At 34.9% G+C, this 60,948-nt stretch overlaps 3 protein-coding genes and 1 long non-coding RNA gene across 7 annotated transcripts; 2 read left to right on the forward strand and 2 right to left on the reverse strand.

Annotated features, from left to right (window-relative positions):
* Positions 1-8,641: 8,641 nt before the first annotated feature.
* On the forward strand, positions 8,642-11,619 carry LOC133183850 (uncharacterized). Its single transcript, XR_009720745.1, has 4 exons — positions 8,642-8,898; positions 9,247-9,649; positions 10,647-10,739; positions 10,846-11,619. It is a non-coding gene; the product is annotated as an uncharacterized LOC133183850 (long non-coding RNA).
* An 8,879-nt stretch (positions 11,620-20,498) lies between these two features.
* LOC133183852 (tRNA (adenine(58)-N(1))-methyltransferase catalytic subunit TRMT61A-like) lies at positions 20,499-23,017 on the reverse strand. Its single transcript, XM_061318750.1, has 3 exons — positions 22,655-23,017; positions 21,395-21,661; positions 20,499-20,989 (listed from the first exon to the last, which is right to left on the reverse strand). Exons 1-3 carry the CDS (start codon positions 22,977-22,979, stop codon positions 20,547-20,549), a joined length of 1,035 nt encoding a protein of 344 aa, XP_061174734.1. The 5' UTR covers positions 22,980-23,017; the 3' UTR covers positions 20,499-20,546.
* Positions 23,018-27,218: 4,201 nt separating this feature from the next.
* On the forward strand, positions 27,219-35,289 carry LOC133182949 (uncharacterized). Its single transcript, XM_061317844.1, has 10 exons — positions 27,219-27,424; positions 28,807-28,965; positions 29,824-29,995; positions 31,443-31,603; positions 31,888-32,193; positions 32,461-32,897; positions 33,062-33,237; positions 33,426-33,570; positions 34,890-35,000; positions 35,115-35,289. Exons 1-10 carry the CDS (start codon positions 27,257-27,259, stop codon positions 35,164-35,166), a joined length of 1,887 nt encoding a protein of 628 aa, XP_061173828.1. The 5' UTR covers positions 27,219-27,256; the 3' UTR covers positions 35,167-35,289.
* LOC133182948 (HEAT repeat-containing protein 5B-like) lies at positions 35,202-60,535 on the reverse strand. 4 transcript variants are annotated; one of them, XM_061317839.1, is made up of 39 exons: positions 60,418-60,535; positions 58,616-58,753; positions 58,084-58,295; positions 57,767-57,875; positions 55,254-55,403; positions 52,948-53,149; positions 51,332-51,447; positions 50,797-51,046; positions 50,201-50,350; positions 49,631-49,881; positions 48,954-49,065; positions 48,665-48,817; positions 48,282-48,381; positions 48,051-48,160; positions 47,783-47,946; positions 47,438-47,470; positions 46,401-46,475; positions 45,218-45,424; positions 44,784-44,852; positions 44,569-44,690; positions 44,208-44,367; positions 43,823-44,012; positions 43,444-43,613; positions 42,886-43,195; positions 42,522-42,660; positions 42,281-42,399; positions 42,083-42,186; positions 41,759-41,836; positions 41,587-41,655; positions 40,911-41,087; positions 40,270-40,450; positions 39,914-40,162; positions 39,483-39,645; positions 39,241-39,353; positions 38,669-38,968; positions 38,013-38,237; positions 37,539-37,690; positions 36,643-36,856; positions 35,202-36,379 (listed from the first exon to the last, which is right to left on the reverse strand). In XM_061317839.1, exons 2-39 carry the CDS (start codon positions 58,739-58,741, stop codon positions 36,039-36,041), a joined length of 6,165 nt encoding a protein of 2,054 aa, XP_061173823.1. In that variant the 5' UTR covers positions 58,742-58,753; positions 60,418-60,535; the 3' UTR covers positions 35,202-36,038. The 4 variants fall into 4 exon arrangements, with proteins under 4 accessions (XP_061173823.1, XP_061173824.1, XP_061173825.1 ...); XM_061317840.1 differs by having other exon boundaries at positions 52,975-53,149; positions 60,418-60,534; XM_061317841.1 differs by lacking the exon at positions 47,438-47,470.
* Positions 60,536-60,948: the final 413 nt, after the last annotated feature.

Here is a 60,948-nt window from a genome sequence, read left to right on the forward strand (position 1 = left end):
ATACAGTGTAATAGTAGGCCTCTAATGAAGTATTATTTATTTGCAGTTTCCTTCCTGACATTTGATATCTTCTCTCTTTGCCGGGACTTCATCGTTGGAGATGGTGGAATAAGGACCTGGAGGCGGCTGGGCATATTGGATTGGACTTCATCGTTGGAGATGGTGGAATAAGGACTTGGAGACGGCTGGGCATATTGGATTGGAACAGCATGCCAACAACGCTGGAATGGAGGTATTTCTTAGTCATTAAGGAATAGCCGAGGTATGATCGTTTCATTATTATTTTGGCACTCCTACTAAGTACTAACATTTCCCTCCCCTTCCCCACTCTCAGCACATTTTTTGTACAGTAATAGTTTTTTTGTTCTGTTGTTTTTGTTCTGTTGTTTTTGTTTGTCTAATCTTCTCTGTTCTCTCTTTGCCGGGACTTCATCGTTGGAGATGGTGGAATAAGGACCTGGAGGCGGCTGGGCATATTGGATTGGGCTTCATCGTTGGAGATGGTGGAATAAGGACTTGGAGGCGGCTGGGCATTTTGCCGGGACTTCATCGTTGGAGATGGTGGAATAAGGACTTGGAGACGGCTGGGCATATTGGATTGGAACAGCATGCCAACAACGCTGGAATGGAGGTATTTCTTAGTCATTAAGGAATAGCCGAGGTATGATCGTTTCATTATTATTTTGGCACTCCTACTAAGTACTAACATTTCCCTCCCCTTCCCCACTCTCAGCACATTTTTTGTACAGTAAAAGTTTTTTTGTTCTGTTGTTTTTGTTCTGTTGTTTTTGTTTGTCTAATCTTCTCTGTTCTCTCTTTGCCGGGACTTCATCGTTGGAGATGGTGGAATAAGGACCTGGAGGCGGCTGGGCATATTGGATTGGACTTCATCGTTGGAGATGGTGGAATAAGGACTTGGAGGCGGCTGGGCATTTTGCTGGGACTTCATCGTTGGAGATGGTGGAATAAGGACTTGGAGGCGGCTGGGCATATTGGATTGGAACAGCATGCCAACAACGCTGGAATGGAGGTATTTCTTAGTCATTAAGGAATAGCCGAGGTATGATCGTTTCATTATTATTTTGGCACTCTTACTAAGTACTAACATTTCCCTCCCCTTCCCCACTCTCAGCACATTTTTTGTACAGTAAGAGTTTTTTTGTTCTGTTGTTTTTGTTCTGTTGTTTTTGTTTGTCTAATCTTCTCTGTTCTCTCTTTGCCGGGACTTCATCGTTGGAGATGGTGGAATAAGGACCTGGAGCGGCTTGACATATTGGATTGGACTTCATCGTTGGAGATGGTGGAATAAGGACTTGGAGGCGGCTGGGCATTTTGCCGGGACTTCATCATTGGAGATGGTGGAATAAGGACTTGGAGACGGCTGGGCATATTGGATTGGAACAGCATGCCAACAACGCTGGAATGGAGGTATTTCTTAGTCATTAAGGAATAGCCGAGGTATGATCGTTTCATTATTATTTTGGCACTCCTACTAAGTACTAACATTTCCCTCCCCTTCCCCACTCTCAGCACATTTTTTGTACAGTAAAAGTTTTTTTGTTCTGTTGTTTTTGTTCTGTTGTTTTTGTTTGTCTAATCTTCTCTGTTCTCTCTTTGCCGGGACTTCATCGTTGGAGATGGTGGAATAAGGACCTGGAGGCGGCTGGGCATATTGGATTGGGCTTCATCGTTGGAGATGGTGGAATAAGGACTTGGAGGTGGCTGGGCATTTTGCTGGGACTTCATCGTTGGAGATGGTGGAATAAGGACTTGGAGACGGCTGGGTATATTGGATTGGAACAGCATGCCAACAATGCTGGAATGGAGGTATTTCTTAGTCATTAAGGAATAGCCGAGGTATGATCGTTTCATTATTATTTTGGCACTCCTACTAAGTACTAACATTTCCCTCCCCTTCCCCACTCTCAGCACATTTTTTGTACAGTAAAAGTTTTTTTGTTCTGTTGTTTTTGTTCTGTTGTTTTTGTTTGTCTAATCTTCTCTGTTCTCTCTTTGCCGGGACTTCATCGTTGGAGATGGTGGAATAAGGACCTGGAGGCGGCTGGGCATATTGGATTGGACTTCATCGTTGGAGATGGTGGAATAAGGACTTGGAGGCGGCTGGGCATTTTGCTGGGACTTCATCGTTGGAGATGGTGGAATAAGGACTTGGAGGCGGCTGGGCATATTGGATTGGAACAGCATGCCAACAACGCTGGAATGGAGGTATTTCTTAGTCATTAAGGAATAGCCGAGGTATGATCGTTTCATTATTATTTTGGCACTCTTACTAAGTACTAACATTTCCCTCCCCTTCCCCACTCTCAGCACATTTTTTGTACAGTAAGAGTTTTTTTGTTCTGTTGTTTTTGTTCTGTTGTTTTTGTTTGTCTAATCTTCTCTGTTCTCTCTTTGCCGGGACTTCATCGTTGGAGATGGTGGAATAAGGACCTGGAGGCGGCTGGGCATATTGGATTGGGCTTCATCGTTGGAGATGGTGGAATAAGGACTTGGAGGCGGCTGGGCATTTTGCCGGGACTTCATCGTTGGAGATGGTGGAATAAGGACTTGGAGACGGCTGGGCATATTGGATTGGAACAGCATGCCAACAACGCTGGAATGGAGGTATTTCTTAGTCATTAAGGAATAGCCGAGGTATGATCGTTTCATTATTATTTTGGCACTCCTACTAAGTACTAACATTTCCCTCCCCTTCCCCACTCTCAGCACATTTTTTGTACAGTAAAAGTTTTTTTGTTCTGTTGTTTTTGTTCTGTTGTTTTTGTTTGTCTAATCTTCTCTGTTCTCTCTTTGCCGGGACTTCATCGTTGGAGATGGTGGAATAAGGACCTGGAGGCGGCTGGGCATATTGGATTGGACTTCATCGTTGGAGATGGTGGAATAAGGACTTGGAGGCGGCTGGGCATTTTGCTGGGACTTCATCGTTGGAGATGGTGGAATAAGGACTTGGAGGCGGCTGGGCATATTGGATTGGAACAGCATGCCAACAACGCTGGAATGGAGGTATTTCTTAGTCATTAAGGAATAGCCGAGGTATGATCGTTTCATTATTATTTTGGCACTCTTACTAAGTACTAACATTTCCCTCCCCTTCCCCACTCTCAGCACATTTTTTGTACAGTAAGAGTTTTTTTGTTCTGTTGTTTTTGTTTGTCTAATCTTCTCTGTTCTCTCTTTGCCGGGACTTCATCGTTGGAGATGGTGGAATAAGGACCTGGAGGCGGCTGGGCATATTGGATTGGGCTTCATCGTTGGAGATGGTGGAATAAGGACTTGGAGGCGGCTGGGCATTTTGCCGGGACTTCATCGTTGGAGATGGTGGAATAAGGACTTGGAGACGGCTGGGCATATTGGATTGGAACAGCATGCCAACAACGCTGGAATGGAGGTATTTCTTAGTCATTAAGGAATAGCCGAGGTATGATCGTTTCATTATTATTTTGGCACTCCTACTAAGTACTAACATTTCCCTCCCCTTCCCCACTCTCAGCACATTTTTTGTACAGTAAAAGTTTTTTTGTTCTGTTGTTTTTGTTCTGTTGTTTTTGTTTGTCTAATCTTCTCTGTTCTCTCTTTGCCGGGACTTCATCGTTGGAGATGGTGGAATAAGGACCTGGAGGCGGCTGGGCATATTGGATTGGAACAGCATCCCAACAACGCTGGAATGGAGGGGGGGGGGGGAATGTTATTGTTTTTGTTTTGTTTTTTTGTTTTTGTTTTGTTATATTTGTTGATTGTTATAGTTCTTTTTTTGTTAGTATTGTTAGTTGCATGTTATTTGTTTATTTTTAGGAAATGTTATTTATTTATTGTTTGTTTAGTTTTAGTTGTTACTTTATATATGAGAGTTTTTTTTGTTTAGTTATATCTTAAGTTCATTAGATTTGCTTGTTTATTTAATAACTTTATAGTTTTGTTTGTGATAGTTTTTTGCAAGTTTAGTTCTTTTTTTATATTAATTATTTGTTAATTAGGTTTATTTATTTACTTGTTTATTATAAGACATTTGTTAACACAAGTTTTGTTTGTTATTTGTAATGTTAATTTGGTAAGATAAGTAACTTGCTATATAATTGTTATAAGTAGAAGTTTTGTTGTTATGATTATGTGATTTGTTATTCTTATGAGTAATAGTTATTTGTTATTTTTATGATTATATTAGTTATTTGATATTTTCATGAGATTTAGTTATTTGTTATTGTTATTATGAGTTTTAGTTGTTATTGTTATGAGTTTAGTTATTTGTTATTGTTATGAGTTTTAGTTATTTGTTATTGTTATGAGTTTAGTTATTTGTTATTGTTATGAGTTTTAGTTATTTGTTATTGTTATGAGTTTAGTTATTTGTTATTGTTATGAGTTTTAGTTATTTGTTTTTGTTATGAGTACAATGTATGAGTTATTGGTTATTTATATGCCAGTTTTAATTATTTGTATGAGTATTAAGTATGTGCCTAATGTTCTTTGTTGTATTTTGCAGTAGAATCAACGCTGGACATGGTGGATGTAACAGATTTGAAGGTGTTGAAGCAGTATGTTTCAGCCGAAACTTCTGGCCTGATCGAGGGCCTATTATTTAATTATATTTGTTCTTTTTACAGCTTTATTTTATAGTTGGGCAAAGCTTGAAAGTTGAAGAGGAATAAGCAATATCCTTATAAGTATCATAAGGTAAAATGTAATAGAAAATATTGAATTAATTAAAAATTCAGAGTCAGAAAATAACAGCTTGAATTATGTATTATTGTTGGATGATTTAAAATATTCCAGAAAAAAGTAAAATAGTCCTAATTGACTTAATTCATCTTTCCAATATAGAGAAAATGATCCTTGATGTGTAGCTTTTCACGGCAAAGGCCAATGTGTTCTTAGCTCTACTGGTCAGAGTTCAGAAGAGCTTAATTATGCATAAAAAGGCGTCCCTTGTCCATCAATCTGTCTGTAAAAAATAGCTTAGCCTAGCTGTCTGTCTGTAAATAATTTTTCAAGATTTGGTACATAAGTAAACTATACTAAGTTACATAATTTGTTTATTTTTGTTTTTGATATCAAACCTGATATTTCAAAATGAATAATGATATTAAGTAATAAGATACAGAAAGGTCAAAGAAAGGTTGCTGTTATTTTCTGAATGTTCTCATTTTTATTCAAATTTTTATTAATTTTAAGAGTCAATTTGTTTCAAAGCTTGTCTATCAAATTAACATATTTCATGCACTGGAAATCTCGGAAATCTGATGAAATTTTATCAGATTTGTGGAATTTTGTAAATTTTCACATCCCTTTAGCCTTCATGGACACTCTAAATCAAAACAAACAAGCATCATTTCTGGTAATGAATGGCAAATTTTAACTGCATTTTGATTTTTATATCAAACAAGCGTCATTCCCTGTTCTTTGTGTTTCTCCCACCATCTTTTCATAGAAAATTTTCTCTCAACCAAAAAAAAAAAAAAGAAAGAAAATGTTGCATATCTTAATTTTAGTCTATTTTAAGCTCAACCCATAGCAATGCACTATATCAGAGATCCCCTTTTAGGACAGTAGATCTGTAATACAGAATGATAAACTTCTTTTAAGGACATATGCAACATAATTTGAACTTTATTGTCTTTTTTCCCTGCAGTGGAAGCTTAAAGGATCTGTATGCTACATTTTAATGTCTAAATATGCTATTGTACACTTCTTCTAAAACAAGTTTGGATAAACAAAACATCTAGAATATACATTTAGTAATTTTTGTATATTTTTCTTTGAACTATACAAGAATTTTCATCAATTGATATCTTTTCAAAACCCCTGGAAATGCATCCTGATTTTTTGTCTACGAACATTCGATGACACTATGATCTTAAATTAAGAATATCTTGAGAAATTATCAGTACATAAGGTACGTTGTGTATGTCCTTAACTTTATATATGTTGATTTTTGTTAAAGCTGAACACGACTTGTAAATAGGCATACGCCATATTCAATTATACTATCTATGATATCAGCACTGGGGTAAACTCTTCACATTTGTTACACCTGACTGCTTTATTGTATCGGCGTGGAATGGCGACACGGGTTCGTGCTGGTTATCTTGCACTGCCTTTGTTTATTTATTTTATTGCAGTTATGTGTATTTGTGTTTGTATACTGCACTGACCTGTGCAACTGTTGTTTCTTTGGATTCTTACTCTCCTGGCGTAGAAGTACAAAGTTACTTTTTGTCGCTACTGAGCGCTGTGTAGCATACGTCCGTCTACACTGGTGACAACCGATTACACTGAACAGTGACTAAGTGAGCGGCTTATATAGGGGGTCTCAGATATAGCTAGTAAATAATCGAATATGGCGGACAAATTCCTATTACGAACTGTGTTCAGCTTTAAGATGTGTCAGTATTCATATTCCCTTTTTGTCCCTCCCAGGATAAGAGATTGAAAAAGACAACAACACATGGTGGAAACAACCAGAACAGGCAAGCCTGATGGACAGAAATTCTCCAAGATGTGGAAACAGCACCTGCACCCAACAGGACTTGGTGGAGACAACTGGAGGAGACAAGCCTGATGGATGTTACCCCCCCCCCTTAAGACATATCGCAGGAGATAGCTTAACTGATCAGGTATGTGACATAATCATGATCCAAGATCATCTTATTAATAAAAAGTTCCAAATTACAATGGCTACAATTCAGAATAAATCAACATACAAATAGAGTGTTGTAAATTTGGTTTGAAAGATACTCAATTGTGTAATAATTTTAAGAGTCATTTTGTTTCCAAGCTTCACAGTCTATTAAAATATACACACATAAACTGGTATCAGATACACATCATGTATGGAAATCTCACAAATCTGATGAAATTTCATCAGCATTCAAGAATTTTCTTATTTTCACATTAATCTTGTAGCCTTAATCTTTAAATCAAAACAAAAAAAACCCACCTTATTTACAGTTAATAATTGCAAAGTTTAATTGCATTTTGATTTATAGCTCTACTGGTCAGAGACCAGAAGAACTTATGCGATAGTAAGGTGTCTGTCATCCGTCCGTCTAGCTGTCTGTCTGTCTCTCCGTCTGTACACAATTTTTCAAAACGCTACTCCTCCTACAGTTTTAGTCTGATTTCAATATAACTTGGCACACAAGTAGACTACACTTAGTCACTAAGATACATAATTCTGTTTATCAGTTTTTTGATTTCTATGAACAGTGTTGTCATATCATTACTTAAAATATAAATTTCTGTGAAATACTTTCAAAACACAACTCCTCCTACAGTTTTGATCTGATTTCATCATAACTTGGCACACAAGTAGACTACACTAAGATACATAATTCTGTGTAACAGTTTTTGATTTCTTTGAACGGTGTTGCCATGGTTACTTAGATAGAAATTTCCTTGAAATACTTTCAAAACGCTACTCCTCCTACAGTTTTGATCTGATTTCATTATAACTTGGCACACAAGTAGACTAGACTGTGATACATAATTCTGTGTATTGATTTTTGAGTTTGATGAATGGTGTTGCCATGGTTACTAAAAATAGAAATTTTTGTGAAACTCTTTTAAATCCCTACTCCTACTACAGTTTTGGTTTGATTTCAGTATAACTTGGCACACAAGTAGACTAGAGTATGATACATAATTCTGTATATCGATTTTTGATTTCGATGAACGATGTTGCCATTGTTACTAAAAATAGAAATTTCCTTGAAATACTTTCAAAATGCTACTCCTCCTACAGTTTTGATCTGATTTTAGTATAACTTGGAACACAAGTAGACTACACTAAGATACACAATTTTCTCTCTTGTTTTCTGATTTTGTTGAATGATGTTGTCATGGTTACTAGAATTGAAATTTCTGTAAAATTCTTTTAAAAGGCTACTCTTCCTACAGATTTAGTCTGATTGCAATAAATCTTAATAACACAAAAATCTCAATGAAACAAAAAGAGACTACACCAAGGATCATTATTCTATGTATTGCTGTTGCAAAGTTTCAAGTCCAAGTGCTACTTTTAAGTACAAACCAGTAGAGGTACGGTCTCATCAGAGACTTCTTGTTTGTTAAGATGTGTCAGTACTCATAACCCCTTTTCACTCTTTCCAGGATAAGAGATTGAAAAAGGCACTTGAAGAACTATCTGGCAGGTCAAGTGGAGCCCTGTAAGCATTGAAGATATTTTCTACAGGCTAATGGATATTAACTCTAAAAAAAAGTGCAGCTGCAGACAACAGGACATGGTGGAAACAGCTGCAGGAGGCAAAACTTATGGACAGTGATCTTCCAAGATGTAAAAACAGCACCTGCACCCAAGAGGACTTGGTGGAAACAACTGGAGGTGGCAAGGCTGATGTTGAGGCAAGGTGGATGGATGTTTAGGCAAACCTGATGGACAATGATCTTCCAAGATGTGGAAACAGCAGCTGCTCTCAGCAGGCCCCAAGACCATAAACTGAGAAAATTTGAAACTATAATAACCTTTGAAATAATTTTGATTATGAAACAAAAATTCCATCATGTTTTAATTAAAATGCTATACAAAACTGCAAATGTTTAAGCAAATACATAAGATAAAAAAAAATTGGCCTGAGTCTGTTCTCAGTTGATGGTCTTGGGGCCAGGACTTGGTGGAAACAAATGGATGAGGCAATACTGATGGATGTTAATCTTCCAAGATGTGGAAACAGCAGCTGCAGCCAAAAGGACTTGGTGGAAACAAATGGATGAGGCAATACTGATGGATGTTAATCTTCCAAGATGTGGAAACAGCAGCTGCAGCCAAAAGGACTTGGTGGAAACAACTGGAGGAGACCAGCCTGATGGATGTTACCGCCCCCCTTTCAAGACATATCGCAGTAGATAACCGACACTGATCAGGTATGTGACATAATCATGATCCAATATTATCTTTTAATAAAAAGTTCCAAATTACAATGGCTACAATTTAGAATAAATCAACATATCTTGGCTACAAATAAAATGTTACATAAAATTGGTTTAAAAGATATGCAATTGTGTAATAATTTTGAGTCATTTTGTCTACCATATTTTCATATTCCGTACAATGATATCTGATACACCTGATGTACAGAAATCTCAGAAATCTTATGAAGTTTCATCAGAATTGAGGCTTCCTCCCACACTGGCCCCCTTTTCTCTTTCTTATATGCCTATGACATAATCATAAGCTGATACTGTTTAAAATAAGACACTTGCACCTGACAGGTTGAAAAGGAGACTTCAGACGATGATGCTGATGAAGTTTTTCTTCAACAATGTGAAAAAGAGCTTTTGCAGCCTACAAGATTTGATGGAAGGAACTGGAAAATGCAATGCTGATGGATGTTGACCCTCCAAGATGTGGAAAAGACCAGCCAAAGCCAGACAGGAATTGGTGCAAAAAACCTGGAAAAGGCAAGACTGATGGATTTGACCTTACCAACAGCAAGACATATCACAGTGGATGCAATGTTGATGGACCTTATCCCCCCCCCCCCCCCCCATGATGTGGAAATGAAGAGTAACAGCCAGACAGGAATTGGTGGAAACAACTGGAAAAGATGAGACTGATGGACGTTAACCTTCCCAATAGCAAGACATATCACTTTGGATAACTGTCACTGATCAGGTATTTGAATTATATGATCCAAAATATTTTTTTGAAAAAGTGCAGCAAAAGAATATCATCTTAGAGCGGGGATAGACAAATAGGATTTTGCAGTACTTGCCCTCTGACAGATTACCATCATAAGATTACTTGTCCTACCAAAAAATATGCTTCTCCGACCTGTTTCTTAATTTAAACAAAATAACAGTAAATTATTTCTCAACTGAGACACTACACAGGAATCAACCTAGATCTAAAATTACTAAATTCTCCCAGATTTCTTTCGATATTTTCAGGGTATTGATAAAGTCGAAGTTTCATTCTATTCTCCTCAAAATTCTTCAATAAGATAATCCTTATATTCAATAAGATACTCCTTAAAGTGTATTATTTATTTAATGAAAAAGGTGAAGTTAACGAACAGTGATTGATCTCAGAATACCTACAAACGAGACAAATCTGTGAACACTACTGCATGCCGATTGAGCGATCGACTTCATGACTATGTGATTGCCAATCAACAACACTAATTTTAATAGCAATAGCATGTCTGTATTCACAGAATGAATTTAATATTTTGTCAATAAAAAAGTCTAAAATCCCATTCAACTTTTTGACGACATTGGAAGGTGTCATGTTTTATGACTTGTGTTTAATATAACAACACATTCATGGGTAAATTCTAGAGGAGTTCCGACTGAGTATTCAATATAGTGGTCAACAGCAGCAAAAACAGATGCTCTCTTGTGATTCATGATATTTTAAAAGTGGTAACACAAAAGACATATTGAGTATATGATTTTTTGTTAATGGGAAAAGCACTTGTCCGCAGTCAGGCACCACTTATCAAATATTAACTAGACCACTAAACAAAATTGGTTTTCCAGGGCGTCGGGCAATGCTATTTGTCTAGCCCTGTTAGAGCTATACAGTATTTCACTTAGATATGTCAGTTATTTTGTTAATTTCTGTTTTATACTTACTTAGATGCTGAAGTATATTAACTTCTATTTTATAGTGTGCTTAGATGATTTTGTGACAGTACCCTATAGGAGACTCAGATAAAGTCATGTGGATGTGCTTGACATTATGAATGACAAGGAGCCCTCAGGTATGGAAATAAGTCACCCAAGTATGCCATTCTGTAAGACTCTGTTCTTCAATTTACTTCATTGATCCTATTGATTAATTACTTTTTTTTCCTCATTCATTGACAGAAAATTAAAGTATTGAAGAGGTATATCCTTGTGATCGCATGTGGAGAAAGACAAAGATAGATGACCATGTAGAAGTCCAGATTTGCACACACAAGCACATCCAATTTACAATGTTATAATCCAAAACAATTTTTTTGAAACATTTGTTTTGGAAATGGGTGTCTGAGTTGTAAGAGGGTATGGGGTCGCCCACTCAGACACGTGGGTTTTCTCCGGGGGCTCCGGTTTCCTCCCACACTGACCCCATTCTTTTTCTTTGTGCCAATTGAAAGTAAATATCTTTTATTATCTATTGTTTTGCTCTAATGTTATTTTATGTATTTTGTTATATTTTATATTATAAAATGTTTAGATAAAGTAGTTGAAAGCTAGTTGTAAGTAGACCTTGTCGATACCCTGGGGCATTACTGGTTGGAACTTCGTGGATCCTTGGCCGCTACGGTTGCCAGGCTGGCCTGGGGAGGAGAGGTTGAAAACGCAACTAGTTGTAGGCTGCTTTGTCTTTAATAATCTGTTTTCATTTTATCTAAAATCAAAAGATCATATATGTTGCAGATATAATGATTGTTAAATATTAAATTAGAATTCCTGGAATGTACAAATTCTGTCAGCTACTGTACCAGTAATAATTTGTATAGTCAATTCCAATTATAAGCTTATTGTGATGCATTATATACTGACTAAATCTTCAGTAAAAGTAATTGATTATAAATTTTGATGTGAAATTATGATTTGTATTTAATAATGTAAAGTAATGGGATTTGAATGTATTAAATTGTGATCTGTTAATGTTAAATTATGATTTGTGAATGTCAAATTGTGATTTGTTTATGTAAAACAGTGATTTGTGATTGTCAAATTGTGATTTGTTTATGTAAAATGGTGATTTGTGAATGTTTGTGAATTTAATGTAGTGATTTCATTTTGAAAAAAAAAAAAAAGAAAACAAACAAAAAAAAAAGCCAGGAAAAAAAACTAGAAAAGACAAAAAGAAAAAAAAAGAAAAGAAAGAAAAAACACAGTAAAAAACAAACAAACAAACAAAAACAAAAAAAAAAAAAAAAAAGAAAGAAAACAAAGAAAACAGATTTGAAAGAAAAAAATATATATAAAGGAGCAAAACAAAAAGGCACAAAACTTTTAATGCTGCCTGCTTGAATTAACATATTTGCATGTTTTTTCAAGCAGAAGGTTCCAAGCCCTTAAAAGCAGAGGAGAAGTTTTGGTTTCTTATGTATATTGACATTACTGAATGTATGCCAAAGAAGATGGGCAGACAATGACAAGCAGAATACCTATAGTGCAATAAACATGAAGGTAAAAAATTAAATCTTGATTACATGTATAACAAAATTTTCTTTGATATTTCATCTAACATAGTATACTTTATGTAAAATCTGTACAATTTGCAAAAAATCTCACAAAGATTGAAATTTTTTGCTTATAAATAGCATACACACACTAAAGAGGACAAAAAGGATCATTATCTAATTCTATATTACACAACTTTTCGATATAAATGGGTCTTTGCTTCACTTTTTGGAAAGTTTATCCTCAAAGTTTGCTTTAAACTATACATTTTTGGTGATAAAAAACATGGAGCAAAGACCCATTATCTCTTTAAAATATTTCATGACACAACATTTGTATCTTTCTGAGAAATAGTTGGAGACCATTTAGTTAAGAGTCATATCACAGACATGATCTAAATGCCGCTATTCATCAGGAGTTGTGTAGCGTAGTGGTTAGCATGTTAATCTCAAAGGAAATTGATACATAGGATTTTTATTGCTAGGATTAGAAACCCACAAATACCACACTATTTTTTATGGAATTCCATATACAACAGCCAACTGCTCACTGCTTTTTTTTATTCGCATTATTATGCATTTTTTGGCATTGCATTTGCAGGAAAATAATTCAATAGCTTTTTTAACAAGTAAGGGAGGGGGGATGGTAAAAGTGTATATATAAATCAGATAAAACTGGGGGCCAAACTTTTAGTAGAATCTTTGGGTAACACTTGCTGATATATGTATTTATATGAGAAATACTTTTGAAAATTATATTACATTCAAGGCATTTTACTATATTTAAAAACAATTTAATTCTGGTTATAACTCGGTATTTGATTGGAAAAAAGTTTACTTTATATCATATAATATGGGTTACCTATGTCACAATTACTTGAGTCAAAAACGTATCGATCCACCTGATGTTACATTTAAATTTTGTACAATTTGAAGTCATTTTTTAGGGGCAATAATCTTTTTTTTCCCTACATTAAATGAATGAAAATTGAATTATAAGGAATGAATTTAATAGCTATCCAATTTATACAGTATAAACTGGGTTGGAACATTTACGGTTTTCTACAAACCACTTTGTGGAGCCCTCAAGTATGGGAATAAGTTACCCAAGTATGCCATTCTGTAAGACTGTTCTTCATTTTAACTTTGTCAGTCCCAATGGATAATTTTTTTTTTCTCACTCATTAACAGGAAATAAAAGTATCGAAGAGTCATATCCTTGTGATCGTGTTTGGAGAAAGACAAAGGAAGATGAACAATGCAGAGAAGCACACACGATCACATCCAGTTTTTATCCAAAACAATTTTTTTGAAACATTTGTTTTGGAAATGGGTGTCTGAGTTGTAAGAGGGTATGGGGTTGCCCACCGAGACATGTGGGTTTTCTCCGGGTACTCCGGTTTCCTCCCACACTGACCCCATTCTTTTTCTCTATGCCAATGAGATAATTATGTTATCTTTGAAAAAATTTTAATGTAAATATTTTTTTTTATTATTTGTTGTTTTGCTATAATTTTGATTAGTCAGTACAAATTCACTCAAGCTATTGCAATAAGATGGTTAATGGTGACTAAGAATGTATTGTATTATTGAATGTAAATCAGCATTTATTATTGATGTGACTAATTCTGTGGTGAAAGTACAAGTTAATGTTTATTGTTTGTATTAGTAAATTTGTGACAGTCAATGATGAATTGTAACTAGTTTTGCAGTGAAAATACATGTAAATGTTAGATAAGTAGTAGATGTTAAATTGTGACAGTGAATGATAATTGTGTGACCTAAGTTATGCAATGAAAGTACAAGTAAATGTTAAAGTAACAGTAAATGTTAAATGTGTCAGTGAATGGTGATTTGTGAATATAGTTATGCAGGGAAAGTACATATAAATGTTAATTGTGTTAGGAATAAATGTTAAATGTGAAAGTGAATAATGTTTTGCGACTAGTTATGCAGTGAAATTACCAGTACATGTTAATGTTAATTGTATTAGTAAATGTTTAAATTGTGTCAGTGAATGATGAATTTTAAATAGTGCATTGTTAAATTTTTTTATCTCAATAGCCAAAGTTTTGTGCAGTGTTAAAAAAAATCACAACACAAAAAAAAAAAACAAAAAAAAAAAACTAAAAAAAAGAAGAAGAAAATAATACAGAAGGACAAAAAAAAAAATGATAAAAAACAAAGAAAAAAAGAAGCCCCCCCCCCCCCCAAACAAAACAATAGAAAAAAAGCACAAAACTTTTAATGCTGCCTGCTTAAAAAAAAATGCTTCATTTTTGAATTTTTTTACCAAGCAGAAGGTTCCAAGCCCTTAAAAGCAGAGGAGAAGTTTTTTGTGTTAATAGGTCACCCCAGTCATTAAGGTGACCTTTGCTATCGGTTTATTGGTCAATTTGTTGTAAATATTAATAGTTAAACAATTTCAGCTTCCTCTCTGTAACCACTGAAAAATTACATGTACCACCAACTTTACCATATAGCATCTTTGGATGAATGAAAACAAAAATTGCATAATACATGCCCCCCCCCCTCCCCCCCGGGGGCTAAAAACCATCAAAATTTATTATTAAATGCAATCTTGAACAATCTTCACTCCTGGTCAACAAGCATTTAAACTTTTTGCTTGATTTTAATAAGCATTGAATCCTCTACCAAAATTATGAATTCATGACCCAGGGTCTCCCAGACAGGACTTCTGGGGTTGGTGGAGCTCTATTGATCATATATTGCATAAATTCTTTAAAAAGGTTTTGTCCCCCCCCCCCCCGTATATTCAGCAGAGAAACTTTAAGTGCATGGTTATGATGATCTAGGATTCCTCATCCAAATTTATAAAATTTGGGACAGGGCAGGTATTTTAGGGCAGGGCATTATTGATCATATAGTGAAAATGCATTATTTCTTTGAAGATATTCTTGTCTGCTCTTGGGTATTAAGCAAGCAAATAAAGAGCATGGTTTTGATGAGGAAGGGTGCCTCTTCTTAAGTTGTAAATATCATGGCCTTTGGGTCAAGGGTTCTTGTGTTTAGGGCTGAATCAGAGGGTCTGATGTTTAGGTGGGATGTATTAATTAAAAAGTGAAAACGCATTTGTTTTTCATTTATTATTCTGCTCCTAAGCATCTACAAGACAAACAGAATACAAAGTTGTAATGAACAAGGGTGTTTTTACCAGATTTGTTGAATTCTGGACCTCGGTTTTAAGTGTTATGGTGCTGAGCAGGGCTCGATTGATCTGGTAAGAAAACTGAGGTTATTTCCCTTTGCTTTTCAACCTATGATAATACTGAAATTGATAAATCATTTGAATAAAAGAATTATGGTATACAAGAAGAAGATGGGTGAACAAGGCGTGCAGAATGCCTATATCTTCAGATATTAATAAAATCATGTTCAATTTGTGAATTAAGTATTTAAAATAAAGTTCTCATTATTGAAATTTATGAAATTATGATTAACAAAACTTTTCTGAGAAAAAAGATCTCGGAAAAAATTATACTTTTATTAAAAAAATAAAATGGTATTCGTGGGATGCGAACCCCTATCAATAAAAATCCGGAGTATCATATTGTTTTGAGACTAACACGCTAACCACTACGCCAGGCAGCTCCTGACGAATAGTGGCATTTAAATCATGTTTGTGATATGACCCTTGACTTAATGGACTTCAAGTATTTCTCGGAAAGATGCGAATGCTTTGTCATAAAAGTGTACTTTTAAGGTATAGTGGGTCTTTGCTCCATGTTTTTGTAAACCAAAAAATGTATATTTTTATGCAAACTTTTAGGATCAACTTTCAAAAAAATGGAGCGAAGACCCACTCATATCGAAAAATTTTGTTAAAGTGTGAGAAAATGATCCTTTTTGTCCTCTTTAGTGTGTGTATGCTATTTCGTAGGCAAATAATTTCAGTCTTTGTGAGATTTTTGTAAACTGTAGAGATTTAGCATAAAATATACTTTAATGTTAGATGAAATATCAAAGAAATTTTTTATATAATTGAGATTTTATTTTTCAATTCATGTTTGTCGCACTATAGGCACTTCGCCCGCTTTGTCCACCCATCTTCTTTTTAATTAATGTATAATACAAAAAGTACATAGTTTTGAATGGCCAAGAAGACCTACTCTGCATGGTGATAGTGACAAATGGGAGTGTATTAGCACTGGCAAGTACAAACAGAAAAATTGATCTATAGTTTATGATTTGTAACCGAGTAGTACATTAACTATTCTGTTCATCCCCGATCATCACTATTTCTCTTGCATTTGGACAGCATATCTTCATCTATCAGTTAATTGTTTTATATTATACTTCTATGGAACGTTTACTGTGTTGTATGTGTATTAAAATACTCAATTATATATGTTGTACGTGTATCATACTCAAGTGACCATTAAGGCCCTAAGGCCTCTTTTACAAATATGCAAATATGCTTATTAATGATATCCCAAAAGTTCATTTCCACAATTAGATAAGGCCTGCATCAAGATAGAGGTGCCCTTAAGTATACATTTTTCCCCTCAAAAAGAATGGGCTTTCGAATTTCAATCACTGCACACATTACATCAGTCTCCTACCAGTGAAAGCAAAGGGGACTTTAGTTTCCTCCTTGTCTATCCATCTGTCTGTCCCACTTGTTTTTCTGCATTTTTTTTTTTTAAAAAATGCTTATGGACATTGAGCTGTTTTCTGGTATGTGAGTGTACCTTAATAAGTTACATATCAAGTTTGCATTTTGTTCCGAGGATTTTTGACAGAATTATGGCCTTTTTAAGGTCTGACGACATGTTGCTGTTTTGTATCTCTTCTACAAATTAATCATAATTATCAATATCTTATGATTTTTAAACTGTTTTCAAAATGTCTAAGTGGATAAATACACCAAAAAATTGTGATATTGGCAATGCTCATGATTTCAAATAGGATTATATAGTAAATACCATCCTCTAGTATCTTGCACAAATGCCTGGTAAGTAGGGATGGGTATCGCCAAAAACTTCTTATCGCGATATATCACGATTTTCCCCCAAAATATCACGATGATATCATGATATTTTTACAAGCAATTTTACAATGATTTTAGATGAATATTTATAATTTTTTCCAAAAAATATGCTGGAAAAACATAACTTCACTTTTTTCATTTTTTATTTACATAATATCAAGCAATTTTGGATACTAGGATGCCGTTCTTTTACCGTTTTCAACATTCTTTACACTTCCTGTAATTGTAATTTGAAAGATTGAACCAATAAATGAACAATTTCTGGAATTTTTAACTATATACCAAAATACCGGTATTTTAGTCTCCGTATCATGATACGTATCACACAATTAAAAATCACGATATACCGGTATACCGATAAAATCGCACATCCCTACTGGTAAGGTACCTTGATTTTTTTTAGGAAAATTGTTAGAGTAGCAATAGCCCAATGACAAGTTCTTGGAAAAAATTGTATATTATTGAGGAACTTGTCATCTGACCTAAATTTCTAATGGCGGCCAGTTTTCCAGCTTTTTTCCCCCTAAACTCTTGCAGATTTTTTTACATGAGTCTACCTACATGTAGCAGAGTTATAGATCAAGCTTGTATTTTGTTCTGCTGCAATGATTTTTGACAATTATATTAAAGGAAAAAAGTTTTTATGCCCCTGGATCGAAAGATCCCGGGGGTATATTGTTTTTGTCCTGTCTGTCTGTTTGTCTGTTTATCTGTTTATCTGTTTGTCTGTCTGTCTGTTGTCAACTTTAACCTTGCCCATAACTTTTGATTGGTTGGAGCTATGACTTTCATATTTCACATGTGTATTCCTTGTGACAAGACCTTTCTTTGGGTACCATCATATTTGACCTTTTGACCTTGACCTTGGAGTTTGACCTACTTTTGCAAAATTTTATGAGACTTTAACCTTGGCCATAACTTCTGAACAGTTGGTGCTTGGGGTTTCAAACTTCACATGTGTATTCTTTGTGACAAGGCCTTCCTTTGGATACCAACAACTTTGACCTTTTGACCTTGACCTTGGAGTTTGACCTACTTTTGAAAAACTTTAACCTTGGCCATAACTTTTGAACAGTTGGTGCTTAGGGTTTCAAACTTCACATGTGTATTCCTTGTGACAAGAACTTCCCCTGGATATCAACCACTTTGACCCTTTGACCTTGACCTAGGAGTTTGACCTACTTTTGAAAAACTTTAACCTTGGCCATAACTTTTGAATGGTTGGAGCTAGGGCTTTCATACTTCACATATGTAATCCTTGCGACAAGACCTTCCTTTGGATATCAACCACCACTTTGACCTTATGACCTTGACCTAGGAGTTTGACCTACTTTTGAAAAACTTTAACCTTGGCCATAACTTTTGAATGGTTGATGCTAGGGCTTTCATACTTCACATATGTAATCCTTGTGACAAGACCTTCCTTTGGGTACCAACCACTTTGACCCTTTGACCTTGACCTAGGAGTTTGACCTACTTTTGAAAAACTTTAAACTTGGCCATAACTTTTAAATGGTTGGTGCTAGGGCTTTCATACTTCACAAATGTAATCCTTGTGACAAGATCTTCCTTTGGACACCAACCACTTTGACCTTGACCTTGACGTTTGACTTTTATTTAAAAAACTTTAACCTTCGCCATAACTTTTGAACAGTTGTATCTAGGTCTTTCAAATTTCACAGGTGTATTCCTCGAGACAAGACCTTTCTTTGGGTATCAACATTTCTTATCTTTTGGCCTGGATTTTGAGTTGCATTTGAAGAAACTTTAACCTTCGCCATAAGCTGCCATACGGGGGCATCAGTGTTTCACAAACACATCTTGTTTTGTAATATAATTCAACCTTACTGCTTTTTTCCGCTTTGAAACACTATATTACACAAAACCACTAAAGCCACAAAAACTCAAGATTTCAAGGGTATTCCATTGTACAAAAGCATCAGGATTCTAACCTTGTTCAAGAGGTGCCGCTAGACAAGTACTACTATTGCTCACAATATGTGTCTATTATAAAGAAAACTTAGGTTTTTCCTTTCTTGGTTTAAACACAATTTATTTTTGCCAAGTTATTCTAAGGGACATCAAATTATGACAAATATGATAATGCAGTCTTCTATCTATAAATACAATGCTTAATCACACTTTTCTCCTCTCTTTGTTCATCTGTTGTATAGTTCTTCTAAGCACAAGCCTCCAATACTTATGAGTGCCAGGTTCACGTTCAGAAGCACCTCTTTCTATTTTTAGATTCCAGAGCCATTCTGGATATTCAGTTTCTGGCTTTATTTCTGGGTCAGATCCTTTGTTCATTATGTTTGCACCACATACATATTTACACAGTTTTTAATGGTCTTTTTCAGCATCAAAGAATTTGTCCACCTTTTTTTTTGCTAGTCCTTTTACTAGAAAAAAATTGTCAAGGATTAAATATCAATCACCATATGAGTACAAGCAAATCTACACTACCTGAGGATGCTTCCATATCAAAATAACTAAACATGGCTTTGCTGTTCTTGAGAAGATTTCTAAAGATTTTTCCCTATGTATTCCTATGTAAAACTTTGACCCCCCATTGGTGGCCCCACCCTACCCCCGGGGGTCATCATTTGAACAAACTTGAATCTACATTTTGTAAAGAGGGTTTCCTATAAGTTTCAACTTTTTTGGCCCAGTGGTTCTTGGGAAGACTTTTAAAACATGCCACCAAATTCTCACTATTTCTGAATTATCTCCCCTTGAAAGAGGGTGTGGCCCTTCATTTGAACAAATCTGAATCCCCTTCACCCAAGGATGCTTTGTGGCAAGTTGGGTTGAAATTGACCCAGTGGTTCTGGAGAAGAAGTCGAAAATGTGAAAAGTTTATAGACAGACAGACGGACTACAGACAAAATGTGATCAGAAAAGCTCATTTGAGCTTTCAGCTCAGGTTAGCTAAAAATCAAACACAGACGATACTTATTTTTATATTTATATCACAGAACTTTATTGACAAAACGGAGATGGCAATAGATAGGGCATGTGCTAAGAAAACCATCCAACAACATCACCAAAGTAGCTCTTAGATGGACACCAGAAGGGAAGAGGAAACCTGGTCGACCAAAGAACACCTGGCGAAGGACTGTAGAAAAGGAAATGAGAGACCACAAACTGACATAGGGAAAACTGGAGAGGAATGTTCAAGATAGAGAGAAGTGGAGAAGTCTAGTCCTTGCCCTATTTGCCCCTGGGCATAACAAGGACTAGGTAGGTAGGTAATACAACAGTGCTTAGAATAACTCCAGTTCCTAGTTGTGAAAATTTTACATGCATCAAAATAAATTAAAAAAAAACAATTTTAATGAACTACCGTAATGATTTTATTCCGAATGACTTATTTGTTGTTATAATGGATAGAGTGTGGCAAAAGTTAAATATCCAGTATGACCTGGCATTCTCCCTAATGAAATTCCAGACTTGAATGTAAAGTTCGCAACCGTTTTTTTCCCAATGTAATCCCAAGATGGCATGTCCAACACATCCCCAAACTGACTTTTATCTTTTGGGTCACATGTTTTGCTATTAGTGTCACCGGATTTCTCACACACTACAGAGTTTTCTCCCTCTGGTGAATCTGTGTCCATATCCTCTTGTTCCATTTTTTTGCTATCGTTAGGCTGTGACTTTTCTTTAGAAAATTCTGGGTTAGGCAGGTTTATCGTTCTCACATCATAATTCCTTACAAGACACTCCATTGTTGAAATTTCCTCGAATCCTAACTCATCTAGGCAAGCACAGGTCTTTTGGACTTGTTCTATACAGGGGGAGAAGGAGCAAATTCTTCCACCTAGAGTTGTATAAATATCCAAATATAAGATTGCATAATAGAAAAGAATGTGTACTTCTTTTTAAAAATATGTGTAATTTCTAAAATTTCTACAAACTAAATTATTTCCGAATTAAACTTTTTTAAACTCAACTACTTTCAGCAGCAACTTATGACATCTAAGTGATCAAAAACATTAATTTTTTTAATCTAGCAGTATATATAGTAAGTATACATGAAATGAAAAATTAATTGTTTTCTTTCTCCAGATCTCCAAAGTGATAGCTACCTATTTTTTACCAATACAATGTACTAGATTTCAGATATTCAGGTATAGTTTTAATTCTGTTGGAATTCCATTTTGCAAATCATAAGTTATTGCATTTCTAATACCTATGCGATTTTGACAGAAGTGTATTTACTGACCTTGTTTCCTCAAAGCTTTTTTGGCACTCGGTAGAGCATCCCATGGAACGGGTAAATCTAGAAATACAGCATCTGCAACATCCTCCAGATCAAAGCCAAACTGACAGACATCTTTATGTGTCACTGTGACGAATTCAGAGAGACCATGATCCTTAAACTCCTCTTCTGCTTTCTGTGCTCTTTCTTTGTGAAACTCAAATGTATAGAGATGGCCGTTTGGCAGGATGGACCTGATGATGGCATGAGATAGGGATGCGCTTCCTGTGCCTAAAAAGAATTTACATTAAGATTGTGCTTGCTTGTAAGATGGGGTATAGGTGGATGTAGGCTGTCCACCTCTCCAAAGATAGTAGCTTGTACATAGAACATTTTATCGTTAATCATGTTAATATGATTTTGTCCTATGGACCTGGTTTAACAACAGAACTCATTCCATGTGTTGTCAATGTAGCAAAATAAACGGGGCAGATAATTCTAATCTACATGTTTACTACAAATAACCAAGAGAGTTCTGAATGTCAATATTGCATGTAAATTCGAATTGAGAAAAAAAAAAACCTTGGGAAATGAGTTGAATTTATATGGATTCTTTATATGGATTATTTTTTAAGGTAGAAGACAATACACAAGCTCAATAAGGTTTTCTATGATTAATTTGGCAGTTATTTTTAGTGTAACTCCATTTTTAGTCTTCAAAATTGTTTCGGAACGGATCCGCTATGATTTTCTACATTGCAACTGTTTGGGACATATTCTGACTAACTGTGGTAAGGGCTTGTTCCCAGACAAAGTATATAGCTTAGTAGTTAGTTACATGTAGTACCTTAGATAGAATGTTCTATCGTTAAAATGATATTGTCCTACGGACCCGGTTTAATGATAGAATTCGTTCCGTGTATTGGCAATGTTGCAAAATAAACACGGACGATAACTCGTACTCTGTGCATTTTCTATGAACAATCCAGAGAGTTCCGAATGTCAACATGGCGTTAAATTTGAAGCGAGGAAAAAACGTTGAGAAAATGAGTTGAATTTTCGTATTTATATGGATTATTTTTTAGGTTAAAAGACATATACCATCTCAAAAAGGTTTGTTATGATTAATTTTGTAGTTATTTTCAGTGCAATTCCTTTCGTATTATTCAAAATCATTTGGAGTGGATCCACTCCGATCTGCTACATTGCAAGTACATGGGACGTATTCTAACTGTGGTGAGGGCTTGTCCCGAGACACAGTTAGATTATTCTAACTAGTAGTACCTGATTCAACAACAACTGCTCCAGGTTTGAGGTCTAGTTGGAAAGAAACCACACTAATATCTGTTGAGTATAGAATCTGAGTTCTATGAGGTAAGTTTGAGGTCCACAACTCTGGGGTTGGATATAATACATAGAGATATCCCTTGGGACAATGCACTCGGCTGCCATAGATGGTCCCTATAATGTCACTGTGCCTTAGCGCCCCATATTTCGTTTGAAAAACTGCACCACGTTTAATCTTGATAGCATGCATATTTTCATATCCAAGGTAGAGTATGACAGTGTCATCTTCTTGGACTCTTTCGTGATATTTTAGGAAACTCATGCTTCCAACTCAACACCAACACCGGATATCGCAATCGGGGAACAGGTACGAAACAACTTGTACTGGATGTGCTTCGTGTAGTTGAACACAATCCATGCTCAGCTTTCTGAGAACATGCAACAACCCAGGCAGTTATCCAGAGAACGTCTTAGAATAGACTGACACGGAGTTATTTGGTAAAATAATGTATTTTTCTTAAAATTAGTTTACTTCTATTCATAGGCATTTAATTTGTAAACTTAAACATTATCAACGGCGAAATATATATTCTTATGCAGTGGGCTCGAATACGAAAGCTTATTAGGATCAATCTATGAAGAAACAAATTTTAAAAGGCGTTATTACGCCTTTCCAAAAGTCGTTATCATACCTTTTGAAGAGCCATTCTTACCCCCCCCCCCAAAAAAAAAAAAACTGACAAGCAAACAACCCCCCCCCCCGCACTCGTACTACCCAGGCCCGTAGGAAGCAATTTCAGTTGGGGGGGGGGGGGCACAGCCATACATTTTCAGTTGGAGGGGCACTATCAACTACCAAAAATTATTGACAAAAAAAAAGGGTCATCAGACGTTTTTATTGAGGGGGCACAAGCATATGGTACCTATGTTTTCTGTAGTAATCTATATATCGGCAAAATTATTGGGGTGGGGGGGCACGCCCCCCCCCCCGTGCCCCCCCCCGTTCCTACGGCCATGCTACCGGCCTGTTTGAAAAGGCGTTATATCCAAAAATGGAAAGGCGTTATCTTATATAAATAAATACATGAAAGATTGAATCAAAGCCATCTTTATTTATGCAATATTTAAAAGTATTTTCTATATTCCTGCACATTTCGCAGACAACTGTATGCGTATTTTAAAGTCAACACTCTACTTGTGAAAATGCAGGATATAGGCAGATGCAGCTTGGGGCTTTGCTGGCCATGTATTAAAAATTCATGTCAAATTTGAAAATATTTTTCTCTCCTCTTTGGAAAAAAAAACAGGTAAACTATTTGCATGGGTATAATGAGCAATTAGCCTTTAACAAAATTTCTGAAATCCATGACTTTTGCATGGTAGAGTTATCTGGCATCAGAGAAGGACTAAGTTGTTTTAACATTGAAAATATATTACACATTTAAAAATCTGTTTCCTGAAAATCTAATTACCATGATTACAATATGTTTAAATTAAAGGAATAAGCCCTATATTTGATCGAGAAATTCATGTCCCGAGGGTAAAATTTCAGCCCTCGGAGTGGGCTAAATAAGTCATGTTTTGAAAATAATGGGCTTAATTTCGCCTTTTGGAAAAGCGTAATAACGCCTTTTGAAAATGCGTAATAACGCTGTTTGGAAGGGCGTAATAACGCCTTTTAAAAAAAAAATTAGGAAGTTGTAATAACGCTTTTAGAAAGGCGTAATAACGCCTTTCGAAAAGGCGTTATTACGCCTTTCAAAAAGGCGTAATTACGCCTTTTAGAAAGGCGCAATAACGCCGTTATGAAAGGTACGAAAGCCTATTAGGATCATCTATGGAGAAAAAAATTAAAAGACGTTATAACGCCTTCCAAAAAGGCGTAATAACGCGAAAAAAGGCGTTATTACGCCTTTTTCAAAAGGCGTTACTACGCCTTTCAAGAAGACATTATTACGCCTTTCTAAAATTCGTTATTTCGCCTTTCAAAAAGGCGTTATTACGCTTTTTCAAAAGGCGTTATTATGCCTTTCTACGAAAGCCTATTAGGATCAAACTACGGTAAAAAAAAATTTTAAAAGGCGTTATAACGCCTTTTCAAAAGGCGTTATAACGCGAAAAAAGGCGTAATAACGTTATAACGCCTTTCCAAAAGGCGTTATTATGCCTTTCCAAAAGGCGTTATTACGCCTTTTATGGGACACCCCCTCCCATCCACTTTAAAAGCACGGGCCTGTCAAAGACATAATAATGGCCCTTCAAAAGGCATAAAAACGCCTTTTTGAAAGGTGTATTAATGCCTTTTAAAAAGGCGTAATAACGCCTTTTGGAAAGGCTTAATAACGCCTTTTGGAAAGGCGTAATAACGCCTTTTGGAAAGGCGTAATAACGCCTTTTGGAAAGGCGTAATAACGCCTTTTAGAAAGGCGTAATAACGCCTTTTGGAAAGGCGTTATAATGCCTTTTGGAAAGGCGTAATAACGCCTTTTAGAAAGGCGTTATAACGCCTTTTAGAAAGGCGTAATAACGCCTTTTGGAAAGGCGTAATAACGCCTTTTGGAAAGGCGTAATAACGCCTTTTGGAAAGGCGTTATAACGCCTTTTAGAAAGGCGTAATAACGCATTTTTTCGCGTTATAACGCCTTTTGGAAAGGCGTAATTACGCCTTTATTTGCGTTATAACGCCTTTTTCCGTGTTATAACGCCTTTTCAAAAGGCGTTATTACGGCTTTTTTCGCGTTATAACGCCTTTTGAAAAGGCGTTATAACGCCTTTTAAATTTTTTTTTACCGTAGTTTGATCCTAATAGGCTTTCGTAGATAAGAGATGTGCCCCCAATATTATAGAAAGAATGGCATTGTCTATGTTTTAATTTGCTATGGATCGAAAACCCTAAATACTGGTTCGATCGAAACGTAGGAGATGCGCAATGCCACTATGTTATAAACGTTTCGTGTTTCATTAAGTTGCATTCAGTGATGTAAAAGGAGTTGCGGATTACAGATTGGTACCCCCATCCCTCCAAAGTAACGGATGTACGGATAACGTCATCACTATATACGGTAATACCCCGCTTTTCAAGTGGGGAGTATAAAGATATTCAGGCAGATTAGAATTGGAAGCCATTTCTATCGCTCCCATAGGAAACCCGGACTCCTACTTAGTTGATACAGAGATAGTCTTATACATACATATATACAGAAAAGAGGCATATCATGTCCATGACATAAGACTGCATGTGTATCGATATAGCCCCCCCCCCCAATATTCTCCCACGAAATAGGTTTTTCGTGTCTATAATTAATTTATGGAATATGTAGCATACATACAGTAAAATTATTTATCTATTTCCAGATGAGAAATAATCAAGAGAGAGATCTCTAGGAAGGAAAAAAGTGCTATTGGAAAGTTCAAGTTGTAATCTAATATTCTAGCTGTTCTAGAACTGCTCGGCAAAACTCTTTCTTTTTAATCCGACGTACTAATTATCTTACAATTCTGCGTGTGTCATACTCTAGTCAAATTGTATGCTTCTTTGAAATTCTTAAGAAGTCCCTCTTAAGTAGAGGGTCTTTCCAAATTTTCATACTTAATACAAAGATTGCGTAGCACGCTGAGCAGAAACATTCTCTTAAAATTTAAGGCGTTGGATTATTAAAGTGGTTTATTATTTAAGATATAATGTTTGGCTAAGAAACTTTCTTTTCTTCAAAAAATCATAAAGAAAGAAAATCAAACATAATTTATTAATTATTGTATATGAATTACTTCGTTGATTTAAAAATTGATATATCTTAATATAAATTTCAATTTAAATATATCAGTTTATACTTAAAACTTGCATTCATAATTATCTCGTTTTCTTGAATCATTTGTTTTATGTTTTGTTACTATTTTTGGTGGATTTTATTTAAGATTCTCGATGAACAGATTTTTTTTAATGTGTTAAAACTGCGGAGTATATGGATTGGTGGAGCTTTGAACTGATTGGAGAGGAACTATAGTTCAGGGGCGGATAACTCTAAGACAAACATATATAATTTGAAAAAAAATGCCAAAAGAGGGAACTTGAAATATTCCATTCATGCATAAATCCGTGCTTCTTAGTTTAAATACAATTGCAGTCAGCTTTTATACTGATCATCCCAAAAGTGCATCTTACGTTCAATGCCCAAACAGAAGCTCACGCTATGAACTTTCTCTTTTTTTTTTTTACAACCCCCCTCTTCTCCCAACTCTCACTTCCTTTTTCAAGTCTCTCTTAACACCCCTCCCTTGCCTGGCATGAAACGTAAATAGTTTCCATACCATATACAGACATCCATGAAATCAAATGACGAAAATTTCACAGTATCGAAAGCATTGTTCGCCATAACTAAGCACACTTGAAATAGAACATGACAAAGCTATGTATAACAGTATCAGCACGGAAATTAATACTTTATGCAGATCATGTCTAAATCTCTACACTTAATAAACCAATAGTTCTTCGAACGAAGCATCTGAAAATATACAATCCATTTAAGGATATTTCTTCCGCGTTTTTATTTGTGTTAATATCCGTCCTTGTTCATACACATTCTCAATAATGCAGTAAATATGTTTGTGTGTGTAGTATTGACAGTCCTGGTGCTTGGCCTGCCCGGGGGTCAAGGAATTTGCCCGAGTAAGAACGGGACCACGGTAGACTGGTGGATAATTTACCAACAGCGATCAATGCCGTTTTTTCATTTCTATGTAGATAGTACAAGTAATTCGGATGTTTCAGTAAGCACGTTATTTTTTTTTCTCCGTTTCTCTAATACGAATATTCAAAGATAATGGAAGCTAAGATATACTTTAGTTCTTGAAACTGATACATAAAAGATGCATAAAAACTGCTATATATGCAAATGATTCAGTAGCAGCCTCTTTAAGACAAATGAAATTTATACATGTAATCTTATTACCAGAAGTTCAATTTTTAATCAATGTTGATGCTATGTTTCTTTTATGAAACATCCGAAATTGACAATATCCAATAATTATCTGCCTTTTCAAAGGACAGTCTACCTTAAAATTGAATGATGCCTTTAAATTTTATTTTAGATCATATTTAACAGTATATTTTTAAATAGCATTTAATAGTTTTAAGAGCACTGTTACAAATTCTATAGTGATTCTAAAGTCACACTTTAGCGATATCACTTAGATGTACTTAAATTGCATGACTGACACACAACTATTATCTTTACTCAATCATCGAGTTTTCAGAATTTGGACTGTCATCTCTTTTTTACAGAGGCTAGCATATTTCATCTCTCTGGAAATTATAATGAGATGGGACTTCTCATTTTATCATTTTATTTTTATTATTATTATCATTTGGGGGGGGGGGGCAAAGGCGGATCCAGTGCCCCCCCCCCCCTCCGTTTGATTTTTTTTTTTACATGTATGTAGAACTTATACATCCATTATCCTAAAATCAAGGAAAAAGCAGCGCTTACGTCAGCTTCCGGGAGCTTCGCCCCCAGACCCCCCCCCCGGACTTTGCCCTGGACCCTCTGGGGACTTCAATGCAGCCTCCAGACCCCTGTCTTCTATTGCACCCTTCGTTATGAAATTCTTGGATCCGCCACTAGGGAGGGGGCAATTGAACCAGAAATGATCAATGAGACGCAATAGCTTCCTATAATGCCTAAATGGAGATTCAAAATGCTTCAAACCATGACCCCGAAACATTAATAAAGCCAAAAAATGGTCCAAAGTTTACAGACAAACATAAGAGAAAAATCTCAAGATACTATTTTTTAAAATATGTATGCATCCTCAAGTTTAGTAGATATCAAACTGGACTAATTTTTGTCCTTTGTGGCAGTGACGAAGCTACAACATCGGTTCGGTTTTTACAGAAATCTATAAGAAAAGCTCTTTGAAATACTTATCAGTTTGCTTCACACAAGTCAGTATATAAGAGAAAGACCTTAATCAGGTCTAGAAGTTGTTGCACTAAAAGGTGACCGTTTTGGTCAATGGGCATGGTTAATTCCTGTTTCATCTTCGCCTTAGTGACTCGAACGATCGAAAAATATACAAAGTTTTATATGAATGTAACAATTTTATATACATGTGTATAAGTAATTAAATTAGCATCTACTACTTTGCTCTAGTTTCATAGACCAGAAAATCCGGACAGCGCCTTGGCCAGAGCCTTAGATCTGATTATTAACGACGTCTTTCCTCAATATTTTACTTATTCCTACGATCTGATTAACATCATGAGAGTAGCGGAGACACTCAGATTTCCAACATACGGCAAATGGATGCAGGTTACAAATTTTATAATAAACATTGAAATAATCATCTTTTTTTACTTGTCGGTGGTATAAATCGCACAGATGTGTATGTAAAAGGTATAATATTGTATATCTTATGTTATTCATAGCTTGAAAGAAGATGGCCGGGGTGGCTGGGTTAAGGGCATAAAAAAGAAAGAATCGTTGATATATTTAAAACTCACATACATGTACTTACTTCTATTGCGCCACCATATATTTCATACTGGCAATGAACAATATATTATACAATTATGGACTCTTTCGGTGGTGAATATGGTTTGTTATTCACCAGAAAAATATCAATATTGACCGAGGCGAAGCCACCGACGGCCATGACTTTATTTTATTTTTTTTTCACCACCGAAAGAGTCCATAATTGTTTTATTATATAGTCCGGATTTGAATAAATAAGACTTTGAAATCTGCATGATGATATCACTTTCATTTACGAACTTCTGTCGTGGAAATTTTTTTAAAAAATGTCCAGATTACAAGTTATAGCTTCCGTGTTTTCCTTTTGCTGTTTGTAAGACATCGAAATGTTTAGAAAATAATCCTGCGATAGGCTTGGCTACTGTTTTTCCTGCTCAGATACACAGCTGGCTCTTGCCGTTGCAACCATTGTTTACAACGTTGTTTGAGATGTTGATTGTGACGTCACAATGCCGCTGCACGCGCACCGACCCTCCGGTGAATACGTAGTGTTATGAACTGTTTGCGTTTGTATAGATTATATAGGGACTATAAATAGACTATATAATAATTTTTGTTATGAATATTTATTGTGTATCAATAACAAAGTACATGTATTTCATTGCATATTGTTTAGTTTTCATTGTTAAATTACAGGGTATTTTAGCAAGTGACAAAAGCACTGAAAAGGGATTCTGGATTCTGCATAACAATTTTCTTTTTCCGGCGTTTAGTAATCGCCAGTTACAGCCTCCGACCTCATATTCCTGGAAAAGTTCAACCATTGGAGACAGTAGTGAAGATCTGTTTTATGTGTGTATGTCACTAGGTATGTCTGTCTGTGAGAATCGTACACGTATCCTTGTACGTTTTCTATAAATGTCTCCAACGTTGCTGTGGGAGAATAAGTCCCCTCGTGCAATGGCTCTGATTATAAAGTCATGGCCGTAGGAAACGGGGGTGGGTGGGGGGAGGGGGGGAAGGCGCCCCCCTCCCCCATAATTTTGCCGATATATATATAATACTATAGAAAACAAAGCTACTATAGGCTTGTGCCCCCTCAATAATAACGTCTTATGACCTTTTTTTTGTCAAGAAAATTTTGTAGTTGACAGTGCCCCCCCCCCCTCAATTGAAAATGTATGGTTGTGCCCCCTCAAAGTGAAATTGCTTCCTACGGGCCAGATAAAGCACAGTAGTTTGTCATGATCTACTGATCCTCTAGGTCTTATACTTTTTGAATACCGCTACACTATAAAATGTGTAGTTTATAGTAAAGGGGTGGGGAAACAAGAGGCCCTTGGGCCACAACGCTCACCTGACTAACTTTGGTCTTGCTGTTTTTCACCTGATCCGCCCCTCTTGTAATGCCTATTGTGGCCCCGCCCTACCCCAGGGGTCATGATTAAAATACTAGTAATTTAGAATCTGCACTACCCCAGGATCAGCTGCTCTGGCTCAGTGGTTCTTGAAGATTTCTAAAGATTTTTTCCTATATATTTTAATGTAAAAATTGAATTACCTATTGTAGCCCCGCCCTACCCCCAAGGGTCATGATTTAAAGAATTTAGAATCTACACTATCCCAAAATGCTTCCACATAAGTTTCATATTTTCAGGCCCGGTGGTTCTTGAGAAGAAGATTTTTAAAGATTTTTTCTACATATTTCAATGTAAAACTTGGATTCCCTATTGTGGTCCCACCCTTCCCCCGGGGGTCATGATTTGAACAATTTACAATGTATACTACTTCAAGATGTTGTCATATAAGTTTCAGCTTTTCTGGCCCAGTGGTTCTTGAGAAGAAGATTTTTTAATGACCCCACCATATTTTTGTCTTTTCTTTATTATCTCCCCTTGTAAGGGGGCAGTTTATTTTAACAATTTAAACTCCCCTTTACCCAAGAATGCTTTGTACCAATTTTGGTTAAAATTGGCCCAGTGGTTCTTGAGAAGAAGTTGAAAAAGTGAAAAGTTTACAGACGGACGGACGACGAACAACGGCTGATCAGAAAAGCTCACTTGAGCTTTCAGCTCAGGTTAGCTAAAAACCAGGACAAATAGATGGTGCATATGACGAGCCCATGTGCAGAAAGTGGCGCATTTCACAATTACAAAATACTAGTATATTTTCTGTATTTGTATATTGTTCGATTACCTGAATAAGAATAAATAAAATCACAAAAATACAATAACTCGTTTAGCAAGTACGTGTATATTTAGGTGAAGAGTGTTTAATACATATATTAGAGCCATGTATGGCATTCTTGTTGACAGAAAATCGAGAAAGTTTACTAGACGCAGTTAAAAGCATCTTAGCTGGGAATCCTTTTATTTACCACAAAAAGCTGACTGATATGAAACTTGAAGATTACTTCACGGAAATCAAGGAGAGGAACCATCCATTTTCATTATTGGCTTCTGCTAATACGTACTTGGTACTTATAATTCTGAAAATTTACAATTTTTAGTCCGAATTTTACTGTTTCATTGCAATCACTTTGCTATGTTACCAATTTTAATACGTATTTATACGTTAAAATATCGCAACTTTGCTGTATCTCTGCCCTTTGCATTGTTCAGCAGGAAAAAAAAGATGAGTGAGATTGGATTCAATATCTTAATTTTATCTAATTCAAAAAGCCTAAAAGTTTCCTTTGCTTTTAATGATATTATTTTTTTACTAAGCTATTATTATTATTATTATTATTTCATTCTCCAGGAATGTTTGACAGCAACAAAAGAATCAAAGCGCCATCGATGTATGTATCAGTTTGCAACGAAAAACGTACAAGCTATTCAAGTTTACACAAGACCACGGGGCATTTTACAGGGTGGGAGCCGTTTCTGTTACAACCAGCAATCAAATGCTTTGTTCGAGTTTACTAGTGTTGCCAATTCTGACCCAACTAACATTATTTCCGCCAATAACATGTTTGTGATTTCCGACAAAGTGACGTCAGAACAATATGGCGTTGTTTGCTTTGGTCAAGATGTTGCCGCCAGCTCTGATACGGTGTCAGTAATGGTCAGTCGCTTGAATTACTAATATGACATACTGTGGAAAAATATTGAATTTACAGAATAAAATGTGTAGAAAGTTGGTGTAAAATACAGGCTTTCTAGCAATCAATTCGAACACGTTCTTCCATACAGGAAGTTATTTAAAATTGGCAGAGGGTCAAGGGAGAGAGAGAGAGAGAGTTACCATTGCTTTATTTAAGGTATTGATCAAGAGTTTCAAACATATAATGAAATATATTTTGTTGTTTACATTTGCAATTCAATATTGTAGATTTGTGGTAAACTACCGGGATTATGGCGAACTTTGGTTCAGTCGTCTATGTTGACGAATTGGGGATGTCCAAATCATGGTTTGGGAAAGACGGAGAAAACAAAGCAAACCAAACATCTGCAGAAACCAACGCATCACGGAATTCCTTCTCCTCTTACTCAATCGGTGAGTGCTCAAGTCAAAGTTCCAGAAGTGCGACGGCTAAAACGTGACGTAACGTCTGATTCTGAAAGAACCAATGAAAAACGTCGATCGCGTTCCAAAAGAGAGGAAAAACCGAAAAAACACAAGAGATCAAAAAGAGATACGTCTCGTGAATCAGAAGAAAATAAGAAGAAAGAATCATTCGAACATCCAAAGAAAAAGAAAGTTGATTTCAAAAAGTCGGAAGTTGGTCATGAAAAGTTTTTGAAATTTGAAGAAAAAGAAGACGCTGGGTAAGAATTTTTGTGAGAAATCCCTAAAAATATTATCAAAACTGTCAGTAAATACATTCGGCAAACTTTTACGACGAAAAAATAAATTGTTCAAAACAAAGTTCTAAATTCTGCGAAACAGCAATATTCTTTTTCTTTCATTATTTGACGTTATTCATTTCCAGAGAGGATAAATCATACGCAAAGTTAGAGCGGTACATGGAAATAAAAATGCCTGTTGAAAAACCATCTCAGGAAAAAGAACCCCCCAAAACAGTGGTCAAGATCACAACATTAGACGAACTTCAAAATTCAGTAGTAGAAAACAAGAATCAACTAATTGCTATTTTCTGCAGGAAAGGTATATCATTAAAATAAAAATTATTAGGACAAAACTATGGTCAGAAAGTTGTTTTTTTTTTTCAAGTCAAAAATTCAAAAATATATAGTGCTTATGATTTTATCCGAGATTTCCAAAAAGAACATTTTTACTACTTTTGTAAACCCACGTTACTCTTAATGTACTTTTTTTTTTATTGTTTTACACAGGTTGTAGATTTTGTGCGGCAACAGAACCAAAATTTCAAATGTTGATTGATCATTTCCAAAAAGAAGATGTGGACTTCTACCATGTTGATGTCAGCGAGATAGAAATGCCCTATCAGTTAGAGGTAGAGTGGACCCCTTATGTAAGGCAAGTTGTACTAGTCAATATTTTATACTTACTACGTCTATAGTACATCATAGAAATGCCCTATTAGCTAGAGGTAGAGTGGACCCCTTATGTAAGGCAAGTTGTACTAGTCAATATTTTATAATTACTACATCTATAATACATCATAGAAATGCCCTATCAGTTAGAGGTAGAGTGGACCCCCTATGTAAGGCAAGTTGTACTAGTCAATATTTTATAATTACTACGTCTATAGTACATCATAGAAATGCCCTATCAGTTAGAGGTAGTGTGGACCCCTTATGTAAGGCAAGTTGTACTAGTAAATATTTTATAATTACTACATCTATAGTACATCATAGAAATGCCCTATCAGTTAGAGGTAGTGTGGACCCCTTATGTAAGGCAAGTTGTACTAGTCAATATTTTATAATTACTACGTCTATAGTACATAATAGAAATGCCCTATCAGTTAGAGGTAGAGTGGACCCCTTATGTAAGGCAAGTTGTACTAGTCAATATTTTATAATTACTACGTCTATAGTACATAATAGAAATGCCCTATCAGTTAGAGGTAGAGTGGACCCCCTATGTAAGGCAAGTTGTACTAGTCAATATTTTATAATTACTACGTCTATAGTACATCAAAGAAATGCCCTATCAGTTAGAGGTAGAGTGGACCCCTTATGTAAGGCAAGTTGTACTAGTCAATATTTTATAATTACTACGTCTATAGTACATCATAGAAATGCCCTATTAGCTAGAGGTAGAGTAGACCCCTTATGTAAGGCAAGTTGTACTAGTCAATATTTTATACTTACTACGTCTATAGTACATCATAGAAATGCCCTATCAGTTGGAGGTAGAGTGGACCCCTTATGTAAGGCAAGTTGTACTAGTCAATATTTTATACTTACTACGTCTATAGTACATCATAGAAATGCCCTATCAGTTAGAGGTAGAGTGGACCCCTTATGTAAGGCAAGTTGTACTAGTCAATATTTTATACTTACTACGTCTATAGTACATCATAGAAATGCCCTATCAGTTAGAGGTAGAGTGGACCCCTTATGTAAGGTAAGTTGTACTAGTAAATATTTTATAATTACATCACTATTCTGCTTTCAAATTGATAAATGAAAACAGTGTGTGGTTGTGATGTGGTGGTGGTGGTGCCAGCAAAGGGGGGTGGGGTGGGGATTAAATGTTTACCTTATCTAAAAACAATGAATTTAGAATACATGAGTATAGGGTGATATGCTTTAGATGATCAAGTGAAATTGATTAATTTCCAAACAAAATCTGAATTTCATTAACCTTTCTTATCTTACTAATCACAGATTTAAACCTAGAGGGGTTACTCAGCTGTTCCCCTACCACTGGGTAGACTTCGATGGAGAAGAGTATGATTTTCGAAGCATGTACCAATTCCTGGACAAACATGTGGAAAAGTCAGGAATATTTCATAATACACATTAAAAAAAAAAAAATAAACAAAACAAAAATTCTGTTAACTTTCAAGCAAGGTACTTGTATATTTCAGTGTTTTTTTGTTTTCGTTCCAGGATAGAGGGAAGTGAGAAAATGCCTAGAACTTCTAGAGATTTGCAATTTTAAAAGTGACACTACAAAATACAAGAAACATACATGTATTTATCATTTTGATATTTGATACCATTTTTATTTTTAAAAAATTGCAAAGCATTTTTTTTTTTACCAAGAATATATTTGTATTCTATCCTTCATTGTTTGAGTTTTAAATTAAAAAAAGTATAGGTATATATTACAATTTTCACTTTGAGAATAAATTTTGATTACAAATACATGGCTGAATTTTAAAACATAATTACATGAATGTACATGTATTTTTGACTTCATTCTGAATATATTTTACACTGTGTCTGATTAAGTTTGACTTAAAAAAAACCCACACTCATTTCAGTACAAACATTTCTCCATCTGATTACAAAGTAAGTATGAAAATATGTACTCAGTACAGCAATTTTATAAATATGCCTTTAGTACTCACTAAAATAGCCTGCAAAAAATATCTCTCATTTTTATATTTGTAAGCAGAAGATACAACTGAAGATTAATAGTCTTAAATGCCATTTATAAAATGTTGATTAGGACAAAAAAGGTCTCCGGTGAAGTTGTATTTTTCACAGAAGGAAAATACTTCCGATTCCATTCTTTTTATCAGAAATTATTACATTTTTTACCCTGGTAAATAAGTGATGTTTGACATTACAGAATATTAAAAAAATATGGGTTCTGAAACCTCAAACACTACAATATTTAAACTAATTAAATATTTAAAGTACCTTTTCAATAAACACATAAAAAACTTCACTAAACACTCACTTTCCTTGAACACACTTGATAACAAATACATGTATAACAGGTATCCCAAAGTGGAAATATTGGGATGTATATATTTTTAAAAATTGCACTATCACAGCTCATTCAACAATGAAAACACATCACTGTCAACTTGCAGCGAAATTTCCGAAATTTGTTTTCAATGCTATGGTAGGTTTGGCTGGCAGCTGGCTTATTTTCTGTTGATTCGCTGCTGCCTCTTCTTTCTTCTTCTGAGTAGAAAGCTGAGTCTGGCTGTGTTTGATCGCCAGTCCTAATTTTAATTTAAGGTCAGCATGTGACATCATAATATTCTTAAACTGTTCTGGATATAGGGGTCCTATTTTGACTAGTCTTTGTAAACAGTCATCATGGATAGCTTGTGTAGGTTTAGAAACAGATGAGTATTTCTTCTCATCCACCAGGAAAGATACTAATACAGGAAGTAACAAAGAAAGCAGGGTCAGTCCTGAAATAAACAAACAATTCATTACAACATCAGCACTGCTTCATATGTGTGTTGTTTTTTTAAATACCACAGCAATTACTACTCTGACATACATTTTGCAATTGATGAAAAATTTCTAAATAAAATTTCCTTCATATACACACACATTAAACACCTATGGAGTCCTATGTTGATTTTATTTTGTAAACAGTTACAGTTAATTGACTTGTTATAGGAAAATGCAAATATGGAAAGACTGTACGTGATTTAGTATTTTATCTTACTTTTGTCATCTTCGGCTTTGGCTACCAATACTTCTGCAAAGTTCAGAGAGGCAGTCACCAGTGCCTGCTGGGAATCAAGACCAGATTTATCATCTTTTAATATGAGTAAATATTCTAAGAACTTGGCAGCTACCCCACGTATGTAGGGTGTTGCATCTTTGGTGTCCAGTTTTTGTATCACAGAGGTAAACATCTGTAAACACTTCAGCTGAACCTGAAACAAAATGTGAATTCATGTGGCATAAAAATTTATACCTAAACAATTTTTCTTTTCATTCCTATTTTTTAGGTACATAAACATCAGAATTTTTAATAATAATAAAATACCAGCATTCCCTCAACATTCTCTGAAACTTATCTGATATAAACACAAAGGTAGTGGAACTCATAAATCCATGTACATTGTACCTTGTAGTACACTACACCAACTATTAACTGCAACATTTTTTATTCACAAATTGTCATTTCTGAAATCAGTCCATGACTACTAAAAATCACTTTTTATTCACATAATTATGTGAGATGGTCTGCTTGCAAAAATTTCATTCTCACATTTATTTTTTTGAGGAAAAATTGTGTAAAACAGTAACCAGAATTAAAAATTTTGAAAATTTTGTATTGCTTATAAATACAAAACACCCGTCTTGTGAAAATAGGGTGTTGCAAAAATTTGGTGAACTTCTATTAATGTTCAGGACTAATGAAGCAATCTACATTAGCACACAATGAAATAAATAGTTCGCATCAGGAAATATACACAATTAAAGAAGGCTATGAAACTTCCATATATTGCTCACAAGTGAATAATAGTTGATTTAAAGTATTCTGGGTCCAAGTCTTTTTTTACATGGTCTTCACCACCAATGTAACCATGAATGTTTCTGTTTTGAAATTACCTCTGGAAGTTTGGATTCCCAGCAATCCTTGAACATAGTGACACACTGCTTCTGAATTGAGGGAGTCTGTGCTATCTCCTTTGGACCCCAAACCAAAAACATCGTAACTGTGGCAAGCAGGGTCACTTCATCCATACCAGGCTTATCATCACCTAAAGAAAAATTTTAAAGTTTTTTTATAGTAAAAGGTGACGTTCTAAATTTAAATTACTGATTTTTAAAATACATGTTTACATTTTTGGACAAAAATGAAATTTTCTTTGAGCTAATGGTAATCAATAAAAACTATTAATAAACCTTCACAAAATGCTACAATCTGATTAATTTTGAACAAGTTACAAGAGGAGGTAGCATATACATATTGTTTAAAAAGCTTGATGACTATAAATAGGACATAATGATTTGGCTTTATTTCCAGCACACAAATTGCACAAAGTTTTAATTAATGTACAATTTAAAGTATAAACTTCATACTCGGCTTGGCATTTTGAAGCACAGTAACTAGAGCACTTCTGAGAAGTTCCCTCCATTTACTTCCTACATCTTCATCCTCCAAAAACGAGGAAGAGCACAGAGTACGGAGAGCTGTTAGACAGGCCTGTACCACAACGGGGGACTTCCTCTCAGCACCTTTATTAGACATCTCTCGTAAAACACCAGTGATGAGGAAGAGAATTGTAGGAAGTACTGAAGTGGAACCTGGAATAAAAGCAACAGGATAATGAATAGCAATTCCAGACATCAATCAAGAGGAAATGTTACTGTAAATGTACAAAAATTAGGACACTCAAGTGTAATCATACTCTTCAACTGATTAGCACAATCATAAATTAATGCATTTGAGTGCTTAATTACAGATCTACAACATATGTGTGTACATGAAAACGCTCAAAAATATCAATGTACATGTATGTACTGTAACAAAACTCTGACAATTTGATTTACTGTGGCAAAACCTTTCGTAATACTTTGATTCGCTATGTCAAAAACTTTGATTCACTATATATATATATATATATATATATATATATATATATATATATATTGGTTTGGAAAGTATAAACCAAAATTTTTAGATTTTTATTGAAATTCCACTAGATGTTTGATTAAGATTCATACTTCACACTTACCATTTTTGGAACACATATTAGGAAGGTCTGCAAGAATAAGCACAATGGAAGCTACCAGTGAACAGTTTTCCTCTGACATTTTAGTGAGTCTTGTTGGGACTTGGAATCCTGTGCTGGGAGCTGATGGATTAAGGGCTGGAATCTGTCTAGATATCACACACAGGCACACCTCTAATGCTGCGTACACCACAGATTTCTCTGGAATAATGTCCCCCTCCTCCCCTCCATCTCCCATGGAGCCACTGTCAGATGTATCCTCAGACTCAGAGCTAGTACTTGTTGGAGTTTCCAATTCTTTTTCTATAGAAAACAATTCAGTATAAAATATTATTTAAAGGCCCATAACTTTGACATACAATATAAAAATTTCTGATGCTTGAAATGTTGCATTTTGATCCTTAAATTGTAGTGTTCAAGCTAAATATTTGTAATTTCCTCAGTTTGCTATGTCAAATTATGTAGATTGCAATATTTTACATTCTTTTCTTGTGATTATCAAATCTTTGGGAAAAGCTACAGCTATAGTACTTGTGAACAATCCAGTAGAATCTTAATTATTTGCCGTTTCCTACCTTTGAATTTTGTCCTGTCTTGCTGAAGGCAATCTTTACCAGCTAACAACACAGCTTTGACCACTTTGACAGCTAACAGCTGAGTGTACACATTTTCCTGTGTCAGGAATACTCTGAAAATACAAGATATTCCATAGCATTTTTTTCTCTCTCTCTACCAAATACGTACGTTTATACAAATAAAAATTGCTGGTTCCTGGCAATTTACTATAAGCGTGTTTTACTGCCAGTGGTTATTATACCTGTGCATCACATTCAGAACTTCCTTGGACAGGATTGGGTCTGCCCCTATTTGTTGTTTTGGCCAGTCAGAACTCAGAACTGCAGCCAGTGCTTTCAGAATGCCATTGACAGCATGTGTTGTCAGAACAGTTTGAGGATTGGACAGGGCTTCAACACAGATACCTGAAAGAACAGACAAACTTACTTCAATATCCATTATCAAGAAAGTAAATGTATCTCTATATATACTGTACATGTATTTAGATTCTAAAATTTTTGTTAAACAAAATTAAGGCAATGAAGTGAAAAACATGTACCTTGGAATATGTATTAAGACTCTGAATTAAATAAAATTCTAAACAGGTAACAAAAAGTACTTAATTTATGAGTGCAATTTCAGTTTGTTCAAATTAAAACCTCTCAATAAATTTACTTCTACTCAGTTACATACCAAGGATAAGATACAGTCTGTCTGAGTTGATCTCATCCCTCTTCATGTTAGCGGGGGCATTAGCTGGAACACTGGAGTTCTTATCACTCTCTTTGTTCATCTCTCCGACAGAAAAGCCTGTCTCATGTAGCCAGATGGCCAAAGCATGAAGGATTGGAGTCCAGCGCTTTTTGTAGTGAGGTTTAGCACTGTCTATAGTGTCTGGGTGGTAGAAAGTTCCACCGTCTGATGGCAGCTGACTAGAATATTCTGGGGGGAAAAAGACAAAACTGAAAAGTTAAACTTGTACTTTTCCCATGTACAAATGATTGCCAGACGGCAATTATTGTTTGTACATGTACACAGCATATTTTTACCTGTTGGGAGGGAGAGATATGCATAGTCTCTGAGGGCTCCTAACCAGTTTTGACTGAGGGTGGGGAGTTCTGGCTGTACCAGGGACAACAGACTCTCCCTGGAACTCTCTCCGTATTCCTCCTCCTCCCTCTGGGGTTTAGTTTCCTTTTCATGCTCCCTTTCTACTGCCACAATATACACCTGAAATGAAAATCAATGGAACAGCTATAGCACTTGAAACTTTTTGACAACAACATTTACTCTGCAAAATATGACATAATTTTCATTTTTTTCTCCCCCTCCACTTTTTAAACTCATAAATGACAAAGAATACGAAGGGTTACATGAAAACGCTCATGAAACATGAAAATGAAAATACGAAGTTCGAAGTATTAACTTGAGGAACTGAGGATCAACATTTTGATTTCTGTAAGGATTTCAATTTTGATAAGAATTCATTTGACTCCATTTTTTGTCAAGCAACAACTTGTATGCTTCAATGTGTATACAGAGTCAGTGAACAGACTGTTTTTCAAAATTGCCAATGATGAACTTCAGTAATGATTTACAGCACTAAGAATAACTTTTGACAGATTGTTTCTAAGCACTGATTAAAGATCACATTATAAAATAAATCTGAGAATACTGGCACAAGTCTTACCTCTGCCCAGGCTCCCAGTACAGCTAATTTTTCCATGGTAACAGCACTCTCATTGTACAAAGGAGACTGGGATTTTCCTGCATTCAATTTTGCTAGGGAGGACACCAGCAACTGATGTACTCGACGAAGGTCATTGAGGTCACGAGCTACTCCACTGCCTATCCATGTACTGCAAACCTGTTTGCAAATTACAAATTGCATTGAAAAACATTACATAAATTATGGAGCTGAAATGATCCCTTATCCATGGAGTTTACCAAAAAAAAAGTTTTGACCTTGATCTTTGACTTGGTTCAAACACTACATCCCCATTATCAAAAGTATCCCATGGGTGAAATGTATAGTCAGGATAAGAATTTCACATAAAGATCTGCTTTAGGTAATGAGAAAAATTGAGCCAAGGGGAGAGAAAAAATGTTCCGAAAAAAGGATTTACACAGAGGCCTGTTTTGACCTTGATCTTTTATCTAGAAACTTGGATCAAAGGCACTGCACCGTTCATCCACAGGCACTTTGCAAAGTACGAGCCAAAATGGGGCATGGGAAGAGAATATATATACCCTGGACAAAGTATATCTGACAGATATAGGGACACACTGATTACTATGGTGCCCAAGGAGAGAGAGAGAGACCATTTACAAAAGGTGAAATCAATACAGAATACAAAACTACTTACATCACATGCAGCTGCTGTGACATCTGATGAAGTGTCAGGTGAAAAAGCTGGACGGAGGGCTGCACTAACCTAAAATGCAGTATCTATCTAATATGTCTTTTTCTCTTTCATTTTGAGAATTTTGAACAAATAGTATGAATATTGATTACCCATTCTTCTTGTTATTTGTTACCTGTGCCTGGAACTGCTCTAGAATCACATGACCAGGAAATTCTGGTTCTGGAACTGATGCAAACTTTGTGATGATATCCTGCCAAAGAAATTCAATTTTCAAGAATAAAATTCAGTGGAACATACAGGTATGAGCCTACACATTTCAAATCTAAACAATGTAATTTATTTATAATAATCTTCTTAAAAATGCTTTTTACCTCTTCAAAAATTGTGTAGTTACAGTAATAGTGACAATGTCCTGGTGACCATAAGGATAATCATCATATGGTATGTAAGAAACTAAGAAATTTATAGTTGCAACTCTGCTAAAACTGAACAATACCTGCAAAGCTGACAGACCAGCTAGACGAAGCTGGTTACTGTCTGATGTTGCTGCGATGAAGGCCATTCTGACAAGCTCAGAAAGATGTAAAACCAGGAAGTTTTCTGAAAACAGAACAATTCCACAGTCCTCATTTAAGCCATGAAAAGTACCAATAATCAAACCCATAAATTTTATTTGTAAACAGTAGAGACTCACCGTTACTGGTTTTCAGTTTTATTTCTCTAGCTAGTTCAAGGTCAAAGTGTGCTTGTATTCCTTCACAGGCCAGGAGAATTTTCTGTAGACACTCTGTAGCAAACACTCTAGTTGGCCACCTGTCAGTATCAAAATATTCCTTCATTAACAATCAATATTAAATAATTCTACTCCTTTCCAATTGCAAACCCTCTGAATTTCACAGATCACGAACATATTCTTATGCTTAAAACACACAGACCTTGGTGCCACAGTTGGATGGGTGACATCTGGAGCACTGGCCTTGAACTCTAATCCTGCATCTTCCTCTTCGTCGTCATCATCATCATCCTTCTCTTTGTTGTCTGGAGCACTCTCTAGTGGCCCACTGCTACTGGTGTCTTAAACAAATTAACAATAAAAGTCAGATTCTTTTCTGATGTTTGTTTCTTTCTTCAATAGATACACAATATGGTTAGCTTTCCTAAGTGTTGCTGTATACTTCCACATTATGAAAATGAAATGCTACAAATAATTTGCATACTGAATTAACTAAGAAATCTTAAATTCATAAAACTCATTGACTCTTGGGCAAGAAAACCCCAACAGAACAGTTGAATACTCACCACTGGAAGCTGACAAGACACCTTTAAGTAACTTCAGCCACCTTGTGAGGTTTTGAGTAGCCAGGGACTGAAGCAGACTGATAAGGGTGTCCTGGACATCAGAGATCAGTTTTCCATCATTCTCTGTGTCCATCATTCCAAACAGCAGACCCTCCAGGCCTGTCTCCGTGATGATGGAGTCCTCATTACTGCCATCTCCCGCCAGGGTCAAGGCCTGGTCACTGACTTCTCCTGCCTCTCTGTTCACCAGCTGACGTAGACAGCCCACGGCAGCTCGACGGAGGAGGAGGTGTGAACTAGTCAATGTAGCCTGTATTAGAACGAATAGAAGAATCAAATTCATTTACTCCAACAACCATTACTCATACATGCATTTAAACTATAAAAGGATATATATACTGCCAAAGGAAGATTAAAATTTTACTCTAAATCAACACCAACTCAAATGAACTGTGGTTGCTTGGAAAAAGTTACTTTACTGAGTTTACTATATTAAAAAAAAAAGTTGGTTTACAGCAGTCTGTAGTTGCGTTACATCAGGTTATTTTTATCACTTACACAGAGATGAGGTACCAGTGAGGTGAGGTTGACATGGCGGGGAGCAAACATATGTAGCTGCTGTAGACAAGTGATGGCTTCAGCCTGGACCAGGGAGTCAGGGTGATCCTGCATTATAGCACAGCACACCATACAGTAGAGCCTGGCTGTGGCTATAGATCCACTGTTACCTACACAGAAAAAAATAACATTAACATTTTCTTAAGTGTTTTTCAAATCAAAAATTTGAAAAGGACAAAGGTACATGTATTTATACATTCTTCTCATCCTATTTACAGTATATCTTTATAACTATTGATGTAAACTATTTCCAACATACATGTATAACATGCAATGCTCTCACAACTTGTTGCATTATGGACCATTGGAAAAGCATTACCTTGTAACTCAGGTCCCAGTGATGTGATGAGAGCAGACAGACATTTTCCTAGGCATTGATGGACGTCAACAGTGGATGGAGGGACAGACAGTAAAAGCTGTAGGACCAGGGAGAGGGTAGGCTCCACATAGCTTCTGAACATGGGGCCTCCCGAGTCAGCTATCAGTCCCAGGGCATGTAGGGCCCACACCTGTCAAAAACCAAATCAATGCATTGATTCATACGCATTTCATAACTTGCTTCTTTCTTCAACAAAGTTCTCAAAGAAAAATGTCTGAAAAGTCAGATCACTAAAGAGGCTCAATTGGTTTGATAGAAAGATTTGGTTTGAAAAAAGTGCTAATATCTAATGATTGAGATTCTTCAGCTTCTGAACAAATTTTACCTGTACAACAGGTGAGTTGGAGTCCTGGGCCAGAGCCAGTACAATACTGACACTGGTGTTAAGGTGTTGTCCTGACCCCATCCCTCCAACATATCTATGTAAACAGCCGAGGGCTAAGGAGTGGCCGGTTCTGTTGATTACATCTCGAGCTGACTTCAGGCTAAAATGGATAATATACTGTACAAGCTTATATTATCTCAAATCAATTAAAGAAAAGCGTCACAATCAATTAATCTGAGTACATGAACATTGTAAAAAGTATGTCTTATTCCAAAATTATTTTCTTCTTACTTCCTTCAATACATCCTTTTAAAACTTTACAACATTTCTCTTTGTTTAACATCACTGACAATATCTGTACCTATTAAAGCTGTACTGTGCCATGTCTGCAATGAAGCGACTGTCACCCACGACCTGTGCCATTCGACCCAGTGCTTCACCTGCTGCACAACGCAGAATAGGGTTGGTGCTGCTCAGTGCACCCTGTAAAGTTATCATATAGAGAATTTGTGATAAATCAGATCAAATTTTAAATTCAGCTGTTATTTTATCAATAAATAATAAAAAAATTCCTACCATAATAAGATTAAAGGCAGACTTCTTTACTTCATCAGGACCAAGGTTTTCTTTTGCATCTGACAGATTCTGAAAAATAAAAATCTTTATTGTGAAAATATTTCAAAATATGATACATGTACGTGTATCTCCTATGGTGGGAGAAATAGCCCAAACTTTGAAAGGAAAGAGGTGTTATAAACCAACTTTCCTTTGCAGCACTTTTTTTTCCATTTGTGAACTGAACATAAATACTTCTTCTTTAATGCCTGTATTATTATTAGTGTTTCTGTTGTTCAATAAACAAAATACATATAATATTAAGGTGATAAACATTCACAATTATTCTATCCTTTAAAATGTAAGATGTTTACAAAGGAAAGGCGATTTCCAAAACCTACTTCATTGATCAGAAACACCGTACCTTTAAACTTCATTGACCAGAAACACTGTACCTTTAAAGCACAGAGAACAGCAGTGAAGATGTTCATCTGTACAGCCTGTTGTCTAACCGACTTGGCTTGTTTGATGCATTCGATGAAATGCTGTAACATCTGAAGTCTGTGTTTGTGTGCTACTCGAGGGAAGACCAAACCGTAAAGTCGCACTGAACTGTCAATCACAGCCACACCGAGGGGGAGGGGACCAGGGATAGGATCACTCTGAATGATCAAACAAAAAAGTTCAAATATTTACTGCTTATTGGTTACAAATGACTCACTTAACCAACACTATGATTTTATTTTATACATGAAGATAGATTGGCACAAAGTTGTAGCTATATCACAAAAAATAAAGATATGAATTCAATGTGATGCTCTAAATTTTAGATATATATATACATGTATATATATATATATATAATACATATGCATATATATATATATATATATATATATATATATATATATATATATATATACACACAGAAAATTCAAATTTTCATGCAAAATGTGAACATAAGTGTACATGTTTGTAATGGTCTCTACAACATATTCACAAATTTGGGTCTGTATTTCTCTCTATTTATACTCCTACAAAATCTTTTCATGAATTAATGTTCTTATGATCACACCAAAGGTAGCAATCTAAGAATACTACAAAGTATATTCAGTGCTTTGCCCTGGCCTCAAAGTGACTTTTGAAAATTTAGGCACCAGCTGGTTCCTGGCCCAAAATATTTAGGTGCCAATTCAAATTTTTGGGAGCCAAGCCAATTCTTTTTGACGCCAACTCTATAAACTGGTTTTTAAACCTTAGGCAGAGTGCTTTTTGTAGACCTTAAAAGGGGATATGCTAATCTAGTAATCAGAAGGGAACTTGATTGTGTGACAAGTTTTCATAAGGGCACTCTTAAAAGTTTATTTAGACAGAAGGACTACTCTGCAAGCATTAAATAAACAATAGCCTGGACATTCCAAATGCATTAGAAATCAGTATTCAAACAAAATGCTTCTGGTCCCAAAATTTATTGGTTTCCAAAACAAGAAGAAAAAAAATTGCCAGTTTGAGGACATGCTGAGATTTTAGGTGTCAATTGAAAATTTTATGCACCATGGTGACTTAATTATTCACCAATTAGAGCCCTAGCTTTTTCTCTTCTTATTTCTGTAAGATATGTGTAAAACTTTTACATACTGTTGGACATCTGGCATACAAAGATTGTGAGTCATGTTCTAAGGCTCCAGACCCAGAGGCACTGTTAGGTTGCAACTAAAATAGAGAAGTATAGTACATGTATACTTAAAAAAAAACAAGACAAGTTGTTGCAATTATAGTCTAATATCTACTAAGTGCACACAATGTCAGCAACACTTTTCATTCTACCAATCATATACTGTCTTTATACTAACACTTAAGGCAGTTTCAAGCAGAAAGCAAAAAAGATGGTTTAAATAGTAAAGATCTGTGCTGAAATTTGACAGATTTACATGTATATCCAGAAAGACATAGATGAAGAATGTTGAATATTTACTCTGAATCACTATAATTTTTTTTTATATGACCTTTTTTAATACATTTAATATTATTGTCATGTTAAAAATTAAAGTTGTACATTTGCATTTAACACAAGCTTTGATGTAGGATATGCCAAAGCGTAAGGTAAAACATCACTCTTTTTTCATGCTCTTGGTTGTATGATACAGAATTTTAATTGAAACTCTGAAATAGATGCACTGAAACCCTTTGATTACAAATTTGGAATAAATGTTTAAGAATGTACACGTTTATAAAATTTGCTGCATGATTCTGAATAGGAAATGGTTAACTCCACAATATCTAAGAAATGTTAATTCATTCATTAATATTAAAATATTGAAAGAAAAGTTCTTTCAATTGTACATATATTGGGTGAATTCCTGAATTAGGATTTTATACTAGATTTTTTTTCACAATCTGCATTCCCTAATGTTAATGAATTCATGACAGCAACATTCTAAGAATGCCAAAACAGTGAAAAAGAAAAAAGCAAAGTGAGAGAAGATGCATTTTAAATATAATGGAAAAGACATTCAATTTCTTTCAAATTTAAAGATAACTGAAACATGTTAATAGATATAACATGCTTGTATCTGTACATCTTAATATATCAGTCAGTTAAAGTCAAGACAGATTTGGTTGGTCATGCCTGCATTCAAAACGCCACGATGAATCAGAATGCAGATTGTACTTACTACCTCTTTATCAACTTTACGATTGGGTTCAAACTACAAAGGGAAGGCTTGTATCAAAACTACTCCCAAATATAATTCAAGGTAAAGTTAAAAATATTTTAAATTTCAACTAATTTTGGATTTCATCATTTCTAGAAATGAGTTATCACAATTGTGTGTGATGCAATTAATTGATCTTAAACTTCTAAAGAAAAATATATAATTTAAAAAATGAACATGAAAACTGATTTTTATTCATGCTTTATGAATACAAATGGTTGCTAATAAGTATCATCTGAGCACAAGACAAATCATGATATTGCTTGGGCACAAGCACATTTCCAAGCGGGAAGTTACAATAAATACCTGATCTTCAATAGCTTTGTGGTCTGTCTCCTGAAGCCAGGATCCCAGAATGACACTGTCATCCACATGACACATGGCCCTCAATAAGGAGGTTGTGGTGTTGGCTGGGTTGTCTGTCAGTGTAAACTCTGCAACCAGCTCTCTCAACAAGTCAGTGTAAGTTCCTAGAAGTGATAAATTTTCAATTAAAAACAAAATTATATGCAACACACACTTCTACAGAATTCATTACACATGTGATAAATGAGTGGATGCAGGTGTCTACTACCTTCAAATGATTCTGGAGGGAGTTGGGACAGAACATCATACAATCTTAGTCTAACCATAGCAGCACTGGCTTTCAGGTGTGTACCATACTGCTTAATCACCCAGGGCAATCTGAAATTGTGTGAAAAAACATTTTTTTATAGCATTTTTAAAGATCATGCATGGATAAACAATTCTATGTAGATGAGCTGAAATGTTATGCACCAATATTGAATAATCCATTCAAACTTACTGTGCAAACATAAGAAGAGCACATTTGAGTGGAGCCAGCAGGCGACGGATGACATCTTCTGTCACAAGGTCACGACAGTGCTGCAGAAAACTATTCATGGCTGAAAGGTCAATCAGCAAAAATTATGATGAAATAAATGGCAACAATTAAGAAAAAAATCATATTTTAGAGCTTACTCTTGCAGACAAAATAAAATACTACCATCTGAGTTTTTTTTTTTTTTTTTTCCGGGGGGGGGGGGGGGGGGGTCTTTTAAATTGCATGTAATATATATAAAAGAATAACAAGTTATCAGCTTGTTATTAAAAATTCAATGATTAACACCTAGTTAGAAGCTATTAAAATGGTAAGATAATGTTCACAGTTCAGTGATCTCCATGTACCTCCTAAAGCCCCTGATCGTGCCTCTAGTGTCACCTGCCAGGTGAAGGAATCCCCTCTCTGTTTCTCGGCTTCCAACTCTTTGTGAGATCTTGGGAAAGCATTTTTCCACAGCAATAGCATTCTGGGTAAGTGATTCTTCACCACAGCTGGACCTGATACAGAAATCAAAATAAAAAAAAGACTGGTCAGACTGTTTTGGATTATTGTGAGTGCTTTTTCTAATTTGCCATGAGTAGAAAAGCTGAGATTCTGTAGCCAAGATTCTGTAAAGACTTGTGTATAAATTACCTAATGTCATAAGAGATCCTAAGAGAAGCCAGCCAGACTGGGTCCTCTGTAAAGACAAGCGGCTGTTCTGGGATGCTGTTCTTAACAATTCTTCTGATAGATTGAATAGTTGCTAAATAGAAAAAAATACAATTTTAAGGATTAAACATTTTATAACATTTCCTGCAAAGTTTTGTACTTTCAGCTTTTTTAATATAATCAAAAGGTTTATACAGGTAAACTTTGATATCTCAACATTGGATATGTCGACAACATGGAATATGATGACTTCCCTTTGTGGCCCTGGCAGTATTTACTATATATATATATGATTTGCAAAAACTCGCATTTCCTATCCTGTTCTGATAAAAAGCAAATGTTACACAGGAATGCCGAACTGAAAGCATTCAGTAAATTTAGAAAGCTTATGATATGGAGAAAGAACACAATTTATCAATAAGATATTTTTTTAATTACTTCTCAGATTTTTTTTAACAAAGAAATAGAGGAATTGCTGAAAATAAGATGAATTACTGACTATTCATGTACATAATAAACTATGCAATGCAGAAATCTTGGACTTTGAATCTCAACTTTGATATCTCAACACCCCAGATATCTTGATATTTTTCCGATAGTCCTGCCAATGTCAAGATACTGAAGTTTACCTGTATCTGGCTGATGACCAGATTACTTACCTTGCCTTTGGCATGAGGAATACCCAGAGGACACTGATACACTCCTCCAAGGAGGGCAGCCAGGGCACTGCTGTACCCAGACACTGCCTCTGGGGAGGTCTTGAGTTTGTCCATCCTCTCTACACACCTGTCAAGTAGAGGAGTCAGTTGGGAGGGTAGGGCCCTGGAAATGCTCCCTAAGCACCATGAGGCAGACAGCCGAGCAGCATGGCTTGGGTGAATCAACACTGATACTACTGGTTCTATGATACCTAAATATGAAATAAAACATTTTCTAATAGCTTTGATGTATGAATGACATGTCTCCTCCAATCAATACATGAAATGCAGAGCATTTTATAAATTGCTCTTTGTCTAGTTCTGTGAAACTTGTCTAATCTGGATGTTGTGTATTCCAAATCTTGCCTAGTATGATGTAACATTTAAGTTTATTTCAGTAAATCAATTGTTTAAAATGTTGTCTAATCCGGAAAGTTGTCTTATATGCCCAATTTCTTTGGAATCAGTGGTGTTAAGATTAGACAAGTTTTACTGTATATTGTATATACAATACATGTATATTATATATACCTGTGGCTGGTTCAGCTACTAATGGACTGGCCGAGGTCCCCAGTCTTAACACAAGACTGCCTAGTTCATGTAAAGCACACACCAAAACATGCTGGCTACCTGCTATATCAGCACTGGAGGATCTTCCATCAGAATCCACTGTAGCTTCACCTACAACAAGTACATGAGTTATTAAAGAAGACACGACATATTTTACAACCATCAAGCCTAACACTCTAAATATTTCAGAGAGAATACTTTTTATTACAACCAGTGATAGTTCATTTTTTTTTATGGAAAAAAGTAAACAATAATTTTGCATTTTCAACATAAAACAATAATTTACTATCTTGAAAAATATTTTGTAAGCTTAATCATGCACATGGATGCCAAGAAAAGCATATTTTTACATCTATATTATGTAATGATTCAACTGTGCTCTCTTTCTTCCTAAAATTTATCAAGAAATCAAGATATTTCCCTCATGATATATTATCACATATTGGAAGAAATTACATCACACGAACCACAGGAAATATGATATCAAAATAACATTCATATTTCGTCCACAAACATCCCACATTTTACAACAATATCTGTACATATATATAACCCACCTACAATATTCATCTGCTTGACAATGATTTGTGATATCTCCTTGGCTGCTGCTATTTGAGCTTTTTCTCCTAATAAACCTCCAATGGCTGATCTTATGATGAACAGCACACACTTCCTGGCATACACGGCATCCACATGGGTAGGCGTCGCCTTTGGGTTGGCCACTAGCTCAAAGATGTGGTTCAGAAACACAGAAATATTTCTCTCCAGCCACAGACCACCCATGGACTTCACAAACTCTATATATGCCTACAAAATGTGCTTCAAATTCTTCACATTTTGAAATTTACATATAAATTACACTACATAAGAGCTAGATAGATAACTTGTATATTTAAAGAATCAAATAAAAAAAAAAAATAAATGGTATTTCAAGTATTCGCATTCACTCAAAGAACTGCAGTTATGTTCATACAAAAATTGACAATTTTAAGTCTGTCTGAGATATTCTGCTTTATACTTTAACAACACAACTATTCCATGCTGATTTTATTATTTACATTATTTCTGTCATTCTGTTTTGGTCTGACTTACATGTGTGACTCCCACTCTAATTTCTCTATTGATATTTCCACTCCCTATCCCTCCTTTCAAAAAGCCAACAGACAACAGATTCAACACATCTTCAAGTTTGGGTTGCTTCCATTTAGCTGTCAAGAAACAAAAATCTTTGTTTAGGCAACAGACATGAAGAAAAAATTCAAAGATACTTCATTATCTCATAATCTATACTGACTCTGTAACTTCTCTTTTATATAATTTTTATCTCTTCCTGGTCCATTGGCAGCCGAAGCTTCATGCAATGCTTCATATATCTCACTTCCTCTATATATTGTTAAATCTCATCTTGAACTCATACAGATAAACTTAGGGTGATAATTTTTCCTTTCAAATAATGAAGTAAAGTGATAAGGATGAAGTAGAATTTCATTTATAATGTATATTTATTCAAGAAATTATACTTCTATCAAAATTATCAGCTTCTATAGGTTTATATTACATTTCATGATAAGATACCAAGTTTCACTTCCAAAATATTTCTTTTATCTCTCACCACCCCACCATTAACTAGACAGCTCCATTTCCGCATTCGTCCACCACATTGCTACATCCCCTGCCTCAGAGGACGGGGGATCTATGATATCATTATCAGTGAACATACAGAGAAGTACCACTTGTTCGTTATACATAAAACATTTCAGGTTCCTAATCACTTCTGTGATAAATATCAATATTTAACAAGAGATATACTTAAAAGAAGAATCTAACAGGCCCTAATCAACAGAAGGTTATCTGGATCCTGCTGTTATCAAAATATATCAGCTGTGTTAGAATTAAGATACTGCAACAAAGTGGTTTACTTACTTAATACCTACAATAAATATCACCTTCTCAAATTACAATAATAGGTGTTCTTTCTTTATAGTTCTGTACAGCTTCTGAACCAAACAGATTTTAAAAGTGGTAAATGTCAAGATATTTTATTTTGAATAGGTTTTTGAATTTAGGCTCTAGTTTGACCAAAAAACAAATAAAAAAGAAGGAAAGAATATAAATATGGGTAGCAGATAAAATTATATCATTAACTTTTTCAACAATATATTTCCTGAATAGTGAAAGGATGAAAGGTAATACACATGTACTACAATAATATACTAAGCATAAAAGAGCAAATTTCTTATATACATGTATAAGCCCCATAAATACCAAGCTATTATTAATTTACAGTGTATTAGTAGTTAAAATACCTCCAAAACTCAGTCTAGAAAAACTGCCTAAAACAGAAGAGATAATTAGCTTTTAACCAAGCTTACATGGTCTAGATTCTACAGTGGTGCAGGAAGGACATCTTTTATTGCACTACAAGTGCACTTAAAAATGTACTTTCAAGAACACCTGTGAACAATCAGAGAGGAAATATGATGCATGAGAAAGATCATTAAAGTTGAATCTCAGCCTTCATTTAACCATCAGTGTAATAATCTACCACAAGATTCTGACAAGCATATGGAAGGTGCATGACACAAATATTAGTAAATCAATTTTCAATTACTTTCTTGGTCAATGAACCTAGTGTAACAGCACACTAAATATGATTGAAAAATGACATCTAATAGCACATATTCTATTGATTGTCTATTAAATCACACTTAACGAGTTTCTGTAATGAACTTTACCTGTGCTGGCTGCCTTAGGACTCTGGGTCATTGACATAAGATTTCCCAGAAGTTTCGCCACAGCACACCTGACATCATAATTAGAGCCATCTAAGGCTCGAAAACAAAGGGAGCTAACTGTCTCCAACTCACTCGTGTACATGAAAGGAGCCTCATTCACCAGTTGTAGCATGCACTGAAATAAGTGTTAAAATTTGTTAAGCTTGAATTTTTATTAACGAGTCCTTTAAACTTCATGTTTTACTCATATCTGCTATTGTCAGTAAATCAACATAAAGGTCACAAATATATATAATTTAATTCTGGTTATAACGCAGTATTCGATTGGATAAGAAAATTAATTTATATGGTTTAAACGGTGTTGCCTACGTTACAATGACTTGCATCAATAACGTATCGATCCGCCTGACATTACATTTAAAATTTGTACAATCTGAAGTCTTTTTTCAAGGGTAATCATCTTATTTTTCATACACAAATTGATTGAAAATTAAATAATAAGGAATGAATTTAATAGCTACCCAATTTATACAGCAAAAATGGGTTGGAATAGTTTATGCTTTTTTATAAACTGCTTCGCAGTTTACAAAATGTAAACTGCCCCACCCAGTTTACACCGTATAAATTGGGTAGCTATTAAATTCATTCCTTAAATATACAGTCAAACCTTGTTATCTCGAACTCAATCGGACTGATCAGAAAAAACATCGAGATATCCGAGGTTTTGAGATATCTGGAGTAAAATACTTAAAGAATAAGAGGTTGGGACTTCTAAATCACTTTGACAAATATATCCATGGTATTCGAGATATCAGTGTTCAAGATACTGAAGTTCAACTGTATATAGATATATCTGACACAATGTATCATTAAATGCTACCCAACCCACTGACCCCATCTCCCCTTTAACTCTTGTCTACAGCTCGACCCTTCCTCCACTGCTGGTCTTTGTTGATCATTAAAATGGTTTTAAAATTTTACAAACGGAGACTTCATATGTATTGATGGAAGTTAGAATGCCATTATTTTACTTCCATCTACTAATGGAAAATTTATAACAGAATATCTTGATATTTCTTCTATAAAGTAAAGGTATTACACACTGCTCCCTAATGATGAACCTTATATAATTCTACTAATAATTCTAAATGAACCTTTGTATCAAATTACAATTGCTAATTTGATAATTTTTCCTTGATATAGGTAATGCACACCACTGTGTAATATATATAAAGCCTAAAGTGATGGCTGTGTAATTGTAAAAGTATGTTGCAAATAAGGGAAAATAAGTTATTCACCATGTTCTTGGGGTCCTTAGCCACTATTCTGACAGAAGAACAAGCAACTTGCTGATTCATCTATCATAAATATGAAACCTAATCAAAACAACTACAGTTAAAATAGAACCTGTGAGAAACTTTGACCCCCCAATTTTTTTTTTCTCAAGTGAATAAAGATGATTATCTCTGAAAACCATCGCTGTTCTTTATCTTCAGATTTTACATACAAGTGACATGAACAGTTGTGAATTTACATTAACATGTGTTTCCAATTTAACACAAGGGAGAGAGAAAAAAGGAAAATTGGACATCCAGACTTGAATAATCGCTGAAATATGCATGTAGAAATATTTATTAAATAACCACTTGGTTTGAGTTTTCTTCATCTCTAGACTCATTTACTAAGCGACTTTCTTCCCAGAGAGCTTGAAGTAATTAAGTACATGCATGCAGCCATGAATCATAAGAAAAATCCCCCAAATAATCCCCAGCTTTGTCTTTCTCACATCCTACACTGAAAACAACTAGTACTGTCTTCATCAATCTTATCTTACTCACAAACTATGTCATTCCTAATGAATAAACATCATAGAAAGTGTAGCTTGTATACTTTTTAGCATCTCTGCATTAATATTTCTGCAGAAAGTACAATAGGGTATGTATGAAAATTTACTTTAGTTCATCATACAAGAGCAGAAAATTGAAGCGGAAATTTTCATAACAGGAGCCTCTACTAAAAGTGCACACTGTATTGCCTGTCCAATTTCTGAAGCAGATGAAAGGGAAAAAGATTCTTCACATCTTGACCTTAAATCAAGATCGAAAAGAATGGAAGAGAGGAAAACAAATGGAAGAGAAGTTATTCATAACAGCATACAACAAATCACCAGGTCTATAAACACTGACATATCATAAATAGTTATTGACAAGAATTTTCATCAGTTTGCATGCTTATAAAAATTTCTTCTTTATTCCCCATTTTATTAAAAAACAAGTTACCTTGGCTGCAGCAAATCTGACCACCATGGACCTGTCTGTCATACACTGTTTCGTGGCCTTGTACACATCCTTATATGTACTATTACCTGCCGACCCCAATCCCTTTATCACCTTCTCTAATGTTGACATAATCTCACTACGACCTTGAGACTAAAAAAAAGGTTAAAGGTCAATTCATGGATATATTTATGCAACAAAAAGAAATCTATCAAAATTAGATCTCTCTTTAACATGTTTAAATGATTTTCTTTTTAATTATATCATTCGTTTTCTTGGTTATATCACCTGAACATCATAATTTGTATTGCTATCAGAACCACTTGATTTTGTTTTAAACTACTATATCTAAAATTCTAAATGAATTGATATACCTACAATAATTGCTTCAAGAAAAAAAAAACATGATTCAAGTACATAGTGATTTTAAAATTGTAACATTACTAAGTACAAGGACATTGAAAATGATAAATGTACTTTCCACAATGTTGAATACAATAAAAATATTAATATAGAGATACTTTATTTTTTTCTGGGCTATGTCCAATTTAATTTTTTGCAGCACTTTTGTGTATGATAGACAATAAAGTTGTCTATGTCTTTGTGTGTGATCTGCTGAGTTATTGTTTGAAATGCGCAGGATCTGTTTTGTTTCCTAGTTGATTGATGGAGGATATAAACCATTCTCCAGACTCCTAACAAACTCACACCTGGCAACTGGCCCAGTAACCACGACAACATGGAAGATCACATGATCTACATGGCAGCTTGTCAGGGGGGCAATGAAACTAACACAAAAAAAGGTGCAGTACTGCACACAATTCATAAGCATCATTTACAGTTAATTAGCCAATTGTTTTCTTCCTCATTGACTTATACACAGAAGTGATGATTGCTTCCCTGGGTTGAGGAACCAAGGGAATTCTCATTAAACATGTTAAAGAATTGCCTTCAACAATATCAATTCACCTAGTTTGAATGAACTAGAAAATTTCTTTTATTAGATCTCTAATCACAACTGTGCAGTTTTGTCTGGGAATTTAACCTTCAATTTTAATTACTGTATTCTTTTTTAACTGCAGCACCTGCTTTGGGCAAAGGTTCAATGCACCAGGCAAATACCATGAATACATATAACTAAGCTATAGGGAATGAACAAGAAATTCCCATTAAACCTATCTGAAAGTAACATTCTTCCAAAATGTTAATACTTCACTTATTTTTCAATACTTTGCACTTGTTATCTTTAATTTAGTTGGGTTTATTGAAATTCTATGATCAGCAGTATGCTTGATAAACCAGTAAACTACCCCTCCCTCAGCACCTACAAGCCTCTAAGAATTTTCCTTCATCCTTTTCAACTACTTACCAATCAAAACATTCATTGAATAAGTTTGGCTGTCTTATTAACAACATGCCTTCCATTCAGTGTCAATAAAACCCCCAGATTTCTTTCTCTGAAAATAGCTAACATGCACCAAGAATTATGCAGCCACAAAAATCTCTATCTTATCCAGAAGGAATGCCTCTGAATAGACGAATACTAGTTTTTTTTTTATTATACAAGTTTAAACAGTATAGAAAGTTTAAGATAAACTTTCATGCAGGAATGTAACTTTTCTCATTTCGGATCCATCCCTACCCCTTGGCATCACATCAAATACATTACATAAGACAGTTTATAAAAAGCCAGATGCAGCCAGATCAGAAGGAAAACTCCCTAAAACTCATCATCGTGATCATATCAACATCCTTTTGGTACTATAAGTTGCAAGTAGAACCATATGCTAAAAGATGTCACAGGTTAATGAGCCTATGTTATTGTCATATTAAAATATTTCACATAAGGAACTGTTCAAAGCATCAATCTGACAAGATTATCTAATTTTGTTACTAGCAATAAGTAAAGTCTCATTTTTGCATCCATGTGGGTTCTTTTATCAATTCACTTATTGCAGACAGCAATTACTTGTTGGTATAGACTGTTATCTTAATTTGGTTAATGAGCCACGGTATAATATATTACTCCTATCCAAACTACTTCATTATATAGCTGTATAAAGTACAAAAACAGTGTACTTTATTCCTACTTGTTTGACAGCTGTCAATTTGTACCATGCATTGGTATTGCAAAACATTTCTCACTCAGTTTTCAAAACAGATTTTCATAAAAATCAACATCTATAATTATATACATATTATATGCCAGGCACCTGCTTTTTGCAATTTTTATTTTTTTATCCCTAGACTCTATCTTTTCTTTGTCTATTAATACATCAATAATAATTTTCTACTTATATAAGCGTGAACATTCTTTTAATTTTCAAAGAAATTAAGACTTCTCTTTCTGTAAAGTTTTATCATTTTAATGGTGCTGAAATGTAACTAAAACTCAACAACATCACAATTTATTTGAACATGGTTTTTTTTTTTTTTTTTTTTTTTTTGGACAATGGATATATTTAAAATAACAAAATCTTATTGCCTCTTTAACAAGTACTTGACACTAAGCCTACCTCTGCATTTTTCAGTGATTTGATCAAGGTTTGGACTGTCTCTTCATATGACCTCCCTGTCATTCTTCCAAGTTTTTCATACATGGCACCCAAGCAAGCAATAGCTGCCCTAGAAATGAAAAAAAATATATATATATTTTAAAAAAAATTATAACACAAAATTTTCAAACTGACACTTTACAACAATAAACATCTTTCCTTTGACCTTATATTATAATTTCTTTTTTTTTTCAATTTTTCCTAAGAATATAATATATTTGAAATACATGAAGAAGTGATGTCTCCCGTTAAACATACACAAATATTTCAGTACTTACAACTTTGTAGGAAGGTAGCTTGGAGAATCATCTCGATTTTTGATGACATCATTGCATTTATTTAATGTTTCAAACAAGTCAAATGTGTCTCCAACACTGAATATTGTAGCAAGGTTCCGGGCCAGAAGTTTTCTAGTTGGTGGACCAGGAGACTCACTGATTTGAGAGGTTAGCTGTGCTACCAATTGTTTCTGTTTTTCTTTAATATCAGACTGAAAAGGAATTTTTTTAAAGGAACATTTCACTATAAGAGTCAAAATTCTTGAAATATTATTTAAAAAAATCTTTTTTTTTTTTTTTGTTGTTGCTTACTTAAGTTTAGTTTTAAAATGTACAATTTGACTTCAGCTAAAAATTAAGTAGTTATGCATACTGCATTCTTTCAGTCATTGAAATCTTCATTTCTTAAATTTAATCATTTGCACCAATGTATTACAGGAATCTTTTCAGCTTTATATATAATATTTTAGTGTCCTATTTTCATTTTCAATGTCCATGCATGTTTATTACAAATAATTCAATATGTAATCACCTTCTGGGCAGCTACAAGCACCTTGTCCAAAAATCTAAGCCATTCAAACACAAACACAGGCTTCTTGTTGTCTGGAATCTTAGACAATGCTTCTTCATTTAACAGAAGGGAATGTGCCAATTCCATGTTTTCTTACAACTGAAGGGAAAGAAAGAGAATGAAATGGCCACAACCAAAAGTTCAAGTAGACATATCAATCCTGTATAAATGGCATAACTATAACTGACTTATATAGACACGTATACCAACATAAACAGGGGTTATGTACATCAACAAAGCAACATATATATATATATATATATCTTTAATCTCTACCTTCATTTTTAGGAAAGATGCCTACAAATATATGGAAAAAATTAACTGCAACAACGGTGATTAAAAAATAGTAAATAAATCAGGGCTCGACAATAACTTTTTTCTCTATTTGTCCATTCGGACAAGTGACCAAGACATTTACTTGTCCAAACTTCAACTTCACTTGTCCGAAAATATTTCAAGAAAGATCTAATCCTTTCAACTAAAAAACTAAAATAAAGTCCATGACATGTGCGTGATGTAATTTATAAATACAACAAACACACAAATCAAAATTTTATATAGACTCTCTGTCCTGACAACATAAATGCTGTCAACATAAAACAGAATCCGAACTTCGTAAGTTCCATGCCTTTGCAGTAGTATGCAATTAGTGAACATCGATCCCGATCGAGTATCAACTCTATTACATAGCAATCCATATCGGGATCGAAGTTTGGTTTTTATGTACTGTTTCCGTCTTTAAAGCAGCGGTAAACTAAATACTCAACAGTTGTTCTTTTTATTATTTGGAGACTTCTTCACATTAAAATGCACTTGTCCTATCGGACAAGTGTCCAGCAATATTCACTTGTCCGTAATTTTTTTTCACTGGTACCGGACAAGCGGACAAGCGTTAATGTCGAGCCCTGTAAATAAATAAATCTTGGCTCCTTGGGCAATAATTAAATGAATTAAATGTATAATATCTGAATAGAATGTGTTCACTGTTCAGGGATTTATCAATGTTGTTTTAACAACCGGTAAACGGAACCTTTCCCTTTTGGGAAAAAATGTCAAAATTCCCCTTATAATGACAGCAAATTTCCTGATTTAACATACATGCAACATCTGAAATACATAATATGTTTTATTTATGATAGTTCTAGAACTGATCCCTCAGATTAGCTCTCAAAACGCAGATTATTGCCACATTTATTTGAAAATGTCCCAGGGCCCCTAAACTCTTATTGTGTATTCAAACCTCTAGCACTAATGTCAACCAATCGTTCTCATTTTTCCTCTTTAAGTGAAAACGGTAGCCAAATAAATAAAATAGCTTGATAAATGCCTGCTGTTAAGCTTAATAAAGATATTTAAGTTAAAAAGTTGATATATATGTGCATTTATTTTTAAACATGGGAAGTACTTAAAAAATCCTCTTGGAAGCAATCCCACTGACAATAAAATTTTAATAACCCTGAATAGAATGTTCTTAATGACTTCCATCATTTTTATCCCTCCATGCATCAGAAATCAGAACAGATCCCACCCTCCTCCCACCGGCATTTCCGTATTCCTATCAATACGTAAGTATATTCCCCCTTTTTAAATATTCTCAGCAGATTCTTTAAAAATGAGCTCTGCTTAGGGTTGTGGGTAAACAAGTCTGAAAGGATTCAGGGTTGCGGTTTACGAGATCGCGAGACATGGTGTCACATTTCCAAATACATTTACACAAAATAAGATCATGGTCTAGGAATTCAAATTAAAAATATTTCTCCTACCAATTTTCCATATAGATGTCACCGATCTATTATTCCAATAGTTACCTCACATATAAGTTAAAAATACTGTGAAATTTTACATCCAAATCATTATAAAACATATCACAACGATGCTTGTCAAATATAACTAGTTCCCTACGACCAAAAATATTATTAGATGGACGCACATGCGCATTAACCTCGTGACGCAATAAAATAAAATGAACTCGTTCTTCATATGTTTCGTGTCTTTATCAGTTGAAATTCATTCTAAAATGAATAATGACGGAGAGTTACTCAGAGTTTCTGGATAATTTGAATTTAACAAGGAAGCTACAATATAAACTTGTTTTTAAGGTCATGATATTTATTTATATGAATCCTTTTTTTACTTTATATGAACCCTTTTTATTTTCTATGTTCTAGATTTTTTTAATTCACTCCCTAAGGTTAAAAAAAGTTAGGATACGCGTAGCTAAAATGATAAAATGTACCTTATTCTCCGGGAGCTAGATTTATAATTATATTCGTTTTATTTTTAAGGGGAGGGGG

This window comes from Saccostrea echinata, unplaced genomic scaffold (genome assembly GCF_033153115.1).
Source record: "Saccostrea echinata isolate AGI-Se365-2 ecotype Australia unplaced genomic scaffold, CSIRO_AGI_Sech_v1 ptg000009l, whole genome shotgun sequence".
NCBI classification, from domain to species: Eukaryota; Metazoa; Mollusca; class Bivalvia; order Ostreida; family Ostreidae; genus Saccostrea; species Saccostrea echinata.

Excerpts from the sequence above, each read along its gene's own strand:
- LOC133183852 (XM_061318750.1), bottom strand. The coding sequence starts at position 22,979 with ATGAGTTTCCTAAAATATCACGAAAGAGTCCAAGAAGATGACACTGTC. Across the intron at positions 21,662-22,654 it reads AGCAGTTGTTGTTGAATCAG|GCACAGGAAGCGCATCCCTA; the intron begins GTACTACTAGTT and ends AATTCTTTTTAG. Across the intron at positions 20,990-21,394 it reads AAAAGCTTTGAGGAAACAAG|GTGGAAGAATTTGCTCCTTC; the intron begins GTCAGTAAATAC and ends ATACAACTCTAG.
- LOC133182949 (XM_061317844.1), top strand. The coding sequence starts at position 27,257 with ATGTTTGTGTGTGTAGTATTGACAGTCCTGGTGCTTGGCCTGCCCGGG. Across the intron at positions 28,966-29,823 it reads CATACGGCAAATGGATGCAG|GGTATTTTAGCAAGTGACAA; the intron begins GTTACAAATTTT and ends GTTAAATTACAG. Across the intron at positions 32,194-32,460 it reads CTGATACGGTGTCAGTAATG|ATTTGTGGTAAACTACCGGG; the intron begins GTCAGTCGCTTG and ends TCAATATTGTAG.
- LOC133182948 (XM_061317839.1), bottom strand. The coding sequence starts at position 58,741 with ATGGAATTGGCACATTCCCTTCTGTTAAATGAAGAAGCATTGTCTAAG. Across the intron at positions 51,047-51,331 it reads TTAGAGTGGGAGTCACACAT|GCATATATAGAGTTTGTGAA; the intron begins GTAAGTCAGACC and ends CACATTTTGTAG. Across the intron at positions 43,196-43,443 it reads CACTGGTACCTCATCTCTGT|GCTACATTGACTAGTTCACA; the intron begins GTAAGTGATAAA and ends GTTCTAATACAG.